The sequence below is a fragment of the Camellia sinensis genome, chromosome 10 (genome assembly GCF_055761805.1).
Source record: "Camellia sinensis isolate YWXY chromosome 10, ASM5576180v1, whole genome shotgun sequence".
Lineage (NCBI taxonomy): Eukaryota > Viridiplantae > Streptophyta > Magnoliopsida > Ericales > Theaceae > Camellia > Camellia sinensis.
Genome location: NC_138970.1, coordinates 45,375,976 through 45,447,776, shown reverse-complemented (window position 1 = coordinate 45,447,776; position 71,801 = coordinate 45,375,976). Strand labels below are relative to the sequence as shown.

Genomic DNA, 71,801 nt, shown 5'->3' with positions numbered 1-71,801 from the left:
AATAGAGCCATCAGAATGTGTTTTGATTTTGTAAACCCATTTGCAGCCAATCGCAATCTTGCAAGGAGGAAGATCAACAAGATCCCAAGTATGAGCTTTGTCCAAGGCCTGGAGTTCATCAGTCATAGCTTGCTGCCAAAGAGGATTAGTACAAGCCTCACGATAGGAGGTAGGTTCATAAGTAGAGAAGGCAGCAGATCCAACAATATAATCATGAAGATGGATGAGAGGTTGAGTTACACGGCGTGGTCGACCCGTAGGAGGATCGGTGGGAGGAAGAACCGGTGGAGAAGGAGGTGTGGCAATAAGAGGTAGACCTTCAGGGAGAGCAAGCTGGACAGGATTAGGAGTGAGCAAGGGCGTCTCGATGAAGGAGGAACCTGTATCAAAATCAGTAGAGAAAAGATCTATGGAAGGATTAGTAAACAGTACAGTAGTGGAAAGTGCGGGTAAGTGAAAGGAGGATAGCGAGGAAAACATTTGGTGCTCCCAGAAAACGACATGGCGGGAGATACGAAGATGTTTAGAGAGAGGATCTCAACAGCGAAAGCCTTTATGTTCAATTCCATACCCAAGAAAGCAACAAAGACGAGAACGAGGTTCAAGCTTGGTGTGTTCATGGGATTGAAGTAGAACAAAGCAGGCAGAGCCAAAAACCCGGAGATTGGCGTAAGGAGGGGGAGTGCCATGCAGACGTTCAAAGGGAGTTTGATTATGGATGACAGGGGTATGAGCACAATTGATAGTGTAAACAGCAGTGAGGGCAGCTTCCTCCCAAAAGTTTTCAGGAGAGGAAGAAGAGAGAAGGAGAGCGCGAGTAGTGTCAAGAATATGTCTATGTTTCCGTTCAGCGCGGCCATTTTGCTGGGACGTGCCAGCACAAGAACGATGAGGCAGTGTGCCATGATGCTGAAGAAAGGAAAGGAAATCTGAATCCCGATATTCCATAGCATTGTCAGAGCGAAAAATTTTGATGGCTTTGGAGAATTGGGTGTGGACCATTTGGGCAAATCTATAATAAATGTGTTTAAGTTCAGACCTATTTTTCATGAGAAAAAGCCAAGTAAACTGGGAAAAATCATTAATAAAAACAACAAAATAGCGGGATCCCCCCATAGTAGTAGTAGGGGAGGGCCCCCAAATATCCGAATGTATAAGATCAAAAGGTGCAAGGGAAACAGAAATACTTTTATTAAATGATAAAGCAGGTTGTTTGGCAAGTTGACAGGGTATACAATCGAAACTATCGGGAATTACATGACCCAACTGTCCACTAGAAACCAAAGACTTTAAGCGATTAACAGAAATATGCCCTAAGCGACAATGCCAAAGATGAAAGGGAGATAATAAGGAAGTAGATGTAGGAGCAGCAATCTGAGGAGAGGCATGAACATGAAGGTAAATGAGTTCATAGAGACGTCCATGCTTACGGCCGATCCCAATAGTCTGCCCCGTCTGAGGGTCCTGTACCAAACAATCAGTAGCAGAAAATGTGACAGTTAGACCAAGTTCACATAATTGACCAATGGAAATAAGGTTTAAGGTAAGAGTAGGGATATGATAAACTTGAGGTATAGATAAAGAAGAAGTGGAAACAGTACCAACATGACGGACAGACATGAGGGAACCATCAGCAGTATGTATTGAGGGAATATGAGGAGATGAAGAGAAGGAAGAAAAGATAGTAGAACTGGAGGTCATATGATTACAACAGGCAGAGTCAAAATACCAAGAAGAGTTACCTGGGATTACAGACAAAGCAGTAGGAGGAGGTGTACCAGATGGGGAGAGAAGTTGTTTGAGCAAGGCCTCTACATCCGTCGGAGAAAAACGAGGGGTAGACGGAGCATGTGACTCAGAGAACCCCGCAGAGGCGGCAGCATCAGTGTGAGGAGACTGATTCCCGGAAGCAGCAGCAGCAGTGTGATGAGACTGATTCCCGGAAGCAGTTGTTGCAGTGTGATGAGACTGATTCCCGGAACGATGAAAGCTTCCCCGGGAAGAGCCACCGCGAGAGGAGTGGCTATTGGAGGATGATCGGGATGGATTGCGAAAACAATCCTGTTGCAGATGACCAGGACCAAGTTTGTTGCAGTAGCGGCAGGATCTGACTGGGCAATTGACCAGGAGATGGGTTGAAGGAAGGCCCCGATTCTGACAATAGAGGCAAGCAGTGGTCCGCTGGGTAAATGATGGCCGGTACGGAGGAGTGGCAAGAACAGAGTCCACATGATGAATTTGAAGAGTACCGAGACGAGTCTCCTCTGATAGCAACTCAGAAATTGCTTGTTCAAGAGTGGGCAATGGATGACGATGAAGTAGAGAGGCATGTACGGGCTCAAAAGAGGAAGTAAGAGCCATAAGAAAGTGTACCAACCTTTGCTGGTTGCGATAGATAGTAAATAAAACAGCATCTTCGAGGTTATGCCAAGTTGGTTTTGAAAGAGCAAGCTGATCCCAAACAGAGTATATTTGAGAAAGGAAGTCATTAATGGACTGAGTGGATTCTTGGCGCATGCGGTGAAGTTGGTTCTGAAGTTGATATTGATGGGCAAGACCAGTAGTCTGGTATTGTTCTTTCAAAAAATCCCAGATGTCTTTTGCAGGAGTAGTTACAGAGTCAAGCTGAAAGCGACCAAACTGAAGACTGATAGAGGTAACAGAGGTATTACGAAACCAGGTAATGATTTGGTAATTCTTACTGTCCCATTCCTCAAGTCGGTCTTCAAATGTAGCAATAGGAACAGTAGTTTCATTAGTGTCACTGTCTTTCACCGGTTTAGTCACATCCCCGGTGACAATTCGCCAGAGCTTCTTTCCTTTGAGGAAGGAGGACATGGCTTGGGCCCACAGAACATAGTTTGAACCATTCAAAATAACGGAAATAGGATGGGAGGCATCAAGACGATCCATAATACTAGTTGAGTAGGGTTTAAAGCAATAGGAATAGACTTGTAGGAGCAAAATTAGGTAAAACAGAGTGTACCAGTGAGTCCGAAAGGTCGAAAATAGCAAGGAAAGGTATGCTGGACAGAGATGATGTCAGCAAAGATGTCAGCGGCGCACGTTAGCAGAGTGCAGGAAGGAACGCGTTAGCAAGAAGCGGCGGCGCACGGTAGCGGTCAGGCGCAGGCGCGGTGCACGGTAGCTGTTTTGGCGCACGCGGGTGGACACTAGTGAAGCGGCGCACGAGAGGCGTACAGTAGCAGGCGCAGCGTACGGGAGAGGCAGGGCTGACGTCAGCCGCGGACGTGTGGGCGTGTGTGGGCGCGTGGCGGAAGTGAGCAACAACAAATGGCGCGTGCGGGCGCGTGTGAGAGTGGTGGCGGAAGTGGTGACGCGTAGAGGACAAAGGCGGCGCGTGTGGGCGCGTAGAAGGTTTTCTGAGGCCGGGCTTGGTGCAGTTGGAATCGTGAGGAAATTCCGAGCGGTTTGATGTAGTGCCACTGTGTACGGGACTAAACACCAAAATTGAAAATTGCCAGAAATGTAACATTGGACTTTGATACCATGAAACAATAGTTTGAGAAAGTAAGAGAGGATAGAGAGAGAGAAAGAGACAATGAATTGTTTGTCTGTAAAATGTGTATCTATTACAAAGAGAAGGCACTCTCTTTATAGAGAGAATAGGATGCATTGGATGCCCACTGAAAGCATAAAGAATAAAGTGCTAAAGTTATACAATTAAAGCTATTAACAAATATACACTAATATTAACAATTATACACTAACAAAATTAGTGTTATATATTATGTAAATGTATGATAATTAGTTAAAACATTCTTCAATACGCCAATACGCCAATCCGCTAAAAACTACCCAAATCGCAGATTGTTAAGCCGTTAATCCGCTAACCCGTCATTTGATTTGTAATTTTACTCTCAAACCGTTCGAACCGCACCGTGCACACCCCTAATCACATCAAATAAAATCTACACATACATTAAAATTATTAAAACTCTTTTTATAAAACTCCAAAACATTTTCCCTTATATTAAAGTCACAATTCCCCCTCGAGAGAGTACCGGAATCGAGACAGTAGAAAGTCCCATGTGGCACTTCAGATCATGCTCACGCAAAAATAATTAGGGTTATATATTATCTATATATATATTTAACATCTTTAAATATCTTATTAGGAAGTTAATAGTTCAAATCTCTCCATGTGCGTATGAATTTTAATCTCGGTGTATTATTGAAGTTTTTTTTCCCACTTTGAGAGTTCTTTGTAAAATTTGTATTTAATATTCATTATCATGATTAAAATTCATTGAATTTTATTATAATATCTTATATGGATCAAACTAAAAAAATATTATTTTAAATTTAATTTTAATAACTTGTATGTTTTATGTGAATTATTGATTTGTAAAAATCAACCAATAAAGATCCAGCTTTTGTGACATGAGGACAAATAATCATAACATTTTATAGTCCATTTAATATATATATATATATATATATATATATACGCTATAAAATAAAGGTATTACAATTATCATATCAATTTAATTTATTTTTTATGAATAATATACACTAAGAAACTTAAAAAAATTAACAATTCAAATCATTATTAAATAAAATTTAGTCAATCAACCCCACGAGTCTCTCAAATTATCTTAAATTTAAATTTAAAAAAAAAATATAACATCATCTCTTAACACCGCACCCCACTATACACAGAACGAGTTTCAAACCTTTCTAATGAAGACAACAATAATGCGGTTACTTGATATATCTAACATTATTCTATCTTATTTGAATTAATTATAATTTTTTTTATTACGAAAGTTTATGCTATATTGTTTGTTAGAGCTTTTGCTTAATTTATTAGACATAAATAATTTAAATAAATTAATTTTTCAAAATTAAATGAGAAGCACTTTTAATTTTAAATTTTATATTATTAATTTTTAACTCACAAAATTAAATGAGAAGCAATTTTAAGATACACTAATATCATTTTCATTTTCTATGCATATATCAAGTCCCAAGACTCCACTAGATTCCAGCGATAAAAATGCCTGTTCATTTCTCAAGGAAATTGTGATCTCTCTACCTTCTAACCCAGCTGCCGAAAATGTCCACTTCCAGCAAAAACCTTTCCAATACATATTAAACTGACAAAATCCAAATGTACATATCCACAAATAATTCCAAACACATTGGCTGGCATTGGCCCTACTCAAATTGAGATAAGAGTATGGATTTTTTTTTTAGTATAACCATTTAATATTATTTTTTAAATAAAATTATACGCACCAATTGATATATCAATTGATATACTAATAAACGATGTGACATAATTTTAAAAATTTTAAATCTTTATAATTTATATAATGGATAAGTCTATAGTTGTGACAATGTCATAATATATGTTAGTATACTAATTGATATATCAATTGGTGCATGTAACATCACTGTAATTTTTTTTTTATGTGGCAATGTGGTAAGATTATCGCTCCATTTATTGGAGTTGGATAATAGTGACTGGTGAACGGTTCATGAGAATTATTTTGGAATTTTTTTAGTGATCTAAATCGTTCAAATTTGAAAAAATATCAAGTAAAACATACCTGTAAAAAATAAATTGATTGGATATCGATAGATCCTTCATCAACTTACATTTGTATTTAGTTTAATATTTACATATTTATTTTTTTATATATACAAATACGAGTTGATGAAGGCTTAATCGATATTTAATAAACTTAATTTTTTACTAAAATCTTTTAATCGATATTTTTTTAAAAATTCAACGGTTTCGATTATCAAAATAAATTTAAAATAATTTTCACAAGTGGCACAACAATTATTATTGTGCAAGCCGCACAATAGTGATCCATAATTCCCATTTTATTGTTAATTTTATAATATCATATATCACTAATAACGTCATATCATCGTTGTATTTAATTTTAATTTTGATTTTCAATTGAAAGTATGATATTTTTCTTATAACGCCTCCATATCTTGTGACGTCAACAATTCAACAACCTTTTCGGCTCGGCCCAATCATGTTTGATTAGTCTCTTATAAGTGGAAATTGAATTAATAATGTCATACTAAAATTATATTCAATTGTAACAAAAAGGCATGTGATTAATAGCACACCAAATTACAAATTCCTTCAAAAGGGGTGCCAGTGACATCTTCATTGGGCGCTGGGATTGTATTAATGCACTGCAACATAAAATAATTTTGAAGAGAACTTTTTTGTTTAGAAAATTTTAAATATACATAAAATTTATATAAAATATTTGATAAAAATTATGTAATAATATCATTATTGTAAATAATGACATGTTTTGACATGGATAGGCCCACAAGGCATACGGCCCACAGTAAATCACCCCAAACCCATCGCTTGGGACCAATGGCATAACCCGGTTAGCAAAGCCCAGGACAGCTGGAGGCCATCTAGACATGGAGGGCCAATGGCATTTGGGCACATGGCAGGTGGGACACGGGCCACATCAGCAGACAAAGATCTGCAGAGTTATTATCACAACACATCACCATTAATGCATCCCATCACAGCATTTATTACGACAGAACCCCTCCCAGAATAGAGCCTCCATCACCCTGAACAAGGTAGGCTACGGCACAGGCTTTCGGCGAAAGGAAGCACGTCACAAGAGACAGGAAAAATGATAACCAAAGAATATAAGCAAGGATAGGGGGACGAAAATAAGGTTAAGCTATCTCTCTCTCTCAATCCCTCTCTACACAGTTTTTCTCCTACTCTACTAATTCTCACACCGGAGGGTTCACTGGGGGACTACCTCGTTCCCCTCTGGGCTTGCATGCAGGTCACTTGACGGAGTCATCACCCTGAGCCAGAGTCTGAAGAGCCTGGACCGGTCCGACCCATCCACCCGGGAAGCAGAAACTTATAACCTTATCAGTTGGCGCCGTCTGTGGGAACTTACTGGTTTATTCGTGCGCTAGTTGTGTTCACTACCGCCGGAGCCCTCCCTTCCCACCATCACCTTTCCCTCTTACCTGCCTAGGTGTATGGTCACGACTAGGTCCATGGCTTCTCACCACAACGCCGCCGATCACCAAACAGATCCCTCCCACCCAACCAACCCACCACAGTACATCATCGAGCTCACCAACAGCATTAACCGCATGGCCGAGCAAAACTAGGCCCTGATCAATGCGTTACTCCAAAGAAACCCCCCCGTTCCACCTCCAAACATTCCACCCAACCAAGGAACAACCCCAGGCCATACTGCTCCACAACCCCCTCCGCCTAACCCAGAAGGTTCGCAGTTCCTTCCTCCCCAACATGAAAACCTACCACCTCCACCTCCACGCCCGCCAGTCGCAGCACTGACTCCTGAGGGGGAAGCTAGCAGTGTCCAGCCTCCATTGGCCGACCATGGCGACAACATTCCCCTCTGGGACGCTGAAATCCGAGCTATGAAACTCCAACTACAAGGGGTCATGCAGAACATTCAGCACAAGCCCTCAGCCACCACCAACTCGCCTTTTGTTGCCTCCATCCGCGACAAACCATTGCCTGCTAAGTTCAAGATGCCTACCATTGACTCCTTCGATGGCATGACGGACCCAGTCGACCATCTGGAAACCTACCGCACCCTCATGGTCCTCCATGCCTTCCCTGACGAGATCATGTGCCGAGCTTTTCCAGTGACACTAAAGGGATCAGCTCGGCTGTGGTTTAGCCAGCTACCGGCAGACTCCGTCTCCACCTTTCAACACCTCAGTGACTCCTTCCTGAGCCATTTTATTGGAGCCCAGCGTCAGAGGCGCCCAGCCACCCAGCTCCTTAACATTCGTCAGACCGAGGGGGAGTCGCTCCGCAGCTTTGTCACCTGCTTCAACACCGAAGCCCTTCAAGTAGCGGAGAATGACGACAAGGTCATCCTCACCGCCTTTATGGCCGGCCTGCGGTCGTCTGATTTCCTTTTCTCCCTCTCTAAAAACCCTCCAACCACCATGGCAGCTCTACTGTCCAAAGCCCAGAGATACATGAATGCTGAAGATTCCCTGGCCGCTCGGCAAGAGCCGACTCCTAAAAATCCGACTCCCAGAGAAAAGAGGAAAGACCCCGAGCCCAGAACCGCCCAGTATAATAGCCAAACACCCCACTATAATGACCGCCCCCCCCGAACTGACCGGTCGACTCCGACACGACCGCCCGGTCGGTTCGAGCGGTACACCCTTCTCAACTCCCCCATGGAGCACGTCCTCAATCAAATCCAGCGGGACTACCCCCTCAAATGGCCCCTACCGTCCCGAAACCCTTCCACCCGGAAAGATCAGTCCAAATACTGCCGCTTCCACCAAGACCATGGCCATACCACCGATGAGTGCATTAACCTCAAAGACCAGATCGAGACCTTCATCCGCCAGGGCCGCCTCAGCCGATTCACAGACCCCCGTCCCCCACAGAGACAAAGAACTGACCATTCCAGGAACAATCGCCGACACACACCACCCCGCAATCAAGCCCCACCAAACGAAGGCCACGATCGCCCCCCACCACAGCCTCGGCCTCCGGCCAATCCCCCTCCACCAGTCGGAGAAATCAGAGTCATTTCGAGGGGCCTTGCTTGCGGGGGGCCATCCCGCTCGGCTCAGAAGGCAGAACTCAGAAAAATCAGGCAAGGCTCAGACAAAGCAGTGGCGACGGTGGACCGACCTCCCAAACAGTCAAAACAATGGATCGAACCCATCACCTTCACCGATACCGACTGTGCAGGAGTCCGTTACCCACATGATGACCCCCTTGTCATTTCCGCCATCCTCTCCAACTACAAAGTCAGACGAGTCCTCATAGACAACGGCAGCTCCTCAGACATCATCTTCCTCAATTGCTTCCGCCAACTCAAGATTGGGGAAGAGAGCTTGTCCCCTCTCCAAACCCCTCTGGTCGGCTTCACCGGCGACCGAGTGACCTCCATCGACTCCATCGATCTGCCTATCACCATCGGCGAGCACCCGCGGCAGACCACTAAGTTGCTCACCTTCCTTGTGGTCGACTGCCCCTCCGCTTACAACATTATCCTTGGCCGCACAGCCCTAAATGCCTTCCAAGCCATCACTTCCACATATCATCTGGCCATGAAATTCTCCACCGATCTCGGCGTCGGAACTGTCAAAGGCGAACAAACCGTGGCCAGGGAGTGTTATGTCGCCTCGCTCAAAGAAGTCAAGCTAAAAGAGGCCATGATCATCGAAGGGCTTGACGTCCGAGACGAAGATGAGCTGGTCAGAGGTGAACCTGTAGAGGAACTTGTTGAAGTCAACATCGACCCCACCAACCCAATCAGAACCGCCAGGATCGGCAGCCAATTACCCGCCCAGGCCAAGGCCGACCTTACTGCTCTCTTAACCGAGCACAGAGATGTCTTCGCCTGGACCCATTCTGACATGCCAGGCATCGACCCCTCCTTCATAACCCATCGCCTCAGCATCGAGCCCCATTTTCGACCCCACCGCCAGAAACAACGCATTTTCCACCCGGAGCGCAACACCCTTATAGCCGCCGAAGTTGACAAACTCCTCGAGGCCCAATTCATCAAAAACGTGGACTATCCTCGATGGTTGTCCAATGTGGTCCTCGTCCGCAAACACAATGGCAGATTGCGACTCTGTGTCGACTACTCTGACCTGAACTGAGCTTGTCCCAAAGACAGTTACCCCCTTCCCCGCATAGATCTGCTGGTCGACGCCACAGCCGGTCATCAAATGCTCAGCTTCATGGATGCCTTCTCTGGATACAACCAAATCTTGATGCACACATCTGACCAGGAGCACACATCATTTATTACCGACCGAGGTACCTACCACTACTGTGTAATGCCGTTCGGATTGAAGAATGCTGGGGCCACTTATCAACGGCTGGTTAACACCGTTTTCCATCACCAAATAGGCCGGAATATGGAAGTCTACGTCGACGACATGCTAGTCAAAAGCAAATACTCCTCCGATCACCTTACTGATTTACGTGAGACCTTCGCCACCTTGCGCAAGTACCAGATGAAGCTAAACCCAGAGAAGTGCGCCTTCGGCGTAGGGTCTGGCAATTTTTTGGGCTTTATGGTCAGTCAGCGCGGCATCGAGGCTAACCCTGAGAAGATCAAGGCTTTAGTCGAGATGCAGTCGCCGAGGACGGTCAAAGAAGTTCAGAGGCTCACCGGCCGAGTGGCGGCCCTTAACCGCTTCATATCCCGCGCGACAGATAAGTGCTTGCCCTTCTTCAAAGTTCTTCGGCAGACTTTTGAATGGACAGCTGAATCCGAGGAGGCCTTCCAACAGTTAAAACAATGCATGGCCAACCCCCCCTTCTCTTCCAGGCAATCACGGGCGAACCCCTCTTTCTCTACCTAGCAGTATCAGGAACCGCAGTCAGTGCAGCTCTCCTCCGAGAAGATGGCTCGGTCCAACGACCGGTCTATTACATTAGCCGAGCTCTCAGGGGCGCGGAGCAGAACTACCCCTTGCTGGAAAAACTGTCCCTGGCCTTGGTCATTGCCTCTAGACGACTCCGTCCATACTTCCAAGCCCACTCCATAGTGGTCCTCATCGACCAGCCCCTGAAGAAAGTCATGCAGCAACCAGAACTCTCAGGCAGACTGATGCAGTGGTCCGTAGAACTCAGCCAGTTTGACATCTCTTATCGCCCTCGGACAGCAATCAAGGGGCAGGCTGTAGCTGACTTCATCATGGAGTTCACCAGGCCAACCCCAACCACCACACCTCCGCCCCTATTAGCTCCAACAGAGCCAGAAGATCCTCATTCTTGGACTCTCAATGTTGACGGGTCGTCCCGAAGAGAAGGAAGCGGTGCCGGCCTCATCCTCACCTCTCCTGAGGGGGGCCACTTCAAATGTGCCCTCCGTTTCCTGTTTGACGCAACCAACAATGAAGCCGAGTACGAGGCACTAATAGCAGGACTCCACCTCGCCAAGGACATAGGGGTCAGCCACCTCCGAGTTTTCAGCGACTCCCAACTCGTCGTCGGTCAGATGACGGGGGACTTTGACGCCAAGGATGATACGATGCGAGCTTATAGAGACCTGGCACTCCCCCTTGCTCGCCTCTTCACTACCTTCCACATCAGGCATATTCCTCGGGCAGAAAACTCCAAAGCAGATGAGATGGCTCAATTGGCTTCGGCTGACCATCTCACCCTCACCATGATGTCCGCGTTGAATATCTACACCACCCGGCCGTTTCACCCGATCTACAAGCCATACAGTGCATTCAAAATGAACCTATCCCTTGGGCGTCCGACATCCTCCTATTCTTGACCACAGGAGCACTCCCAGATGACCAGCTGCAGGCTTCCAAAGTCCGATCCCGCGCCTCCAATTACGTCCTTATCGACGATATATTGTACAAACGCGGCTTCTCCCGGCCATATCTACGGTGCCTCAATCCAGCGCAAGCAACTTACGTAATGCAGGAGATCCATGAGAGGATTTGTGGCAATCACTTAGGAGGCAGGTCCCTTGCCCAGAAGATACTCCGTATTGGGTACTTTTGGCCAACTCTCAATCAGGATGCGACCGACTTCGTGCTCAAATGCAATAAATGTCAACGCTTCGCCAACATCCCTCACGCCCCTCCTACAGAGTTGATCACACTCTACAGCCCTTATCCGTTTGCCAAGTGGGGGATCGACCTGGTCGGCCCGCTTCCCACCGATCGAGGTTAGACCAAGTTCGCGATCGTTGCTATTGATTACTTCACCAAATGGGTCGAGGCTGAACCCCTTGCCACAATCACCGAGCGGAACACCACCAGGTTTATCTGGCAATCGATCATTTGCCGATTTGGCATCCCTCAAGCCATCATCTCTGACAATGGCAAACAATTCGATAACGCGAAGTACAGAAAATTTTGTGCAGATCTCCAGATCCAACCGTGCTTCTCCTCCCCCGGTCACCCCCAAGCAAACGGCCAAGTTGAGGTCACCAACCGTTCCCTCCTGAAAATCATCAAAACCAAGCTCGAAGCTGCTAAAGGCCTTTGGGCTGAGGAACTGCCAAATGTACTCTGGGCTTACCGAACCACTGCTCGCACTCCTACCGGTGAAACCCCTTTTCGCTTAACGTATGGCACTGACGCGGTTATTCCGGTAGAAGTCGGTTTGCCCACTCCCAGGATTTTACATCCGGATCTGGCCGCAGCCGACGAACTCCACCGAACAGACCTGGACCTCGTCGAAGAGCTCAGAGAGACCGCTGCCATCAGATTGGCTTCGTACCAGCAGAAAATGAGAACACACTACAACCGCCGAGTTTGACCACGAGAGTTCTCCGTGGGGGACCTTGTCTTGCGAGAAGTGACTCTTGCCACAAAGAATCCAACCGAGGGCAAACTGGTAGCCAAATGGGAGGGGCCCTACGTTGTGAAAGCCCGACCACGACCAGGCACGTACCGACTTCAAGACATGGAAGGCCGAGACCTGCCCCATCCCTGGAATGCAGAACATTTGAAGCGTTACTACCAATAAGTTCATATTTTGTATTGTCAACATTGTTGTATTCCCCTTTCCATACATAATGTAAATCCCGACTGATGGCCTCGGTTTTCGTAATTCAATTGTTTCTATGTGGCCCCAATAACTTTTCCACTTGCAGCACTTCAAAAGCCTCGGCCAGACCGAGCACTTCAAAAGCCTCGGCTAGACCGAGCACTTCAAAAGCCTCAGCCAAACGGAGCACTTCAAAAGCCTCGGCCAGACCGAGCACTTCAAAGCCTCAGCCAGACCGAGCACTTCAAAAGCCTCAGCCAGACCGAGCACTTCAAAGCCTCGGCCAGACCGAGCACTTCAAAGCCTCGGCCAGACCGAGCACTTCAAAAGCCTCAGCCAGACTGAGCACTTCAATGCCTCGTCCAGACCAAGCACCTCAAAAGCCTCAGCCAGGCTGAGCACTTCAAAAGCCAGAGCACTTCAATGCCTCGGCCAGACCAAGCACCTCAAAAGCCTCAGCTAGGCTGAGCACTTCAAAAGCCTCAGCCAGGCTGAGCACTTCAAAAGCCTCAGCCAGACTGAGCACTTCAAAAGCCCCAGCCAGGCTGAGCACTTTAAAAGCCTCAGCCAGGCTGAGCACTTCAAAAGCCTCACCCAGACTGAGCACTTCAACAGCCTCAGCCTGACCAAACACTTCAACGCCTAGCAGAACCACATTTTCAACACTTAGTCACACTTTGAAGCTTCTTTACAGCTCCAGGATCACGTCTTTACCTAGTTTACTTCTCCACATACTCTCACGTATTTCATTTACTGATCAGGTTATTTGCCAACTATTTAGTTACATTTTCAACACTTAGTCAATTTTTCCATTACTTTCACGTTGCACGATATTTTTATTGACCCAATCTTTATGACCAGTTTTAATCACAACATTTCATTTACTGATCAGCATAAGCAAAATACACAAAATTCAACTGACTATACATTCATCCATTACAATCAAATAATCTTTGTACACAACTTCATCACAGTTAAATTCTCCATACCTTCATTTATTCCTTTACAATGTGTTTACAAGTTAACCACAAAAAAAAAAAAAAAAAAAAACCCACAGAGCACGCCCAGATTTTCTTCTCCTTGGCTACTCCTCCTCGCTGGATGCCAGATCCTCTTCTTCAACGCCTTCGTCCAGGGGGGTCTGGGCCACATCGTCTTCGCCTATTGTCACACTACTCAAGTCCAAGTTTGGGAACAGCTCTTCAGCTCTACGCTTGAACATTTTCCAACCGCTGTCCCAGAACTCGGCCATTTCGTGCTTATAGAAGTCTGACTGCTGGAAGCTTTCAATCACCTCTGCTTCCGTCCTACCTCCAGCAGTCTTCCTTGATGGGCCCACCCCCCAGGCTCTTGACCAGCCAGACTCCTGGCGACAGCAGCATCCACCACCATCTGGAATTCGGGGGACCCTTTATATTGCTCCACTGCTGCGACGCATAGATCAGGGTAGGCCGCCTTTTCAGACGCCGCCTTCGCCCTCTCCTCGTCCAACTCCCTTTGCAGGGCCCCCCTTTCAGCAGCCGCCGTCGCCCTCTCCTCTTCCATCCCCTTCCTCAGACTCTCCAGCTCCGCCGCCACCTTCGCCTTCTCCATCTCCCATTCCCTCAGAAGCCTCCCCTTGTGCTCCTCTGCTCTGGCGCGCTCCTCCTCCAGCTCCTTCAACAGATCTCCAATTCTGGAGTCCGCTTCATCCTTTTGCCTGACCAGCTCTTCATTGCTGGTCATAGCCTCTTCGTGCCGCTCGACTGCCACGGCGCAGGCCTTCTTAGACTCTTCCAACTTTTTCTGTTCACCAACCAGTTGGAACTCCAGCGACACAACCTTACGGCGTGTGTCCTCCAGTTCCAACTTGACTGCTGGCAGATCGGCATAGGCAATCTCCCAGTCGGCACTGTCCTTCCTTAATTTGGCCAACTGGGCCCTGGCCTCCTCAGCCTTCAACTTGGCAGCCCCAGCCTTCCTAAGAAGAGCCCCCGCCAAGGTGGTTACCTCCATTTGGGCGGAGCATAACCCCCTCAACAGGTCGGCCTCATTATACCCAGATGCTACACTCAGGGCTCCCTCCTCCACAATCTTCACCAGGCGGTCTGCCCCCGCCCTGGCTGGGCCTCCTTCTCCCTCCAACCTTCCAGCCACCGCGCGCGCGTGATAAATCGCCGTAGCCGGACGATCCCCTCCTTCCTGGGGGTCTGGCCTCTGCTGGACCTGTTCCCTTCCGCTCGGCGCCGCCTCACTCACCCCAGCCTCCACTTGCACTGGTGGAACAATCTCCACAACTTCCACCGTTGGGATGATCTCCACCACCTCTGGGGTGTCCTTTGCTGCAGGGACCTCCACCTCTGTTGGGGCCACCTTCGCCCTCTTGGCCCCAGACTCCTCTGCAACTTCCTCTGGGGCACTCCTCTTCTTCTTCTTCTTCTTTTTCAAAGCCTCCACCCCCTTTCTGGCCTGTTCTTTTACAGGGTCCATAGGCAGCGGACGCGGCTCAAAGCTGCTTAAGTCTTTTTCCCTCAGAGGCCTGGGGCGCGGTCGGATCCTCTCCCGCGCGATCGGTTGAGGCGGTCGGTCCCTCTGCGCCTCCATCAACCTCGCGGCCTTGGCCATAACGGCTCGATCCTCCACCTCCTGCGCTCTTCTTCTCTCCTCCAACTCCTCCCGACCGAGATCTCCAACTTTCGGCTACGGTCCCAGCCCCGCCTCAAACAGTGCAGACGGCTGGACAAGATCGTCCCATTTGGCTTTCTCTCTCTCTTTCCACTCCCTCACTCTCTTCACCCTCTCTTCCGCCACCGCCCCCAGCCTAGACTCCATCGACCGAGTTGGCACCTTCCAGATAGTGCGCACCCCCATCCCCCCATTAACTGACACGACGAACCACCGTGGCCTCCACCCCTTGATCGACGTAGGTAGCCCTGCCACCAACCCCCTGCCCATCACCGCCTGTAGGGTAACCCAAGTTTCTTGCTGCCCCGACGCTTTGTAACATGAGAAGAACTCGTCGATCGTCATGGCCTCCCCTCCATTCGCCTTAGGCCACGCGCTCGCGCAGGCCATCAAAATCTTCCACGCATTGGGCATCAATTGCCCCGGCGCTACCTCCAGACGATTTAGCACGTCAACCACCACTTGAGGCAGTGGCAGCCTCAGCCCCCCTTTCAGCGCCTCCTCGTACAGGGAAAACTCCCCTGGCATCACAGTAGACGGCCTTTCCCCTGATGTTGGCAGCCGTAACCCTACCTCCGCCGGAATCTGGTACCGTTCCCTAATCGCCTCCAAATCCGCCACCGTGAGTGTGGATTTGTCCGCCCTGGTGTGCCACTGCTCCGACTCCACCTGGTTTAGTGGCTTTGGGGCCAATATCAGGGCCGACGCCTCCGTCCTGTACTGCGCTGCTAACTCCTCCCCATCATCATCCCCCAACGGGTCCACCCTCACATTAACTATTTCTTCTTGTGCCATTTCTAGGGCTTGATCACAAAACACTTCTGACGCAGAAGCAAGGAAGTTGAGAGAATGCTACACAGATATGTCGCACGCCGTGAAGGAGTTAACACTTGGATATTTTGAGTTTTTGTACAAAGGTAGGTGAAACGCATTATACCAAAAACCTACGGTTTTACCCGTATTCCATGGATCCACATTAATTTTCGCCCGTTTCAAAACCTTTCAAATCAACCGCCAAAACCGCCTTTTCAAAACCCCCCGTGACCTATCGTTTCATTTCTGCTCCAACGCTTCATTTCCCCCCACGATACTGCCACGTGTATGGCCACGATGCACTGTCCCCTCCCCTTACCCTGTCCTTTCCATTTCACATCATCACATTTTTGAGCCCCCCGCCGTCGCGGTCGGCACGCCTCACGGTTGACCCCTCCCGCTCGGCCACCCTCGCGGTCGGCACGCTTCACGGTCGACCCCTCCCGCTCGGCCACCCTCGCGGTCGGCACGTCTCACGGTCGGTCCCCCTCCCGCTCGACCACCCTCGCGATCGGCACGCCTCACGGTCGACCCCTTCCGCTCGGCCACCCTCGCGGTCGGCATGTCTCACGGTCGACCCCTCCCGCTCGGCCACCCTCGCGGTCGGCACGTCTCACGATCGGTCCCCCTCCCGCTCGACCACCCTCGCGGTCGGCACGCCTCACAGTCGACCCCTCCTCCCCGGCCACCCTCACGGTCGGTTTCTCCCGCCCCGTCACCCATGCGGTCGGCACACCTTCCAGTCGGCCTCTCCACTCGGTTCACACTTCTCTTCCTTATTACTATTCCCTTCGTTGGTCTAAAGCTGCACTCGGAAATGAGGGACTACTGACATGGATAGGCCCACAAAGCATACGACCCACAGTAAACCACCCCAAACCCATCGCTTGGGACCAATGGCATAACCCGGTTAGCAAAGCCCAGGACAGTTGGAGGCCATCTAGACATGGAGGGCCAATGGCATTTGGGCACATGGCAGGTGGGACACGGGCCACATCAGCAGACAAAGATCTGCAGAGTTATTATCACAACACATCACCATTAATGCATCCCATCACAGCATTTATTACGACAGAACCCCCCCCGGAACAGAGCCTCCATCACCCTGAACAAGGTAGGCCACGGCACAGGCTTTCGGCGAAAGGAAGAACGTCACAAGAGACAGGAAAAATGATAACCAAAGAATATAAGCAAGGATAGGGGGACGAAAATAAGGTTAAGCTATCTCTCTCTCTCAATCCCTCTCTACACAGTTTTTCTCCTACTCTACTAATTCTCACACCGGAGGGTTCACTGGGGGACTACCTCGTTCCCCTCTAGGCTTGCATGCAGGTCACTTGACGGAGTCATCACCCTGAGCCAGAGTCTGAAGAGCCTGGACCGGTCCGACCCATCCACCCGGGAAGCAGAAACTTATAACCTTATCATGTTTAATAGTATTTTATTTTAAAATGAAAGGTCTACAATGAGAACATCATTATAGCATTATGTATGAGTTTTTTTTTTTTTTTTTTTTTTGGCAATGCTATATGTTTTATTAGTATAGCATTACTCTTTTTGTTTATACAAGTGAAACTTTTGTTGTAAAAAAAATTAGGAAATCAATTTCAATGGAGTCATCACAAAAGCCAATCCCAAAATTTAAAAAAAAAACACAAAAAACACAAAAAACAAAAAGAGTTATGTTAGAGACCCCAAACAGGGACGAAACTAGACTTTTGAGGGAGGGGGGCCATTAAATAGGGGTATAGATTTACACTGGTGATACAACAATGTATGTTCCAGACAAAATTGATGAAAAATAAAAGATTCAATGTAATAATGAATAATGCAAATCTTAAAACAAAAACAAGAAATACTCAACAATATTAGAACATAGTAACAATGAAAAAACTATGACATACACTCTCCTCTCTTATTATAAAAGAAATTAAGATTTTTCGTGATATTAGTTATGAACAATTGTGATTATATTAAGGACGCAATCATAAAAACAAAAACAAAAACAAAAACAAAAAATATTGATTATGAACCGTTGCGGTTATATATAAATATTAAAATATTACAAACTATTATAATAAGAAAGGTTATGAATCATTTTGATTTTATCACGAATCAATATAATAAAATTATGAAAAGTATTCTTTCTTGTAGGGATGCATATTATAGCATTTCCCTAACAATGAATTTTAAAAATATATAATTAACTCTATATTGTCCATTAACTAGAATAAAAAATATATGTTAATCAATTAAGATAACTGATTAATTACAAGATATTTTAATATAAAAAGGCCTCATTTGAAAACAATTTATTTTAGTAATTTTTTTGCTGTTTATAATAAGATGTGCATAAAAGTAGAAAGAGTGATGTGATAATTTATAATAATTTTTGACTTTTCAACTAAAATACTTAGTCACCAAACGATTCTAAGTCCCCAAACGATTCTAAGTCCCATTAATGAATAAAGGAAAACAACAAGCAAAGAATTTTTTGACTTGAGATAGGAAAAAGAGTTCATAGATATTCAATGGGGGAAGGGCCAAATATGTATAAAATGAAAAGTACGGACTATTTGCAAATACTAGCTAACAGTAATGTTCAACTGGGCGGCGGGGGGGGGGAGGGGATGGCCCCTCACTGATTGCTTTTGATTTAATTTTTCCGCATTAGTTTTTGTTTTCATTGATTGATTTACTTGTGGGGAATCATATATTCTCCCTAACAACTGGTATCAGGGCTTACGGTTTATTTGGGTTTATTTATATGTGTAAATCAATGGAGGGGAATGTGGGTCGTATGTCTAGCTTCAATAGAAGCAATTGGGTAACTTGGAAAACTAAAATGGAAGACCTATTATTTTGTAAAGATTTGTATGGGCCTATTGAGGGTGACAGTGGCAAACCTGATGATATGAAAGATGATGAATGAAAGAGGCTTAATCGAAAAGTCGTTGGTGTTATCCGTCAATGGATTGATGACAGTGTGTTTCATCATGTTGATACTGAAACTTCAGCACATGATTTATGAAAAAAATTAAAAGGCCTTTATGATAGGAAATCAACCACAAATAAAACTTTTCTGTTTCATAAGTTGGTTAATTTAAAATATAAAGAGGGCATCCCTATGCTAGAATATCTGAATGAAATAAAGAGTATTGTTAACCAACTTACTTCTATGAAAATTGTTTTTTATGATGAGTTGTAGGCTTTGATGCTACTTAGTTCTTTGCCCAAAAGTTGGGAGACTTTGGTTGTGACAGTTAGTAATTTGGCGCCCGATGGAGTTGTCACAATGGGCCAAGTCACTAGTAGCTTGTTAAATGAAGAAACTAGAAGAAAATCAGCGGGTTCCTCTCATTCAGAAGCATTTGTTGTGAGAGGCCGAAGTAAAACAAGGGGGAGGAGTAAGACTCCTCATGGTTGTGATCAAAGCCGTGACAAATCAAGAGATGGTTCTTTCTCAAAGAAAGACATTGAGTGCTATTATTGCCATGAGAAAGGGCACATGAAGCGAGAATGCCGAAAGCTCAAGAACAAGGAGAAAATGCGTGACGAAAGTGTGGATAAAAACAAGAAGACACAACAGCAATTACTATCGATGATCTCATGGTCGTTTGTGAAGATGCTTGTATCAATTTTGTGGGCCAAGAGAGTAATTGGGTTATTGATTCTGGTGCTTCTTTTCATGTGACTTCTCGAGTTGATTTCTTCACTACCTACACTACAGGAGATTATGGTTATGTTCAAATGGGTAATGAAGATTTGTCCAAGATTATTGGCATGGGTGATGTTTGCTTGGAAACAAATTTGGGCTGCAAGTTATTACTTAAAGATGTGAGGCATGTTCCCGACATTCGCCTCAATTTGATCTCTACTGAGAAGCTAGATGATGAAGGTTACAACAACAAATTTGGTGATGAAATATGGAAGCTCACAAAAGGTTCTTTGGTGGTGGCTAAGTGTAAGAAAATTCATACACTTTATTTGATGTAAGAAAAAATTTGTAAAGGTGTTGTCAATGCACTTGAAGATGATACTTCTACTGAATTGTGGCACAAGCGACTTGGGCACATGAGTGAAAAGGGGCTGCAAGTTTTGTTCAAGAAAGAGCTTCTACCCGGTTTGAAAGGTACACATCTTAAAACTTGTGTTCATTGTTTGGCGGGTAAACAACATAGAGTTTCTTTTTAGAAAAATGTTACTTCTAGAAAAGAAAAAGTTTTGGAGTTGATTCATTCGAATGTTTGTGGTCCTTTAAAAGTTAGAACACATAGTGGTGTACTTTATTTTGTTACTTTCATTGATGGTTATTCAAGGAAAGTTTGGGATTTTCTACTAAAAACTAAAGATCAAGTTCTAGAAGTATTTAAGCATTTTCAGGCCATGGTTGAAAGAGAAACAGGGCAGAAATTGAAGTGCATCCGATCAGACAATGGTGGTGAATACATTGGGCCATTTGATGAGTATTGTCTCAGCCAAGGTATTCGGCACCAAAAGATAGTTAAGAAGACTCCTCAACAAAATGGGGTTGCCGAGAGGATGAACCGCACCATTGTGGAAAGAACAAGGTGTTTTTTTTCACAAGCTAAATTGTCAAGATCCTTTTGGGGTGAGGCAATGAGGATAGCGGTTGATGTGATCAATTTGTCTCTTTCCTATCCTTTGAATGGTGATGTTCCAGAAAGAGTTTGGACCAGTAAAGATGTGTCTTATGAGCACTTGAGAGTGTTTGGTTGCTGAGCGTTTGTTCACATTCAAAAGGATGAGAGGTCCAGCTTGATAGTAAGTCGAGACAATGCATTTTTCTTGGCTATGAGCGTGATGAATTTGGGTATAGATTGTGGGATCCGGTCGATAAGAAAGTCATTCGAAGCCGTGATGTTGTGTTTCTTGAAAACCAAACAATTGAAGACTTTGGCAAAGGTGATCAATTGGAGCTAAAAACTAGTGATCTCATTGACATAGATCCATCCCCTTCATCTTCAGTTGATGATGAAAATGGGGGCGATGTGCAGCCACTTATTGAAGAAGTAGAGGATGATGCTAATCCTAATGAAGTTGAGCCAGAAATTGAGGAAGAGCATCCAACTCAAGAACCGCCACCCCAACTTGAGTTGAGGAAATCTACAAGGGACCGACAACCTTCGAGAAAGTATCCTCCCAATGAGTTTGTGTTGATTTCTGATCAAGGGGAGCCCGAGAGCTACCAAGAAGCAATTGAGCGTGCAAAGAAAGGTGATTGGAAAAAGGCCATGGACGAGGAGATGAATTTCTTACTTGAAAACCAGACTTATGATTTAGTGAAGTTGCCTAAGGAGAGGAAAATTCTAAAAAATAAGTGAGTTTTCAAATTGAAGAATGATAGCAAGAACCTGAGGTACAAAGCACGTCTTGTTGTGAAAGGCTTTGGGTAAAAGAAAGGTATTGACTTTGATGAGATTTGCTCGCCGATTGTGAAGATGTCTTCTATTCGGGTTGTACTTAGCATGACTGCAAGTATGAACTTTGAAGTTGAACAACTTGATGTGAAGACCGCATTTCTTCATGGTGACCTTGAAGAAGAAATTTACATGGAGCAATCGGAAGGTTTTGTAGAGAAAGAGAAAGAGAAAGAGAAATTTGTTTGCAAATTGAAGAAAATTTTGTATGGTCTCAAGCAAGCTCCGTGGCAATGGTACAAAAAATTTGACTCTTTCATGATGAATAATGGTTTTTCTAAAACCATTTCGGACCATTGTGTGTTTGTGAAAAATGTCCCGGATGGTAAATTTATTATTCTTTTGCTTTATGTTGATGACATGTTAATTGTAGGTCAAGATTCTACCATGATTAACAAGTTGAAGTTAGAGTTGAGTAAATCTTTTGCTATGAAAGATTTGGGACTAGCAAAGCAAATACTTGGTATGAAAATTGTTCGTGATCACAAAGAGGGATTGATTTGGTTGTCTCAAGAAAGCTACATTGAGAAGTTTCTTGAGAGATTCAACATAAATAAAGCAAAGCCAGTTGGTTGTCAACTTGTGGGTCACTTTAAACTTAGTTCGAATCAATGTCCTACAAGTGAGAAAGACAAGGAAAAGATGCAGAAAATTCCTTATGCTTCAGCAGTTGGTTCTTTGATGTACGTCATGGTTTGTACAAGGCCAGATATTGCTCATGCTGTTGTTGTAGTGAGTCGTTTTCTCTCTAATCCGGGTAAAGAACATTGGGCAGCGATAAAATGGATTCTAAGGTATCTTCGAGGGACTTCGAAGGTGTGTTTGTGTTTTGGAGATGGTAAGCCGATGCTTGATGGGTTCACGGATTCTGACATGGCTGGTGATGTTGATTCTAGGAAATTTACTTCGGGGTATTTGATGACTTTTGCAGGAGGAGCTGTGGCATGGTAATTTAAATTACAAAAATGTGTTGCTCTCTCGACTACCGAAGCTGAATTTATTGCCATTATGGAAGCTTGCAAAGAAAAGTTATGGTTGAAGAAATTTTTGCAAGAGTTGGGTTTAAAGCAAGAAAAGTATGTGCTTTGTTGTGATAGTCAAAGTGCTATTCACTTGAGTAAAAATTTACTTTTCAGTCGAGATCGAAACATATTGATGTGAGATGCCACTGGATTCGTGATGTGTTAGATTCGAAATTGTTACAACTCGAAAAGGTTCACACAGATGATAATATTTCAGATATGTTGACAAAGACTTTGTCGAGGGATAAACATTTGAAGTGTCGAACTTTGGCGGGCATGGTTGACATCTCCACCTAAGTCGGTAGGGGGAGAATTGTTGGGTATACCTCTTTATTGAAGTGTGGGATCCAATTGATTTATTAAAAGAGTTTAATTTAGTTTGGTATTAGTTATAATATTTTTATATATTATATCTAATTTTGTGGAGACCCAATTCAATTTGGAAATAACTAAGATTTTGATAAAAAAATCCTAGATTCACAATATATATTTTTGGTATTGTTTTCCCCAAGGAAAATAGGAGGTGCGGTACGGCTGCCATAGGTGGTCTTTGGTGGGTTTTGTTCTTAAACACAAGTGTTCTGTGTCTGCTAGAACATTGGAAATTCAATTCGTCAATCAAGCTTTTTCAGTGAGTTTTGGGATGTTCAGTTATTCGGCTGATTTGGGTTTATAATTTTTGGATCTTCTTCAACTTTGGTTCTAAAGATTTTGGTTCATCTATTTGGTGAGATCTTTCCTCTTTGTTTATTTGTAATTATTTGGAATTCACCTAAGGGTGGTTTTGTGAGACCATTCGTGTCTCATTTGTAATCGTTTGGAAACTCTTTGGTTGATAGTGGAATCGGATTTCGATCCCGTGGACGTACCTCACATTGAGGGAACCATATAAAAATTCTTGTGTTACTTTTGATTTAGTTTTTTCGCATTAGTTTTTATTCCCATTGATTGATTTACTTGTGAGGAATCATATATTTTTCCTAACAAAGTAAATAGTCATAACGATCAGAGAGGCTCGAGGCTTTACTTTCAATTGCTAGGTTGCTCAAACTCAGCCGATTTGAAAAAGTTTAATGCTAAAGTGACCATATTCTGCTCACTGAATGAGTGTGGCTGTGGCATTTTCATTTTTATAACATCGAACAAAATCTGCAGAACGGCAAATGGAATTTGGTTCTCAAGTAGTGCTAAATCATGTTGAAGAGTTAGAACAGTCTCGTGAACTTTCTTCTCCTCCTCATAGTTCTTATTATGTGAGTATCTCAAAAAGAGTTCGAGTATGAAGCAACCATCAACTAGCAATATTTCAGCTACCTCTTGTGCATCGAACTCTATATATTCTGAATAACATCTTCGAACTTCTCCTTCCAAACCTAGTATGACAGTGGCACACTCCTCGAGGGTAGATTGTGCACTTTCAGACATTCTCATAAAAAGATGTAGCATGTATCGCCGTTTGTGCTCTTCAAAAGCTAGCAACTCCTTGTTCTTATGATGAAAAGGTCCGATGGAGACAATACTAGGTGTATATGCATCTTCTTTGAGTTTTACAAGTTTTTTCGGAACTTTATAGATACTCGACGGCCTTCCCACTTTAGCCAACTTATTGGTAATCGAAATTATCAATTCACCGTGTTTGTTTTTGGCTCCCGTGTAATTTTCCATCGTGCAAAGTACTAATTATTCAAACCAAGAACAAGAAACAAAGAGAGAAATGAAAGGTATTACTATTACATTTACATGGGTGTGGATTTTACATGTGAACGTGTGTTAATAAAATGAGTAGTGTTGTTCAAATTTAAAAATTAAAATTACTTTTTAAGCTTAATGATTAATCAACAAATAACTCTCATATGTTGTATATATATATATATATATATATATTTTAATATTTTCTCGAATTATCAATCAATCATCTAATTTATATATTGTTAAGTCTAAAAAGTAAGTATGAAAAAAAGGATATTGCTATACAATTCCAAAAATTAGACATAATTTTGAAACCCAATGATATAACAATTAATTAGGATATCTAAGGTAACACTCTCTCTCCTATCTTTTTAATTATCAACCAAACATATCATTTACACATCATTGGGTCTAGAAAATATGTCTACAAAATAGCCTTATATATCATTTTTCATTAAAAAAAAATAAGTAACATTTACCAAAAATATGTGTAACGAGAGTGCATATGTACACACCTTTTGGGGAGTGTGTACTATAGCATTACTCAATATATAAATAACATACAAACAAAATTTCTATAATTTTTTTATTTAAAATAATATTGGTTTGAATCGAACTGTGAGACCCGCCACCAGTTTGGTATTGATTATCCGAATCGTTCATATTATTAGATACTGTTTGTTCATTTAAATTACCTTTTTATTTTTATTTTTATTTTATTATATATATATATATATATATATATATATACAAATATGATAAATAAATGAGTTACAAATATCATATGGATATAATTTTTGATGATTTGAATCCTCTATTTTAAAATGATCTAAATGGTTTATATACCACAAAATGATCCCCACAAAATGAATGGTACCAACAATACCCTTTAAAATGGATGATCCGGACAAGATCATATTACCATCCAATTTTTTTTTATTTTTTTATTTTTATAAATGCAATAAAATAAATGTATTATAAATAGCATATTGAGATAATTTTTTTTTTTTGAATGATATACATGTAAGATTAGATAAAATGAATAATTTAGATTATTGAAACGAAATTCGTAATAAATTCCATAAATTTAGACATTGCCTTTTTATTCAAATAATGAACTAGAGAGAAGGTCAACCGAAATAATCTAACAGTGACATTTTAAAATATAAAGCCTAACAATGGTCGTTTGTTTTTTTGTTTTTGTTTTTGTTTTTTTTTTTTGGGGGGGGGGGTTAGAAGTAGGTGGAACATACATATTATTTTAGAGCATTCCTATTTAAATCTAAAAATTAGATTCACTTTCAAACTCAATGATGTAGCACCTAATTAGAATATGTAAGATAACTCTCTCTTTCTCTCGTGTATCTTTTTTAATCATCAACCAATTATCTCACATACATATCGTTAAGTTTAGAAAATAAATTTAAAAAGTTAACTTATATAACATTTTTTTTGTAATTTTTTTATTCGTGGGAAAGGTTGGCGCAAGGCTAAGGATTCTAGAAAAAAGTGTCTACAACATTTATACCTTTTACACGTCATTAAGGTTGACATGGCATAGATGATGTGTAAAAGGCATAAAGGGTTAACCAATGTGGCATGAACAAGAGATGACATAAGAGATAAGGAAGAGACTGATCAAGGGAGAATTCAAAATTCAAAAGTAATTCCTAGGATGAAGGGATAAATATGCAAAAAATCAAAGAATCCAGGAAGATCGAGATCAAGAGCTAGGTCAAGAAGCAAGTATAAAAGAAGGCTGAAGGCAGAGGAATAGGGACATCTCAAACCTCATTCACAAGACATGATATTTATTTAAGACTAGGTTAACTTAGCACATTTAGAAGTAGAACAGTGACAGCTTTCTCCAAACCCCCCTTACTTCTCTTATTTTTTTTGTTGATTTATAGTGATTCTGGTTTTTGCCCCGTCACTTGTTGAGTTCCAGACTCGGGTTGTATAGTTCTAAATAGTGATTCATATCTTGTTTCCCTTATCTCTCCTTTATTTTGGTTATCGAATTGTGGTTGTGTGTTTGGAACAGGTTGGTTGCGTGTTTTTTCAAATCTGTGATGCGCAGATTTTGGCTCTTCCACTCGAGCGGGCTTCACAAATTTTGCTCCTCCGCTCGAGCGGCCATTCTTGCACTCGAGTGGGATTTGCCAACTCTCAGTATTTTTGCATTTCTGCAAATACTGGGAGAATGCATTAGATGCTCGAGCGTCCAGTCTCACGCTCTAGCGGGGTCATTTGTCTGCAAAACTTCTGAAAAAGCGTCTCCCACATTCAAGTGCCACTTTTCACGCTCGAGCGGAACTTTGTGTCTGAGGCTTGAGCGTCGCTTTCTACGCTCGAGCGGACTGCGTGTATAACAGTCCATGAAAATGATGTTCTTGTTCACTTTTTCACTTCTCTCTCTTTTTAAAACTTTCCAAAAAGCTAAATCTTGAGTTTCTCTCTCTAAAACTCACATTTTCTCTTTGATTTCATCTAGATCTATTGATCTCTTCACCCTATTGTCTTTGAGAAAAAGATAGTGTGCTTTAAGATATTCATTTTGATCCGAACAAACTTGGACTTCGGTGTCTTTGAAGTTTCAACCTTGCTTTGCTCATCTTCTCTTCTTGAGGTAGAGATTTTCTACACTTTAATATGATTTTTAACTCATAGTTATTTGTCATTGTGTAATAATGGTGGAAGCTGGGGTAATGTGAACAAACCTAGGGTTTGAGATATTATAAATGAAAAGAGGGGTTTTTGAGAATGCGGAATAAGTGGGTTTGGGGTTTGAATATGAGACCATATTGTATTAAAATGATTGATTTTTATGCTTGGTTGATATTTGGAAAAAAAAGGAATTTTTACCCTAAAATGACTATCATAATTATTTTGTATAAATAATTAAAATTGGTGTGGTAAACATGAAATTGAGCGAGTATTGAAATAGATGGTGGAATTGAGTATGTAACACTTCACATCTTTGGAAATTTTAGATAAATTATCTGTCTTGAGATTGTATATTTGTTTAGAAATATTTGTATTGGGCTATCGATAGAAGAAAACTATGATTGTTGTAGAAATTGCATGCGGATTAGATGAATTGAAACTAATCTCCTGTTGGTTGTTATTAAATATGACTATGCTTATATTCATTGTATATGTATGATTATTTGGGAGTAGAAATGGGATATACTCCATTGTTTGATTATGTGTTTAAATACATTGCATATGTATGAATGATTATTTGAGAGGAGAAATGGGATGAACTCCATTGTTTGGGAGGAAAAAGGGGATGAACTCCACTATAATTAAGTTGGCCAGAGTGTCCTGAGTGAAAGTCCCGAAATTATACATGGGTGCCGATCCCGCAAACTACATATCCGTGAAATGGCAAATTGAAGTGTTTATATGTTGATGATGTGATTGTAAAACCATTGAGTTGTAGTCTCATTTGGATTATTGAGAAATGATGAAATTAGCTCATATATTGAAATGAATCGAATGGAAATGGATTAAGAATTGGACTTAATATCATATGATTATATAAAATGTGAATGTTTTTATCACGGACATTGTTTATACATGTTGTACTTATACCTTTGTTAAACCTCATATACTGTGTTAAATTATTCCTACTGAGCTATGGCTCACTCTATTTGGGGAAAAACATTTTTGGTAACGATGGTATGTCTCTACCAAGACAGTAGTTTGGAGGGACTTTTGGGAGCAGGAGCTTCTTTATTTTGTTTCACTTTTTGTATAGCCTGAGGCTTAAATTGTATAAGTTAGTCTTCTTTTGTTGTAAACCAAGTCAAGACTTGAAAAGATGTAACTCTTTAGGACGTTTATTTGTATAAAACACTTTTGTATTATTAACCGTAAGTAATGAAAGAACATTACACTTTGATTCATGCTGTTAATTGCATTTATCCTGTGTTGGATTTATCGTACTTTTTGGGGGCGTTACATGATTGCTGTATTTCTTCAATCTTTTGTCCTTGTTTAAGTTTTTGTAACTCGTGATAAGTGACAATTCATTCGAATTAATACACATTCTTTTTTGTTCTATCTCTTTTTTGCTTAATTACCTCCATAGAAGTCTTTAATCTGTTTAAGGTATAAAACTCAACCACAAAACTTAATTTTTATTTGTGTTTACTTAAAATTTATTTGAGTTTATCGATCAAATCATTGTCGATTAGACTTGAACTAAATTTTTACTAACAATATGTAATAATGTACAAATAATATATAAACATAATTTTTATAAAATAATTTTATTTAAAATGATATAATAGCAACATTCACCACATTTTAAAAAATTACGAATCCCAAAAGTTTATTTGTTTTTTAATTTTTTTTTAAATTTTTTTTAGGCAAGTAAGTCATAAACTAAAGACAAAGGAATACAAAGGCATATGCCAGGCCCTACCAAACGCTATACAACATTGAAACAGAAAACAAAAGACAAACGGGCAGCACCATGGCATACCAATCAAAAACAACAAAAGGAAAAGGGGCCCACTTGATAAACAGAGCAAAACATATAGAACAAAATAAGGCATCCAAAAGAAATGTTCATGGGCCCCATGGAGAACATGAGGACCATGAACAGACCTATAAGCATATAGTAGCCTGAAGAAAAGGAAACAAAGAACCCTATACAACCCGCTAAAGAAGTCCCCAAAAGCTTGAGAAAAAACTAAAGATCTAAACAGAAATATACATGTCAAGAGAAAAAATAGATTTCCCTTGCACAGCCCGCAAGGGAAGGCAAAACCAGCAAAAATAAATACAAGCGTTTTCCACAAATGGGTCCCAAAAAAAATCAAATAGCATGCTACTAGCATCCATACAATCCGTAGATCTGCCAGCATCCACAGCAGCTGCAACACTCATCCACAAACTCGGATGATTTGTAAAACCTGTCCAAGTGCGAAGATAAAATGAGAACAGCCAAACAGAGAACTGCATATGCTCAGGATACAATAGTGTGATATATATAATATGGGAACTAACATCACTCAACCGACTATATATAACCTCACACCACTCGACAATAGATAGATAGCACACAATATGTAACCTTACAACACTCAACCCACATATATGGACTCCACCATGCACTGGGAAACTGCACCTGCAAACAACAAGAAATATATATACAGATATATGTAAACATTAGACAATTCTTTCACTTTGGATAGAAGAAGGGATGGTATTTGTTCCTCACAAACTCAATCCACAGTGGTATATAGCAATCCTCACACCAATTACGAAAAGACTGCAACAATAGCAAACAATTAGAAACACACGATATATACTCACTTCCACTCAACCCACAATTTCTGAACTCACAACACTTAAGCACCAGCTGCAACCACCAATAAGTTATCCTTGACCTGATTTTAGGATAGAGTTTGGGAGGGACCACTTCACCATAAACCAAGCATTTGTCACCTCCTCTTTGAAGCTTGAGATGGACAAGATCCTGTTTCTCACAAGGCTTCTAATCTTAGCTTACACAGCCACCTCAGTGGATTTTGAGCCTTTGAAAATCCTGCAATTTCTCTCATTCCAAATACAGTAAACAGAAACAGTAAACACAAGTTTAGAAATAGTGGCAGCCAAAGATTTACCCTTGATATTCCTGCTTAACCAATCTACCAAATCTATCCAGTCAAGATAAGGAACAGTCAAATTGCACATACCCTGCATAACATTCCAGACTCTGTAAGAGAAAGGGCATTTAAAGAACAAATGATTATGGTCCCCAAGCCCAACCCCATAGAGACAACAAATAGAAGAGTAGCTAGTCCCAAAGACAACAAGCCTATCACAAGTGTTCAGTCTATTATGGATAGCAACCCAAACCACAGTACTAATTCTAGGAATATGAAACTTGAACCAAAGGATCTTAGCCCAAACAACTCTAGAACCATGGGTCCTCCACTCGCCCCAAGCAGACTTAATGGAGAATTGCCCATCAGGAGATAGCAACCAACCACCTTATCATTCACTAAAGAAGGCTTCATATCCGCCGGGACAACAGCCTTAATCTCATTCAATTCCCAAGTACGACACACATGCCATTTCCACCTAGAGCCATAGATAACAGACTCCACTTTAGCAAACTTCTGGGTCCCAGAGTCAAAAATAACTCTGTCTCCAAATCTATTAAAAAGAGGCCCAAGAGGGAGCCAGTTGTCAAACCACAAAAAAGTAGCCTTCCCATTACCAACATTATATTTAATCAGTAGAGCAATAATACTCCTCAAATCAAGAAGTTTTCTCCAGACTTAGGAACGGTCACTAGGAACTTTGAGGCACCAAAAACTTTTACCCTTTAACAAGTAAGACTTAACCCATTGACACCACATGGATTGCTCACCCCCCGACAACAAAAACCAAACATGCTTGGCAATAGCATCTTTATTCCATACCTCAATAGATTTAAACCCTAGACCACCCTCATTCCGAGGAACACAAAAGTGCACCCAAGCAACTTTTGCTCCAGACTTTGCCAAATCAGGACCACTCCAAAAGAAAGCCCTCAAACAAAATTCAATCTCCCTTGCCATTTTCTTAGGGAGAATGAATAACGAAGCCCAATAAACCTACATAGAGAACAAGATAGATTTAATCAATTGGGCTCTCCCGGCATAAGACAACACTTTATTGGTCCACAATTGAATCCTCTTGGTAATCCTAGCCACCAATTGATCACAATCTATTTTACGCAGTTTAGTTGAGATAAGAGGAACTCCCAAATACCTCATAAGGAAATTCCCCTCTTTAAAATCCATAATGGAGAGTAACTCACCTCTTAAGTGACAATCTATTCCCACAAAAAACATATGACTCTTAGGAGGGCTGGGGGACAAACCAGAAAGCCCTTGGAATTCATCAAGAGCCTCCTTGATAAGAGACATAGAATTAATATCCCCCCCTCAAAAAATCATGAGGTCATCAGCAAAACAAAGACTAATAATTTTATTTTTCTCACACCTCCAGTGGAACTTAAAATCAGGACTCTCAGCTTTCTCAGCCAACAGTCTAGCTAAAACCTTCATAACAATAACAAACAAGTAAGGGAAAATAGGGTCCCCTTGTCTAAGTCCTCTAGCACCCCGAAAATAGCCACAAAGGTCCCCATTAATACAGATCGAGAAAGAAGGACTAGTAATGAAAGCCCTAATCTAACCAATCATCCTACTAGGGAAGCCCATACCAGCAAGAGTATCAAAAATGAAATCCTATCTCACATTATCATAGGCTTTCATGATATCAACCCTCATTGCACACTTAGGAGACCCAGAACCTCTATGATAACCTCTCATTAATTCTTGGTGTGCGGGGAGCAAATATTCCGGCAAGCCCGTACTCCTTTCTTCCAAGCTCCGTTTATGTCCGATTACCTGCGCGCAAAGAATGGTGAGCTACCCGGCGGTGTGTGGCCGGAAAAACCCTCCGACGATCAAGTTAGCACACACCTTAGGATAGAAAGAGAGAGAGAGAGAGAGAGAGAGAGAGAGAGGTGTTTTAGTGTAAGAAAATCCTTACAAAGTGTTCATCTGTCCCGTATGGGGGGCGCAGACATGCTTATATACCCTCTGTGCCCCATATCTACTCCCAGTCATCCCCTGACACGTGGCTCCGCTATCCCATCTGTCAGCATAAACCTTGCCGAACATCACCTAATCTCAACTGCCTGCCTTCACAGCTGGAGCTCGGCAACCGAGCTGCTCTATCTGTTGCCGTGCCGTGCCGTGCTTCATACACAAGTACTTCACTGGCTAAGTCCAAGAAGGACCAGGCTAGGCGACATCTCGGCAAAGCCTAGCCCGAGGCACCTCCTGTGGCCGGCCTTTCTGCCAGTCAAACAGTTACCTCGGCTGACCACGCCTTTCCGGGCGCCGGTCACTCAGCTTGTCTTGCTTCAGCCATCGCCTGATCGAGCAGCTCGGTCCAACCGAGCAGCTTCTTTACGGTCTGGGGCGACACACACTCGGCCCAAGTTCTGCCCGGCCCAAGTTCTGGCAGCCCATCTCTTGGCGGACAGTCAATCATCTCGGCCCATGCACCGTTGGGCTCTCAACCTGCTCGGCCATTACCACGGCCCAACTCCAGATCATAAATCACCCTCTCAATTGCCCCTTAATTCCGTCCGCGAAAACGTGACTGGGATTACTCACTTCGACCGAGATAACATTCCTCCGGTCTCCAAGATGAGAAAGGGCGACCGGGCTAGTTAACATAACTGTCTGCAAACTTGACCGGTTGTACGCCACGGCTGACGTCCTCTTCTTCAGAAGTAGCTCGGTTGGCTCTTCGACTCTTCAACCCGTCGCTTCAGTCCTGACGTTCCATAAATGGGGACACGTGGCGGGCTGCCATTGGTCATCGAGCAGCCAACCCGGCGTTTTTGCCAGAATTTGAATTTGGGCGGCCTCTCGTGCTTACATATACAAGACCCCCCTTATGCCATTTCTTCCTACTGCCTCTTTTCTACCTGACGATTCAGAGCTCAAGCCATTTCCTCTCATACTCGACTGCCATTCTTCGTGTTTAGAAGAACAGCTCCAGCCCTTCACAGGTAAGATCTTCAATCCCTCTTGAGTTGCTATTTTCTTTCATATTACACACATTATGGCACAAAAACGTAGCTCTTAGGGCATAGGCCATAGAATCCGTCCCAAACCTCCCACTGTTCTTGGTGTTCTTCATCTCCATGAAGAACATTGAAGAACTGGGGCGAACCGGGCTCCCGGTCTTCTTTTGATCCAAAAAAACATTCTAACCGAGCAAATAACGTGTTTGTCTCAACCCCGGCAAAAACCGAGATAACAAAAGGAAATGGTCGCTCAACCGGGCTAATATCTGGCCTGCCTGGGCGACCGAGCTCTTTAGTTAGCTTAGGAGACCGAGGTGGTTTGGCACCCTTAACGACCGAGCTAAAGACTAGCTCCTTCCGCGCGACCGCGCTCACACTTACACTTGCCCTCCTTTTCCTGCAGAGTCCAAGGGGACCACTGTCCATTCCTCAGGTTCTCAAAACCGAGCGATTAACAATTGCCATTGTGCCAAACACCTCAGCCGAGCTACCACAGTCCGGCCACAAATGGGGAAATTCCGCTTCCTAGTGGATACTCCGGCCGCGCTAGCTGCTTTCAGAGAGGAGTACGGCATCCCGACCGACGTCCATCTCGAACTGGCTGAAAAGGAGACAACACCCTGGGGCAGACTAGACCAATGCCCCTTCACCGTGCTCTCAATTGTCGAAGGGGGCCTCCGTTTCCCGCTCAACCCACTTATAATCGAGTTCTTCCGCCGCACCGGGTTGGCACCCACACAAGTGTCCACCAATACTTATAGAATAATCAACGGCGTTCACGAATTGAACAATTGACTAGGCACCAACTTGGGTCTAGCCGAGATATTGAGGCAATACACAATGGGCCACACCGGGGACGGTTTAGCTTATTACTTGAAGATAAGACCGGGCAAGGAAAAAATTGTAACCGGCACCCCGGATAAAGATCTTCACGACAACGATTTTTTCTGGGTGTCGGGCAATTACGAAACAGCCGAGGTGCCGGGCTGGTTTATAAACAAGGACTTCGGTTCTTCATGTAAGCCACTCAAACTTGCTCGGTCAGCCTAACTCTTTACTCTGTAACTAACCGGTTTTCCTGTTTCTTTTGCAGCAATCCAAGCCTTGCAAGCCAACTATCAATTTCCCAACGTTGAGGCAATTCGGACCGTGCTTCGGTATTCCCACCGAGATTGCAACGATTTACTCGGCTACACCCCAACATACAGGTATTCTGCTCCACGCCGGAGTAGAGTAACTGACTTCCTCCGAGCTCCTTCGCCACCTCCAGACCCAACCCTTCCCGACGTCCCCTTAATCCGGTTAACAAACGAGCAAGAAATGGCCAAAAGAAGTCGAATCAAAAACCTTCTAACTGCAACCTCGGCCGAGATACCGAGTGTCGTCGCTCGCTCCCCGGCTGCCGGTCAATCGAGTGCCGCCGTGGTTGCTTTAGCTTCTCCAGCCGCCGGGCAATCTGGCCAAGAAACACGCCGGGCTGGCAAAAGACCACGGGCCGATCCCTCTGCCGAGCTCATCACCGAACTGGCAACCGAGCAACCGGTCGACAGGGTCAGCTCCATCCCAGCATAGCGGCCGCAGCTGATGCACCGGGGAAAAGAAATCCCGGCAAATGCTTCGATCAAAGGCGACAAGGAGCACTTGCTTGCCTTCGACCTCTCCAAGGCTTTGCTGCTTCCCAACGATGTGGTTGGAAGCGACCACGTTCCTGACACCCGACTGGTCAAATCTGCCGTGAAGTCCATGACCAGGGTAAGAAGTTAAATCCTCTGTTTCAATTTTCGCAAGTGTTTGCACGGTTTCTTCTCTGATCAAATTCTAATTTTGCAGGCCATCCAAAAGCAGCACCTGGTCATGGAGCGCATCCACAGACTCCGGCAAAAGGCCAACGACACAGCCAGCCAGGTCGAGAGCCTTCAAGCCGAGCTAGGTCGGGCTAAGTCTTCCCTTGAGATGGCCAACGCCGATAATAACAGACTGCTCGGTCAGCTGGATGCGGTCGAGAAAAAACGGGATGAGCTCCAGACCGAGGTGGACACCCTGAAAAAGTCGAAGAAAAAAGCTTGCCGGGCTGCCAACAACGCCAGTTTTAACGAGGCCGAGCAGAGCTACAAGAAGCAAGTCTTTGCAACACAAGACATCTACTTCAAGGCCGGCTGGAAGTCCGCCTGCGAACACCTCGACCAGGGCTCTAACACCGACGTATTTGCCAACCCTCCTCCAGCTTCGCTACCGGTCTACCTCGTGCCTTATGCAAACGACGTCTTCAGCGCTTTGCAAGCTGAGGCCGAGGAAGGACTTGAAGAGGGAGACGGTGAGACAAATTCTGAGGCAGAGGAGGCTGAGGTGCAAGAGCAGCCCGGCAATGATGAGCCCGGTGCCCAAGACGCAAGTCCAACCATCAACCTTGATGCTGGCGAGGACGAGTTCACCAATCTCTCCCCCTTAGTTTAGTTTTCTTTTCTTTTTTGTATTTTTGCTTTCAACGCTTTTGATGTAACCGGGCTATGTCCCCATTTTTTGTATTGATTTTCTTATCAATGAAAAAGCCAAATTTTGCCAAGTGTTTGCACGGTTGCCATCAATGCCATTTTCAGCAAAGCATCTCGGTATAAGTCATTGTTTGAACAAAACACCTCGTCGACCGGAATTCATAACTCGGTTGAAGTACTTAAGCAGAACAAAACAAATTCATAAATCGAAATGACCATCCCGGTTGGTAATAACGAAGTTGAACAAATCAGCAACACTTCCAACCGGAGTACGTTATCTCGGTTGGGAATCCGAAGTTAGACAAAACACCAACTCTTCCAACCGGAGTACATCATCTCGGTTGGGAATCCGAAGTTGGACAAAACACCAACTCTTCCAACCGGAGTACATCATCTCGGTTGGGAATCCGAAGTTGGACAAAACACCAACTCTTCCAACCGGAGTACATTATCTCGGTTGGGAATCCGAAGTTGAACAAAACACCAACTCTTCCAACCGAAGCACGTTATCCCGGTTGGGAATCCGAAGTTGGACAAAACACCAACCCTTCCAACCGGAGTAAATCATCTCGGTCCGTAACATTAAATGAAAGTCCAAGTGCTAAAGCAAAATTACTTCTATAAATTGACAAAAAGAATAACATGCTGTGGTGCAAGCCAAAAAATTTCTTTGCACAAGAAAAGAAAGCAAAAGCTTAAAAATAATACAGTTTCAAGTTGGCCGCATTCCATGGCCGGGGTATTGCTCTTCCCTCTAAATCCTCCAAGTGGTAAGCCCCCTTGCCCGCCAGACCGGTGATCTTATAGGGTCCTTCCCAATTTGCCCTTAGTTTGCCTTCTCCTAGCACCAGGGTGTTGCCCATAATCTTTCTCAAAACCCAATCACCAACCTTGAATGGTCTGGGGTGCACCGTCTTATTGTATTTCTTGGAGAGCTCTTGTTGGTAGGCGGCCACATGGATGAGGATGAGGGCCTTTTCCCGACGCTCTTCCACGATGTCCAATTCCAAGGCAATAGCTTCGGCATTTAATTCGGGCTCGAAACTCTCGCTTCTTAGGGTGGGCATGCCAACTTCCAGGGGTATGACCGCCTCCATGCCATAAGCCAAATCATATGGAGTTTCCCCGGTAGAACGTCGCGGGGTTGCTCGGTGTGCCCAAAGGACGCTGGGTAATTCCTCAGCCCATTTTCCCTTTGCCTTTTCCAGCCGTTTCTTCAACCCATCCAGTATAGTCTTGTTTGATGCCTCGGCTTGACCATTGGACTGCGGGTAAGCCGGGGTGGAGTTGTAGAATTCTATCTTCAAATCTTCACAAAATCCTCTGAATAGGCGACCGTCAAACTGGGTGCCGTTGTTAGAGATCAAAATTTTGGGGACGCCAAACCGTGTGACCACGTTCTGCCAGACAAATCGCTTCACGTCTTTCTCTTTGATGGTTGCCAGAGGCTCAGCTTCAACCCATTTCGTGAAGTAATCTGTGGCCGCAATAAAGAATTTCCGGTTGCCCCGGTGCTGTTGGCAATGGCCCCACTATATCTAGCCCCCACATGGCGAAGGGCCAAGGACTGGTGAGGGGAATAAGTTCCCTAGCAGGCTGATGGATCTGATGGGCGAATTTCTGGCATTTTTCGCACTTGCGAACGTACTTTTGTGTGTCGGCCTGCATCCACGGCTACCAGTATCCCTGCGAAATAGCTCGGTAGGCCAAGGACCTGCCCCCTACGTGGCTGCCACAAATGCCTTCGTAAATTTCGTACAATAAGGCCTCCACACTATTCGGGTGCACGCACTTTAGATAAGGACCAGTGAAGGACTTCTTATACAACGCGCCAGATGGAGAGAGCCAAAACCGCGCTGACTTCACCCGGATTTTGTGTGCTTCTTTCTTGTCAGTTGGAAGAGTCCGGTCTCTGAGGAACAAGATCAAGGGGTGCATCCAGGAAGGACCTAGCGCGGCGCAGAGTACATCAGTCTGTCCGGCGTCTTCAATGCTTGGCCGCGGAAGAAAGTCAATCAACAGGGGGTTTGGGGACGTACTATCTACCATGGAAGCGAGGCCGGCCAGTTCATCAGCTCGGCTGTTTTCTTCCCGGCCAATCTGTTGGACTCTAATTGCCTCAAACTGTTTGATATGTTCCCTGACCAGAGCTTGGTACTTCGCCATCCTGTCGTCCTTTGCTTCGTAAATCCCAGAGACTTGGTTAACCACAAGCTAGGAGTCACTGTACACCAAGAGCTCGGCAGCCTTCATTTGAATTACGCTCTTGAGCCCGGCGAGAAGTGCCTCGTACTCAGCCTCATTGTTAGATGCTGGAAAGCCAAGCGTGATAGAATGTTCAATGGTTAGACCATCTGGGAAGATAAGAACGATACCTAGGCCGGCACCATGACGGTTGGACCCTCCATCAACAAAAAGCTTCCACATTTCTCCCACAAAAAGCTTCCAGCAGTCTGATGGGTCCTGAGAGTTGCGAAGGGCAGTGGGATCATCATTGCTTGGCTGTGTGGTTCCAAGTTCGGTGTTGACCAGTTCCAATTCAGTCCCCCTTGGCGATTCGGCACCGGACTCAGCAAGTAGTTCTATAATGCTCAAGTCCGTAGGCGAATCATCAGGTTGCGGTGTTACGCCGGCCGCAGGTCCTGAGCTGTGTGGCTCAACTTCTTCCCCCCTTGGTGATGCGGGATCGGACAGAGTGGATGGGTCGGTGATACTCAACTCCGTCATCGCATCACCGGGTGGTATAACCGTGCAAACTGAGGGTGCTTCACTAGTGCGCGCAAACTCCGCGTCGCTACTCCCAACAACTCGTTGTATCTCGGATGGTCTTGCGCGCACCTCATCATCTGCCACGGTAATATCGACCGGGCACACCGGATGAATGCCAGGCGACGAAGTCGGCCAAAGTCTGAGCTTTGATAGCAGTGCGCGGCTGGAACTTCACCTCAAACTGCCCCAACTCCACCGCCCACTTAAGAATTCGGCCTAAGAAGTCCGCCCGTTCGAACAAGGCCTTGAGGGGAAACTCGGTCAGTACGACGATGGTATGGGCGTGAAAATAATGCGCCAACTTCCTCGAAGCCATCATCAATGCCAAAGCAAGCTTTTCCTGCGGCAAATATCTCGTCTCCGCCGGCAGCAAGGTTTTGCTGACATAAAAAATTGGGAAGTGCTTGATTCCTTCAGCGCGGACTAGCACCGCACTGACCGCGTGTTGGGAGACGGCAAGGTAAAGATAAAGTTCCTCTCCCGGCTTTGGTGTAACCAACAGTGGCGGAGTAGACAGATATTCTTTGAGTTCGGCCAAAGCTCGGTCACACTCTGCGTCCCACGAGAACTTTGACTTCAATGCTTGAAAGAAAGGGCGGCAGCGATCTGATGACCGGCTTATAAACCGATTAAGCGCGGCGGCCATCCCGGCCAGATGCTGCACGTCCTTAGCCGAGCTGGGTTGCTTCAATTCTTGCACGGCTCTGATCTGAGTAGGGTCTGCTTCGATGCCTCGGTTCGTGACTAAGAATCTCAAAAATTTCCCGGATCCCACGCCAAAGGCACACTTTGACGCATTCAAGCGCAACTTGTGCTTCTTTAGAATGGCAAACATCTCGGCTAAATCGGACAAATGGTTTGTCTCATGTCGGCTCTTTACCACCATATCATCGATGTAAGCCTCCATTGTCCGGCCAAGCAAAGGAGCAAACATTTTGGTCACCATCCTCTGAAAGGTTGCCCCGGCGTTCTTCAAACCAAAAGGCATGACTCGGTAGCAGAAGAGTCCCCTTGGAGTCGTGAAAGAGGTGATCTCTCGGTCAGGCCCATGCATGGCGATCTAGTGGTAGCCGCGGTAGGCATCCAGGAAACTGAGCCTATTATGTCCAGCCGTCAAGTCCACGAGCTGGTCAATTCGCGGCAAAGGGAAACTATCTTTGGGACAAGCTCGGTTGACCGTCTTATAGTCGACACAAACTCGCCACTTTCTATTCTTCTTCGGCACCACAACTGTGTTGGAAATCCACCGAGGGTAGTGCACTTCCTGGATTGCTCGTGCCTCAAGCAGGTTCTTCACCTCCTCCGCAACTACCTCGGCGTGATGCAGTGCCGATCTCCTTGTTCGCTGGATGACTGGCTTTGCTCCAGGGAAGACGTTGAGGTGATGACAGATAAAACTTGGATCGAGGCCAGGCATGTCGTAAGGCGACCACGCGAAGACTTCGATGTTGGCCACCAAAAACTCAACCATCTCGGTTCTCTCTATGGCCGTGAGACTTGAGCCGAGCAAGAAGAACTTGTCCGGCTGTTCTGTATCAATTCGCACCTCAACCAATTCCTCAACTGCCTTGTCTTCGGCTTCGGTGCCCACATCATCCAAGACACCCAGGTCCTCCGGTCCCTTAATCATTTGAACGAATCCTTTGGCAGCCCGGCTCCCATTGACCGCCACGAAGCACTACTTGGACATGACCTGATCGCCCCAAATCTCCTCGATTACCCCCATAGCCGAGGGGAATCTCATTGGTGAAAAGTTGATGCCACGGCTTGCATGGCGTGTAGCCATCCCCTTCCAAGGATAAGGTTGTACGTCGAAGGCACTTGCGGCACCCAAAACTCAACTTGTTTGACCACGGATCCCGCTTTGACCGGCAGGATAATCTTTCCTAAAGGCCACTCTGGCTGCGAGTTGAATCCGACCAGTGGCGAAGTTGCCGGAGCCAAGTCTGTCTCCCGGAGTTTAAGCTGCTTGAACGCATCATAGTACATGATCTCGACCGAGCTTCCCTGATCGATCAAGATCCGCTTAACATCAAAGTCCTTGACGCGTAGTGTTATTACTAGGGCATCGTTGTGCGGCGTCTGGATACGCTCTAGATCCCTTGAGGTGAAACTAATCACGTCTTTTTCTTCAGTCTTCCCCCTTTTGATGGCAGGCTGTATCGACAAAACTTCCCTCATATGCTCTGCCTTTTTGATCATGCCCCAGAGTTCGCAGACACGCTCCGGTTCCATGATGCCGTAGATGACATTAATAACTCCTTGTGGTGGTGCGTCTCGGTAATCCTGTCCCCTGGGATCGACCGGAGCCTGAGTCAGCTTCACGCTGCCATCAATGTATAGGTCTAGATGCCCAGCCGCAACCAGCTCTTCCAAGTGTTGCCGCAAAGGCAAACAATCCTCAGTCCGGTGGCCTCTCTCCCGGTGGAACGTGCAACGATACCGCGGATTATAGCCCTTTTGTCCATCGCCCAACTTAGCAGGAAACCGGACATACTCCTCGTCTCGGATTTCACTAAGTATGCGATAGATCGGAATCTTGAAGACTGTGGTTATGCCAGTCCTTGCCTTCATCCTTCTGTTTGCGTCCGTTACATCATCTCGGGGGTAGTCATCCCGGTCATTCCGACTTCCTCTACCCCGGTTTTTACGGTTCGTGCCACGGTCCGATTCCTCTGCTCGGTCACTTGAGCGACTGGACTCTTGCCCAACTGCGTGCACTTTGCCTGCTGTCTTCTTGTCTGTTGCTACCGGAGTGGCCTTCACGGTAGAAGCTGACGCGTCATCCTCTACTCGGATGTGTTCATTGATGCTCTGCATGAGTTGGCCCATGGAGGTAGGCTGGTGCATGGTAAGCGAGTCCCGCAGTCTATGTCCGACCGGGAGACCACGCTTATATTGCGTGATTGCAAGGTTGACCGGGCAGTCCAAGATCTCGTTGAAGGTTTCCCAGTACCTTGAGTTGTATACCTTCAGCGTGTCACTCGGTTCCATCTTGACACTTAGCAGATGATCGACTTCATTTGGTGTCTTTGTGTTGGTTTTGAAACGTGTAACAAACGCCTCGGCCAACTGATGCCACCGTTGTATGCTCCCTTCCGGCAACCTCTCGAACCACTTTAAGCCCAGCTCGCCTAAACTTAACGGGAAGATTAGGCACACAAGTCCGTCATTGCGCCTATGTCCGACCATAACCTGTCGGAAGTGGCTCACATGCATGTATGGATCGGTTTTTCCGTCGTAAAGTGTGAACTTAGGCTGGTGGAAGCCTGCCGGAAGAGGTGTTGTTTCTATATCCAGGGAAAAAGGGGTGGCACTCAGCCTAGCCAAGTCCATATCTTCAAAGAGTGGCACTACTCGGCGGGGTGGAGGCATTCCGACCTCCTCGCTGGCGTGAACCCCGTATGAAAGCCGCTGGAAAGCAGGTATTCTCTGAGCTTCGCGCCGGCGAGCCTGCTCCTTTAAGACCGCCCATAAATCCTCTGACTGAACAGAGTAAGAATACCTCGACGTCGTCGCCGGGCGTGAGGGTTTGTAGGTACTATCTTGCGCGCTAGACTTTTCCGCATGCGCGTCGGAATCACCAACCTGGTAACTTCTGGTAATAGATATGGACTGAGTACGTCGCTGACTCTGGCCGCCTGAACGACGAGATGGGGTGCGCTCACTGTGGTCTCCCACTCCATCTACACCCTTCCCTTTGACATGCCGTTTCAGGTCCTCCATCTCCGCCGCCATTCGCCGGATGACAGCATCTTGGTCCCTCAACTTACTCTCCAGTCGCCTGGCGTGTAAATCTCTCCTCCGCCGGTGACCGTCTGGACTCCGTGAATGTCCGTGACTTCTTCCGCGCTTGTCCCGCGCGTCTCCTGACTGTCCTCCGGTGGGCGTCCCCAAGTCCGCCATTGGATGGATGGCGAGAGGGCCTTCTCTCCTTCGGGTGAACTCCGGGGTAGCTCCATCTATGGCAGACAACGAAAACTCATCGTTGTTCGCCATGGACGGCGATCAGATGAACCTGGAAGACAAGGTTTTGTCTGTCAAGTTTCCCACAGACGGCGCCAATTGTGCGGGGAGCAAATATTCCGGCAAGCCCGTACTCCTTTCTTCCAAGCTCCGTTTATGTCCGATCACCTGCGCACAAAGACTGGTGAGCTACCCGGCAGTGTGTGGCCGGAAAAACCCTCCGACGATCAAGTTAGCACACACCTTAGGATAGAGAGAGAGAGAGAGAGGTGTTTTAGTGTAAGAAAATCCTTACAAAGTGTTCATCTGTCTCGTATGGGGGGCGCAGACATGCTTATATACCCTCTGTGCCCCATATCTACTCCTAGTTATCCCCTGACACGTGGCTCCGCTATCCCATCTGTCCGCATAAACCTTGTCGAACATCACCTAATCTCAACTGCCTGCCTTCACAGTTGGAGCTCGGCAACCGAGCTGCTCTATCCGTTGCCGTGCCGTGCCGTGCTTCATACCCAAGCACTTCACTGGCTAAGTCCAAGAAGGACCGGGCTAGGCGACATCTCGGCAAAGCTTAGCCCGAGGCACCTCCTGTGGCCGGCCTTTCTGCCAGTCAAACAGTTACCTCGGCTGACCACGCCTTTCCGGGCGCCGGTCACTCAGCTTGTCTTGCTTCGGCCATCGCCTGATCGAGCAGCTCGGTCCAACCGAGCAGCTTCTTTACGGTCTGGGGCGACACACACTCGGCCCAAGTTCTGCCCGGCCCAAGTTCTGGCAGCCCATCTCTTGGCGGACAGTCAATCATCTCAGCCCATGCACCGTTGGGCTCTCAACCTGCTCGGCCATTACCACGGCCCAACTCCAGATCATAAATCACCCTCTCACTTGGAAAATGAAGATATTATCCGAAATCCTCCTCCCTTGAACAAATGCAGACTGGACTGGATCAATAACATCAGGGAGAATCTTCTTAATCCTATTTGTCAAAATTTTAGCAATACACTATACACCGTGTTACAACAAGAAATAGGCCTATAGTCACCCACTTTGCTAGGATTTGGAACCTTTGGAACAAGCGCAATAGCTGTACTATTAACCTCTTTAAGAAGTTCACTAGAATGAAAGAACGACTTAATAGCCTGAATAATGTCCCCACCAACCACATCCCAAGAACTCTTAAAAAAACTAGCCGGATAACCATCAGGCCCAAAAGCCTTATTACTATTGAGAGACCGAAAAACACTCTCAATCTCACACTCCAAAACATCAGCAGTCATCTCCTTCGCCTGAGCAGGAGAGAGCTTTCTCTTAATAAGCTCCTGGACTCGAGACCCACCACTATACCTATCAACAAACAGCTTCCCCAAAAACCCCTCAAAATAAGAGACAAAAACAGATTTGATATCATGCGGATCAACAATAATGCTCCCATCATCCAACATAACGCTACTAATTCCGCTACGGTTTCTATTATTATTAATAGAACGGAAAAAGAACCGACTATTAGGCCAAGTTTGGGAACACCCCAAAAAGCCAAAAAGCCAAAAAGTTACTCAAAAAGTTAAAAAGTTATCACTATTCACCAAAAGTCAACAATTACGGCTGCACAACTCTCAATTCTAATTTTCTCCTACAAATCAATTTTTACAATTTTTTATTACACATTTTTCAAAAAAAAGTCAAAAAGTTAACCCAAACATTCATATTTTCAACCTCAACTTTTTAGTCTAAAAAGACAAAAAGTGCACTTATTTAGTCTTCCCAAACTTGGCCTTACTATCACCCAAGCTAAGCCATTGAATTCTCGATTTTTGGGCGACAAATGACTCCTCTTTGCAGAGTTTAGCAAAATTAGCACAAAGATCCCTCTCAAGGGATTGAAGATTAGAGTCACCCGGATTTTTATCAAGCTGAAGTTGAACTCTATCTAGATCCTCTTTGGCACAAGAAGTTCTTACCGAGATATCACTAAAATGATTCTTATTGAGAGCTTTAAACTCAGGCTTTAAAGACCTAAGCTTACTGGAAATCCTAAACAAGGGAGAACCTTTGACTTACTTACACCAAACACCCCTAACCACAGGCATAAAATCCGGATGATCAGCCCACATGTTAAAAAATTTAAATGGCTTACACACCTTATGAATTTTCAAAGGCACGGTAACAACACAAGGAGAGTGATCAGAGGTCCCAGAAGGATGGAAGTAAGCATGGGAGTGAGGCAAATTATTGAGCCACACCCCGTTAACCAACACCCTATCAATCTTAGATGAAATAAATCTATCCTCACACTGTTTGTTATCTCAAGTAAACTGGCAACCCCCATAGTTCAAATCATCAAGCTTAGATTGATTAATAAACAAGTTGAATTCATTCTTACAAGACGACCGACTATGGTCCCCTCCTACTTTCTCATATGGGAACCTAATTGCATTGAAATCCCCCAAGAGAATACAAGGAAAGTCCTTTATACAATTGAGCCAAAATCTCCAACTTATTAAATAGAGGCCTCCTTAGGCCATACGTATTTTGAGCATATACAAAACAAGCAAAAAAGTGAATATCCCCATTTAAAACTTTAACTTTACACCACATGTGTTGATCCGAGCTATCCAGGACATCAATAGTACAAAAAACAGGATTCCAACAAACCCAAATCCTCCCCAAAATAGCATGCTCATAGTTATACAAACTTACACAATCATGCAAAACATGGTTAAGAATTCTAACATGATTACTATCAATCACTTTAGTTTCAAGCAAACCAACAATATTAATGTCCTTCTTCTTCAAAAACTTAGCAACTTCTCTTTGCCTACTAGGATCATTTAGACCCCTAACATTCAAAGCACAAATCTTTGTAGACATAAAGAAATATATACAAGAGATCACACACACAACACTATGGGGATAACACATAAAGACAGGATTTACCTCTTTTTCTTCCTACGGCTACTAGAAGAACCAGTAGCCTTAGGAGTAGCAAGTTTAACAGTACTTCTCAGCATCCTTTGAGTCAACATCACTCTGTCAGCCACTTCCTCCTCCAAGCTTAAAGAATTTGCTTGGATTTCAGGATCAGGTTCTGAAGGATCCAATATAGATTCGGGCACCTCAGACACAACTTTCACAATCTCTGATGATGAAACAGGAATTGGAACATCTTGAACATTACAAGCATCCTGACCCCCATGTTGCCTTGTAACATCAGTGACCTCAATTGAGGCATTTATCTCAATCTCGGATAATATACCTGCAACTAGGACCTCTTGAACCCCACAATCAACCTGGTCCCCATCTTGCCTTGATACATCAGAGACCTCAATTGAGGGTTCACCCACCTTCCTTTTACCTTTAGCCATAACTTTCTTCCATTCCTCATCACTATTCTGAACCTGTTGCTCTGTAGAACTTTGAACAATATTTTCCACTTGAGTTCTGATACATCTATCATCAGCATGAGCAAAAACCTGACATTTAGTACATTTAGCAGGCTTCCACAGATACTCCACCCCCACCTCAATATTTTCACCCTCACATTTTATAAGGAAATCAGTGGGCAGAATGGAATCAACTCTAATCTCTACACAAACTTTTGCAAATGATACCCTATCTCCATGAGCAGTTAATCTATCCATGTAGAGAAGCTCACCAATAGCACTAGCTATCCTACTCAGATCATCATCATCCCAATACTCCATAGGAACATTAAACAGTTTAACCCAGATGGGTATTTTATCAAGTTGGTCCTTGGATAATTTCATCATGCTATGCCATTTCTTGAGCACAATAAAATGTCCACCAATGAACCAAGGGCCATCCTCTAAAACAGCAGTACTACTATCTATTATATCAAACATAAAGAAGACAAACCCATTAGCAGTAGACAGCACCGACTTCAAGCCCTTATTTTTCCATAACCTAGAGGCTTGTGCCCTAATGTATGCAATATTCATATTTTTGCCCAGAAAATGGCCCACGAGGGTGGCTTCACATTTTTCAATATCATCCCTTTTAGGGAGGTCAATAACTATATCATTTTCCACTACAGAGGGAGGAAAGTACCTTAACTTCACAGATGACCTCTGGTTAGATGCAACAACAGATGCCCAGCTCTTTTCAACAGGTGTAGGTGTTGTTCCCTCCCTCACCGCTGCTGAAATTTCATTCGGTCCACCTGGGTAAGGGCCCTGACCCCGACCTCCTCGACCTCCTCTATTGGTAGCAGAAAATCCCGATCTACCTCCCCTTTGTTGACCCCTAGAACTCTGAGCCCCTGAAGCCCATGGAATATCTGCACTCAAATCCAATTCACCCCCAAACTTGTCCGAAGAATCTTTGGGTTGTTGATTAAGTTTAGATATCAGATTCCTAGCCCTGGTCGCAACCAGGCTATGAGGAAGGTCTTTGAAACTGTCAATGACAGCCTCCTCTCCCCTTTCCATCTAAACTATGTCCGACCATCTAGACTGGAGTAGGTTGAACGCAGAAGCAGAACCCTGTGAGCCCATAGCTAAAATCTTCGATCGTAGACCCTCCATAGACACAGGAAAAGATTTCGCACTAGGGCTGAGATTACCTTCACCCCCCATATTCGCACTGTTAGGATCATTCGATGATCCGTCCTCCTTGGAACAACCCAACAGTTCATCTTGCCCTAAACCCAACTTCTCAGGTAGAACCGAAACCCTCGCTTCATCTATAGCCATAGGAGAAACCACTTCCGAAGACACAGGCTGTACCATCGTTATCAACGAGTTATTGAAATCCTAGAAATTTAGGAATTTCTAGACAGATGGTAGAGGTTCTCACACTAACCCATCTCTTTGTTTTTAAATTAAGGCCTAGCGTGGCAAGAGGCTATTTTAGTCAATTAATTAAAAAGTTATTAAATTAGTTAAAAAGTTAACAATTCATACTAAAAAGTCAAAGATTCTCTTTTCTCTCTACTTTTTGCACATCTTTTCGTAATTAGTCAAAAAATCATCCCAAACATACAAATTTTTTTTACTTACCTTTTTAGTCAAATAACTAAAAAATTACTAAATTAACCTGTTCCCAAACGAGCCCTAAGTGGTCCACAACAAGACACATCCATCCTTCTGTATTTAACATTTTTTTTTCTCACACTGACATTTTTTAAAAATTTTATGTAGTATTATTGGCAACTATATTAGTTATCTTGAATAAATTTGATGATTCGTTGACTTTAATAATTGCACTTATCTACCTTATAATACACGGGATGCGTGTCGAATTTTAAAAATCTGTGAGGTGGGGAGTACCACTAGGGTTTTAATATAGTATTTGAAATGTTTTGTAGTTTAAATAATCAAGTAATTTTATTAAGAATTTGTAACGTTATTAAGGGTATGTTTAGGAACCAAATATTTTAATTATAAAATTAAAAAATTATTATAAATTATAAATTATTTTTTTTTTTTACACAATCTTTGATAAAAAGGCAAGATTGTCGTTTAGCAACAACTTTATTTATTTATTTTTTACTTAAATAAGCACAAAAAGATAAAATAGGCTAAATAAGTTAATAAGACAAAATGTCACATCCAAATTATAATCATTTCATTATTTCTTTCACAACCATCACATTCAAACAAAAAAAGGCCAAATTTTTTATTTTTTTTTTTCAAACAAAACTAATTTAATTAGGTTAAATTAATCAAAAAAACTAAACTAAATTAGCTCTTCGCAACTTCCAGTTTAGCACTTAGGGGGGATATTTTGGTGGTGTTTGGTGAAGCTTTTTTTGCCCAACTTTTGGCTTTTGGCTTAAAAAAAGCTAATTTCAGCTGTTTGGTTGCATGGTATCTGCTTCAGCTTCAACTTCTACAGATTATCAGCAAGGGGAAAAAAGCTGAAATTCAAAAGCTGGTTGAACCAGTTTCAGATTCTCGCTGGTAAATCGCGGAAGGCAATTTGACTTAAATGTCCTATGTGTTTTGAAAGATTTACCCTTATAGCACCTATATATGTTCTTTTTTTTGCCCTAATCTTGTCTTTGGCAAGAGGTCAGCAGCAACATAGCAACGCAGCAGCAAGTTGCGATCTGGTTCAGTTCCGGAGGCGTGAAGCTCTGGTTTGTTTCCGGCGTTGGTTTGCTTCCGGCGACGTGCTGCTCTGATTCGTTTCTGACTCTGGTTCGTTTCCTTCATCTTTGATTTTTCTTTTTCTTACTCGGCATGCATGTTTATATATATATATATATATATATATATATATGTGTGTGTGTGTGTGTGTATTGTTTTGGTTATGTTTGATTTTAAATTTGTTCAGCATATATTTCAAATATATATATGTATTTCAAATTTGTTCAAATTGGGGAAAATAAGAATAGTTAGGGTTTAGGAAAATTTTGGGGAAATTTATTTTGATGTTAAAAATTTGTGTAGGAGTTGGTGTATTAATGCTCTGTTTGTATGAATCAAAAAAAAAAAAATGCTTTGTTTGTGTAGGAGTTAAAAATTTTACTGTGATATTTCTATTAAAAAAATCATAATAATAAAAATTTGGGGAAATTTATTCATTCTTTGATGTTAAAAGTTTGTTCAAGTTATTTATTTATTTTTTTTTCTTGCTAGTGATGCAGGAAAAAATCTGTGCTTAAGGGAAATGGAGAAAATTTTAGCTTATATTTGGAGAAATTAGTATGGCATAATTTTTTTCAGAATGGAATCTCTAACTGTGCTTCAATCTAAGGAGTCAGGGATTTCTAAATGGAATAGAAAAAAGAAATTTATTTTAAAAAAAAGAAGGATTTATTTCACTCACTTATGCATACAAGATTAAAAATCACAGAGTACAAAACATATAGATAGAAGCCACGCAAAGCAAATCAAATTAATCAAAATATGAAAAGTGAGCTCTAAACTAATCACAGAATTATTGATATATAACAAACAAATTACTAAGAGAAGATTGTCATATGAGTGAGCTCTTGTGAATAAGAGCACAAAGTTATCTATGACTGACAGTAGGCATGTCTTTTGAATGTTCATATATATTTGGAGCTTTTGTTCTAAACTTAATCTGTATGTTTGTGTGACTTGAGTGGATGTGTTTTGGTGAAGATCATTTATTTTGTGGCTAATTCATCAATTTTTTGGGCTATTTGTTTAATTGTCCTTGTATCTATTAGTCAATTATAAATTGTGAGATATACTGCATGATATTTATAAATTGTGAGATATCTATTAGTCAATTACTATATAAAAAATCAAAGAAACCTTTCTATTTTTCAGACGGTTAGAAGACCATAAACTTCCATATTCACACGAAACATAATTTTTAAAAATTCAGAATTTAATGCCTAACTAGAACATCTCTCATGTTTAATACAACACATATCATAAATATGAATAATAATCATGTGTGTCAAACATACATTGGTTCTTTTAATAAGAATGTCAAATTGGGTTTTGTGTCTAATGTTAGATTTACTAGAGCATCATGAATTAGATATGAGCACTCAATACTACATGTGACATACAACAGCAATATAATCATTGAAAAATAAATGATGATCATGAGTAGAGAAGGTAGTTCGAACTATATTCTTTTCTCATATCTTAGATATAAAAGATTAGTAACAGAAAAGAAATACTAAATATATAGCATATTAAATTATGATCAAGAGAACTAATTTTGATTTTATATAGCATATTAAATATATAGAATAGGTAATATCATCCTGATTTTACATAAGGACTAATTTTGACTATTCAACTGGCCCTTTAAAGTAAATCAAATGTCTGAAAGAGTTGTCTTTGGTGAATCATGATTTTAATAGAAAATGAGTTCCCAACCACCATCACAATCTCCAACAACTACAAAGAGTAAAGGAAAAGCTTCCCAAAACTCCCAACCCTCACAAGGTTTAAAGGCACATTGGGACACAAAATCTACTGAAATTTTTGTCAAACTTTGTGTGGAGCAAGTGAAAGCAGGTCACAGACCTGGTACGCACTTAGATAGGGTTGGTTGGGAAGCAGTTATTAACAAGTTCAAAATTGCAACTGAAAGTCATATGTTCGCATTCAGCTTAAAAATCGTTGGGATACCTTAAAAAAGGAGTGGGGTCTTTGGAAAAATCTATTGAGAGGTGAGACGGGGCTGGGGTTAGATCCCTTGACTGGAGCTATCGTGGCATCTGATGATTGGTGGAATTTGAAGCTACAGGTCAGTGAATTATGTTAATTTTTTTTCTTGGTCACTTGTACTTGAGCTTTATAATTTATATATTTGTAATATTTGTCCATATTTTGTTATAAAGGTATCCTGATGCGGCCAAATTTCGTGAGAAGCCATTGACATTGGCCGATGACATGGACATACTATTCTCTAATGTTTCTGTAACTGGTGAGTGGGCATACACTCCAAGCTCTGGAGTGTTTTTTGACACTGAGGGATCTCACACCCCACTTGGTGATGATACTGATACGGAAATTCATCCATCTGAATTGAGCAACCAATGTCGTCGCCAAAAAGAGGGTCCATCAAAGAAACAAAAGGGGAACAAAAAACAATCGGTTGCCGGTGAGTTGAGTAAGACACTTAACCGCATTGTCGATGCTGTGGAGGCATCATCTTCAACTGGTACACAGAATGCTTCTATGCAAAATCCGCACACAATAACTGAGTGTTTGGCTAAGATTAGCACAATCTCTGGCGTTAGTGAAGACGATGACCTTTTAATTTGGGCTGCAAGGTTGTTCATGAAACCCTCACTTCGTGAGTCTTTCATGGCTTTGCCTAATGATGTGTTGCGTTTGAAGTTTATTAATCTCGAAATTGCTTTGGAAAAGGCTCGCATTCCTGGTTTTCGTGATTAGTTCAGTGTGCGAATGTATGTATGTTTTTTTTTTATTATTTTAAAAAACATTATTAGGACTATCTTTAATTAATTTGGCTTGATGTTATATTTATGTTTGCCTTAGTGAATTATGTTTAATTTGTGCTATCACGGATGGAATAGGAAGTATTATTGTAAGTTGTGCCTTCACGGATGGAACAGGAAGTATTATTGCAAGTTGTATTTGGCCACTTGTGTGTCATGTGATTTTGCAAGTTGTGATTTTGTCTATTTGCTTGGAAGTTGTATTTTGTCCATTTGCCTGCAAGTTGAAAAGCAATTTTAAAAAGATATTATTTAAATGATGAATATTGCAATGACACTGTCTATATATAGTGTGATGGTGAACTTGTTTGCCATTCCGAGTTGTTAAACAACCAAGAGGCATTTCAATCTCTGCAGGTATTCAGCTGATGTTTGTTTAATTTTATTTTGTGTCTATATTCTATTATTTTGTGTGTTAAATTAATTTATGCATATGATTATTATGATCTAGATAGGCTATATTTATGCATGGGTCAGTGAGAATGATGTATGGGGATCTGGCAAAATTATTCTGGAAGAGTTCATATTATATTATACATAAATAGCATCCTAAGTTATTTATAATTAGTATATTATATTATGCATAAAATTATTTATCATATTATATTATGCATAAAATTATTCTGGAAGAGTTCATGTAATCATATTATATTATGCATAAAATTATTCATATTATATTATGCATAAAATTATTCTGGAAGAGTTCATGTAATCATGGAAGAGTTCATATTATATTATTCTAATTATTATAATTAGCATCCTAAGTTATTTAATTTTAATTGCAAGCATACGATCATTCACTTGGGATTCAATAAAAATAAACCATGTTATTGTTATTTACAATGAAACAAAAATAAAATTTAAAAATGAAATAAAATTAAACTCATTAATGTGTTACATCCCAACTTTTAGGAGTTTTCTTAGATAAAAAAAAAAAAAACGTATGCTATTTTAAAACATATTTATCAAATTTAAGTAAATTTGAATTTTTTTAATTAATTAATTTCATGTTATTGTGATATATAGTACTTTGAAAACAGGACTTTAGGTGATGTCTTGAATTGAAAATACATTTTCTTACCTAAAGTCATTTTTTAAAAATAAATCATAACAACTTGCATGATAAATAAGTTTTGAAACTACTTAGGTTTGGTAGAAACTCCTACTTTTATATTGTATTCACAACATTTACCCTCATACAATAGGAATAGGTGTTGATTTTTTATCCTAATTTCTATACAGTATAAAGATGGACAATTTCAATGATGATGGTGATTATGATAATGATGGTGATTATGATAATGATGACAATGTCGCTGGATCTTCACAACAACCAAATCACCCGTATGGGAATCCCTACTTAATGGCAGCAGCAGTGGCAGGAACAATTTATGCAGAAAATTACCTAAATAAACAACCATGTAGGACATCTTCTCTCACAGGACATCAATGGATGTTAGAATTGCAACATGGTAATGCTACAAGAATATATGAAAATTTTAGAATGGACAGGGATGTTTTTTTATCAATTGTGCAATTTATTAGAGACTAACTATGAACTACAAAGTGGGAAAAAAGTTGGGGTTCAACAACAAGTTGCTATTTTTATATTTATTGTTGGTCAACATGCAAACAATAGAAATGCTCAAGAAAGATTTCAATTATCGGGTGAAACTATTTCAAAATACTTCCACTCTGTTTTAAAAGCGTGTGTGAAAATGTCCGTGGATTGGGTGAAGCCTTGGCAGAGAAATGGGGTTCATCCGTACATAAAGAATAGCCGAAAATATTACCCTCATTTTAAGGTAACTACAAATACTCTCTCTCTGTCTCTCTCTCTCTCTCTCTCTCTTAAAAAAAATATTTTCTGATATTTTTTGTATGTAGAATTGCATTGGGGCAATTGATGGAACACATATCAAAGCTCATGTGGAAGCAGAATACTTACCCCGTTTCATAGGTAGGAAGGGATATGCTACACAAAACATATTGGCAGTGTGTGACTTTGACATGTGTTTCACATTTTGCTTGCCTGGTTGGGAGGAAAGTGCAAATGACACGCGAACTTTTTGGGATACAATTAGGAATCCAAACAATAATTTTCCATATCCAGAAGGAGGTATGTATGTAACACAAATTAAGATTTATTCATTTATTCTATATTAGTTATATTTGTAATGAGTTCATATTTTACTTTGTAGATGAGTATTATTTGGTTGATTCTGGCTATCCAAACACAAAGGGTTATCTTGCGCCGTACAAAGGGGAGAGATATCATTTAGCTCAATTTGACCATCGGCCTCCTCAAACTGCACATGAAAAATTCAACAAAACACATTCATCACTCAGGAGCGTAATAGAAAGATCATTTGGTGTTTGGAAAGCAAGATGGCCTTTTATGAAAGATATTCCATGCAATTATAATTTTGTTTGTCAACGACAACTTGTTTGTGCTACTATGGCGATCCACAACTTCATTAGACGAACTAAGTTAAGGGATATTCCATTTGACTCTTATGATAAACATATTGAGTATGTTCCTGTTGACGAGGAAGCAGTGGTAGGGGAAGACCGACATGGGCATCCGGTTCGTAATGATGATTATGAGATGGATTCAAGAAGATATGAGATTTTAATGTCAATTTCTCAAGGAAATAATTATTAAAATATAATATATTTATTTTGTGTAATATTTATTTCATTGTATTATTATTTAAAAATGATAGGGTTATGTTAATTTGGTGTTGGAATGATCTCTTAATATGTAATTAATAGCAAAAAGTCTAGAAAAATTCAATTTGCAACTAACAAGGGTAAAAAAGACATTTACACAGCAAAAAGCTACTTCACAGCTTATTTAACAAACACTACTCAGCAACTTAAATCTATAATCCAACAGCTACACCAAACAGATTAATAGTTTCTGATTAAAGTCATAATCTATAATCTGTTAAGGTATAATCTATAATCTATAATCTGTTTTAACAGCTACACCAAACGGCCCCTTTGGAGGTGTTTGGCAAAGGTTTTTTTAGTTTTTTGGGTTAAAATTCATAAAATGACAAAATAAGTTAAAATAGTTAATAAGACAAAATGTCATATTAAATCTATAATCATTTCACTTTTTCTCTCACAAATATCACATCTAACTATAAAAAAATCAAATACCTTGCCAAACACAAAAATTTTAATTTATTAAAATAACTAAAAATTAAAATAACCTATTAAAATAGCAATTTCACAAACATCCACTTTATAGTTGTGAGTTCACCACATGTTTACAAAACAAGCCACTTATATTCACACACACACAAACAACCCCCCCCCCGGGCCCGCAAAAAAAGAATAAATAAATAAATATATAAATTCATTAAAAAAGTGGTGAACTCACAACTACTCACTGGCTGATTTTTTGGGTTCGCTACTGACAATATCCTCTCGAGGGAACAAATCAATGCATTCAAACTTCTTCTAGGCTTCATTTTGGTGGTTTGAACTACTTCCGAATGACTTCTCCCACTCCCAGATCCCCTAGTGATTGACCAGAGCAATCGTTTTGTTTTAGGTTTCATCCTTAAAAATATAATTTTTGAGTTTTTGTACTCATTGGTTTTATGGTAAGTCCGGGTGATACAAAATAGATCCTATATCGTTAGATTTCTCACCTTCAATTGTAAATATGTCACACCATACAACAATCAACAGGAACTTTTACATTTTGCGTTTCTGGTCTATTTGAGCATAAAAGAGAATGCTGCCTTTATTATTACTTGGTGCATCTCTGGGTCTTCTACATTGCCTATTGCCTTGATGGGAGGATGCTAGTGTGGCTTTTATGAATAGTGGAGATTATCATGTGAGCTCCCAGATAGAATGGGTAAGTTAGAAACTGTTTTGCTATTCTAACCAAGAACTCTTGATTGTCCTTGCATTTTGTGTATGAATATCACAAGTCTGGTAAAAATATAAAAATTATTGTGTTGATTATATAATATTTTGTAAAAATATTTTCATTTCACAAAAATATTTTCATTGCTAATTTAGGTTTAGTTTCTTGTAGTGTGTGAAAATGCTATTTGTTATGTCTAAATGAAGTTTAGAATAAAAAGGATTCGGATTAAGAAAATCTAGTGATAATACGAATCATGGGAATTCAGAACATTGCAGAAGAACATTATGTTGCTCTTCTCTCCCATTTTAGCAACATGATGGAGATGGTGTTCTTTTTCCCAACAATTTTTATGAGGACATTGTTGATGTTTCCCCTGCATTTTACAGGGCTAATGAACTATGATAAATAATAGGGTAAATTACAAATACACCTCCTCAAATTTAATTGAAATATGACTCCCCCTATATTTCTAGAAATTACATTCCACCCCCCATGGTTCTAATTTAATGACAAATCGCCCATTTTATTAATAAATTATTAAGTCAATTAATAGTTTTAATGATGTTAGAAATATATTTCAATTAATAAGTTAAATAATTTTATTATTATATATGAGAGCAATTATGAATTTTATTTTTTTAGTTAATTTTGTTCAATAAAAAATTCTAACAATGGAGTATTTGTAATTTTTCAAATCACAAAGACCAATCTATACTTTAATCAAATCTCAGAGAGTGTATTTATAATTTACCCTAAATAATATTAGGGGTGAAAAAAGGATTTCTTCCCCTAGGATAAAAAAGCTTTGGCTGGAGGTAATTTCTCTAGAATCAAAAAGCTTTGATTAAGAAGTTTACTTCGTTTAATGTTATTTTTGTAAACTCTTTTTAGAACTTGATTTGGTATGAATTGGACAATTATTTGCTATGTTTGAAAAGTAATTTGTAATGGTGGGTTCTGAGTTTGGTTCTATATGTTCATTGTTCTCAATTCGTCTTCAAGGATTTGTTGGAATCTAAACCTTTGAAAGGACTAAGGGTTGGTGTAATACGTGAAACCAAATTTCTGATTTGAAATTTATAATGCATATTTGAAGATACAACTATACAAAATTCAGCAGGTGTCTCTCAAGCTGCCCTAAGGCAAAATACCTTGGTCTCCCGGCGTCTTGCGGCAAATCCAAAGGCGAAGCTTACAATTTCCTAATTGAAAGGGCCTTAGCTAAAATGCAGGGGTGGAAATCTAAGTTACTGTCTCAAGCGGGTAAAGAAATTCTTATTAAGGCTGTGGTCCAATCCATTCCGTCCTATGCGATGTCTTGTTTTGAACTCCCTCAGACCTTTTATGACAAGCTCAACTCCATGATCAAGAACTTCTGGTGGAAAGGCGATCGCGAAAGCCGTGGAATTAACTGAGCTAACTGGTATACTATGACCTCTCCAAAATTCAACGAGGGACTGGGGTTTAGAGATTTCAAGGATTTCAATCAAGCTTTGCTAGCGAAACAAGGATAGAGACTTTTAGCTAATCCTAACTCTTTCTAGGCTAGAATGTTTAAAGGCCTCTACTTCCCTCATTCCTCATTTATGCAGGCGACGAAGGGCTCGCATGCGTCTTGGGCTTGGACTAGTTTACTTAAAGGCAGAAACATTCTTGAAGCAGGTTTAAGGTGGCAAGTTTAGTCTGGGCGTCAGATTCAGTTTTGGGAAGATCGTTGGATTCCATCGCTCAGAGGTTTTTAGCTCACATCCTCAAAGCCCATTAACAATCCTGTTTGTTTGGTGGCTGACGTGCTACTCTTCGGCAGTGGAAACTGGGCCCTCTTCAGCACATCCTCACAGTGCAAGAAATTGACGCTATTTCGAAAATTCCTATTGCAGTTGAACATCGTGATGACCTTTTAGTTTGGCATCCTAACAAATTAGGCATTTACTCTGTTAAATCTGGTTATGTGGTTGCCAGGTCCCTTTAAAGGAAAGAGCCTGAGGCCAGGGTGTCATCTTCTACTACAATAGATGAGAACATGTGGAAGTCTCTATGGAACCTTAACATCCTTCCAAAACTCAGGCATTTTTGGTGGAGAGTGTGTCATCATCTCCTTGCAACCAAGGTGGGTCTTCACAAGAGGAAATGCGGGTCTTCACCCATCTGTCCTATTTGTCTATCAGATGAAGAAACAGTGGAGCGCCTCCTATTTGACTGCCCATGGACTCAACTAGTTTGGTTTGGCAACACTCTAAATCTCCGAATTAATAGAGGATCCATCCTAAATGTCACCAAATTGACAAGCAACCAATTTCTCACCCATAACTCTTCGATGGAGGCTCAAACTTTCATACAATTTGTGGTTGTTGTTAGCTAGGTTATTTGGAAGTCCAGGAATGATTTAGTTTTCAATCATAGGCCTGTTGACCCTGCTGCTACTCTCCACCGAATCTCTCAGTTCTAGATAGATTATGATCACTCCCGCTTAACCTCTATATTGTCGGATCAGCCTCCTATCACTCATGAGTCAGTTGCAATCAAGGGTTGGTCTCCAGCTCCTTATAACCTCTTGAAAATAAACTGTGATGCTGCTTATTGCCCAAGGACGTCTAAAGCTGCTATTGCTGTTGTGCTTCGAAATTCTTCAGGCCAGTTTCTGGTCGGCAGTGCTAGGACCATTGTGGCGTTGTCAGCCTCCCAGGCTGAGGCCCATGCAGTCCGTATGGCCTGCCTTTTTGCTCAATACCATAGCCTCCTGCATGTGGTCATTGAAAGCGACAATCGACAAGTCATTCAGCTTAGTGCTTCTGAAAATGTCCCTCCATGGGAGCACAATGTTATAATCCGCGATGTCAGAAGTGTGGCTTCTCAACTTCAGATCTCCTTCTCTTGGACTCGCCGTGTTAACAACAAGGTGGCTCATTGGGTTGCTAAACCTCTAGCCTCACAATCTGTTCCCCCTCTTTAGAATGTTTTTCCCCCTGTTTCTTTAAGGTCTTTAATTTCCTCTGATGTAAGTGAAAATAGAGAGATATGGAAGAGAATTTCTGTATGTATATTTAGTATTGATATGTATCTATCTGTGTTGTTTAGCTCCTTTATATAGAGGAGTTATAAGCCGAAAGAGAAAACATTAATGATGAAAGCATTACTAACATAATGAGTAAAGTAGCACTAACATAGCACTAACATATAATATACTAACAGCTACAATCATGGCTAACCCACTGATTGTGGAGTTTAACACAACAAAGGTAAATTCCTTCAATTACTCAATATGATTTCCAACACTCCCCCTCAAGTTGGAGAGTGAATGTTGAGAAGTCCCAACTTGTGACTCAGGTAATTGAAGCTATCCCGCCCCAAGGCTTTCGTAAATATGTCTGCAAGCTCATCTCGTGAAGAAATGTAGATTGGAGAAATTTCACCAGCTTGTAGCTTCTCTCTCACAATGTGACAATCTATTTCAATATGTTTCGTTCTTTCGTGATAAACAGGATTTGCCGCTATATGCAATGTAGCTTGATTATCACAATACAAAGGAGCAGGGCCTTTTTGTTTGACTCTTAAATCTCGCAATATTTATCGCAGCCATGTAATTTCAAGGCATGTGTTTGCCATGGCCCTATACTCGGCTTCTGCAGATGAACGAGCCACAGTTGGCTGTTTCTTGGATTTCCATGAGACAAGAGAGTGACCTAGAAACACACAATAACCTGTAGTTGATCTTCTTGTTGTTGGACAACCTGCATGATCTGAATCACAATAAGCTTTCAACTCAAGATTGTTCATAGTCGGGAAAAACAAGCCTTGGCCAGGTGTACCCTTAATGAATCGCAAGACACGAAGTGCGGCCTCCATGTGTGGTTTTCTGGGTTGGTGCATAAACTGACTCAAATTCTGAACTACAAAAACAATGTCTGGTCTTATGACAGTAAGATAAATTAATTTTGCAACCAACCTCCTATATCTCGTTAGATCATTGAGTATAGCACCATCTGTGGTTTGTAATTTCACATTTTGTTCCATTGGACACTTTTCTGGCCGTGCGCCCCTTAAACCTGCATCTTGTAAAATATCTAGAGCGTATTTTCTTTGGGACAAAAAAAGACCTTTCTTGGATCGCGAAAATTCAATGCCTAAAAAATACTTCAAGTCACTGAGATCCTTGATGCGGAACTGTTTGAGAAGGAAGGATTTAAGGTGCTCCATTTCTTCAAGATTATTGCCTATAATGATAATATCATCAACGTAGATGAGCACTCCTGTAAAAGAATCGCCATTAACTTTGGTAAAGAGGGAATAGTCAGCCATAGATTGGTGAAAACCCGTTTTCTTAATAGCAGTTGAAAATTTGGAGAACCAGTTATGAGAAGCTTGTTTCAGCCCATAAAGAGATTTATTAAGCCGACACACCAGATTCTCCCCCTGTCGGCAAAGGCCAGGAGGAGGAACCATATAGACCTCCTCGTGCAAGTCACCATGGAGGAAGGCATTTGTAACATCAAGTTGGTAAAGAAACCAATTACGAGCAGTAGCAACAGACAAAAGACAACGGAGAGTAGTATGCTTTGCAGTAGGAGAGAAAGTCTCACTGTAATCAACACCCTCGATTTAGGTGTAACCTTTGGCGACGAGACGAACTTTGTAACGCTCAATGGTGTCATTAGATTTGTATTTGAGTTTAAACACCTATTTGCACCCAATGGGTTGATGACTAGCCAGTAAGGGCATAAGGGTCCATGTGCGATTGAGTTGCAACGCATCTAACTCGACCGTCATAGCAAGTAGCCAGTTAGGATCTAAAGCAGCTTGAGCATAGGAAGTGGGCTCAGTGGTGCCTGAAATGTTAGTAAGAAACACACGGTGCGAAGGAGAAAAACGGTGATTAGAAAGGTAATGAGACAAGGGGTGTTTAGTACCTGAAGGAAGAGCCGGCAGCGAAGATGACGGAGCAGGGGAAGCAGAAGCAAAAGACATAAGGTAATCGCGTTGCCAGAAAGGGGGCTGCGTAGAACGGGTCGAGCGACGTTGGGGCAAGGAAGGAGGAACAGAGGTGGGAGAAGGAGGCAACGAGGTAGGTGGAGGTGGAGGATCTTAGGAGGAAGCGGGTGCGGGTGTGGGAAAGGAAGCAGGCGCAGGAGTGGGTAAGGAGGAGGTGTGGTCGGCTTGAGAAAGAGGTAAGACAGTAGGGCGAGTTCAAATTGGGTTGGAAGGAGAGTTGGGCTGGTAAGGAAAAATGGTTTCAAAAAATTTGACATCCCGACTCACAAGAAAATTTTTAGAATCCAAGTCATAAAGTTTGTAACCCTTGTGGCCGGTGGGATAACCAAGAAAGAAACAACGTCGTGCACGGGAGGCAAACTTATGAGCAGGATGAACAACGGTAGCATAACATAAACATCCAAAAACACGAAGATGGGCAAGAGGCGGTAGTTTCTGATGAAGTAACTAAAATGGAGATTTATTGGCCAACAAAGGGGTAGGTAAATGATTAATGAGGTATACAGCGGTTAGCACACACTCACCCCAAAAAGACAAGGGAATGTGTGATTGAAAATGCAAAGCACGAGCAATGTTAAGAATATGCTGGTGTTTGCGCTCAACCACCCCATTTTGCTGAGGAGTGGAAACACATGAGCATTGAAATTCGACACCAGTATTAAGAAAAAAATCCTGCATGGAAATAAATTCGGATCCATTATTGCTTCTAAGAGTTTTGATGCTGACATTAAACTAATTATAGACTAGGGAAAAGAAAGCTTTAAGCAAGGCCTGTCTTTTAGATTTGTATGTCATCAAGAAGACCCAAGTACACCTAGTAAAATCATCCACAATTGTAAGGAAGTAACGTGCACCAGTATGTGAGGGAATGCGATGTGGACCCCAAATATCACAATAAAGTAATTCAAATGGTGAAACAATTAATGTTGTACTCAAGGAAAAGGGAATGCGTGTTTGCTTAGCCACAGGACAAACAACACAATCATTATTAAATGAAATAGACATGGAGGGAAACAATTTAGATAAGAGTTGAAGACGAGTGTAGATGTCCCCGAATGCCCTGGGAGGATGAGTCTCGTTCTGTTCATTTGGGCTCACTACAGTTCGGACTCTCAAATTGTCACGGTTCTTAATCTAATCTCGCAAAGTGCAATACAAGACTGATAAATCACTAAAGAGTCAAAATCTGACAAATTGTTTTGAAAACAGATTTTTAGAAAGAAGTGTCAAATATGGACTGCTTTGCCAGATACAGAGTCGCCACCTAAATATTTTATTTTGGGGGAATTTAGGAAACCCTGGCTCGTTTACCTAAGGCCATGTGTCCGTCATCACCAAAGTTGCCTCGGCTCGAGAACTTGGGTACGATTGGGGAAGGTCAGTTATGAGCACCCCCTCTTGCCCGATCCGAAGATCGGCCTCTACTAACCATGATATCTAGTTTTGAAAACTTTATGTATTCTTAAACCGGTTATTAGCCTAGAATTACTATGTGATGCGCGCAGCAAAACAAGTATAGACTAGGTCGCCTGAATTGGAACAAAATATTTCATGTTTGTTTTGAAAACTGTTTGCTACCCGCAAGTAGGCTTAAAATGCAGATTTTGCCACCTTCAGGTGGGCTTAGAAAACATGATTTTGCCACTGTCTAGTGGGCTTAAAACTCACAGTCGATGCACTATTCTAATTCAGATAATCCAACCTTCACCCACAGGCATTCAGGCAGATATATCACATAAACACATAGCCTCATGGTAAACATGCTATCATGGCAGTCACTCACACGCATGCAAGAATGCTAAAGCATGAACACTTACCAAGTACTCCAAGCCAAAACAGAAACTAGTTAGTAATCATATGCATGATCCTAGTTCATGTTAAGATGGCTAATGCAACACATGCAAGATGCAACTACAATAGGCTCGGCTATTCAAAGATGGCATTTGATGATGCTACAGCTAACACGTATTCAATTCGGAATTGAAATACAAATGTAGTTAGTATGATGCGCCGAGCCCGGTGCATGCAATACAGGTGAATGATGCAAACATGCAAAGCATAAGTATGCTAAATAAAACATGTCCTAATCTAACCATCATAAGCTAGTAAATAAAAGGGAGAAAGACGTGGGGTTGGAAGACATACACACACTCACGCACACTTATTACATAATTGCCCTCGCTCGGAGGGTCCGAATAAATAATACAGATTTAACTAATTAACTAGCCGACTAACTAATTAATTAATTACAAAACTTCTAATTAATCAACAAATTAATTACAGAAACAATCTAAATATGAAACTAAAGAGACCGCCACAGCTCTGCCTCGGAATGCGTGGGTGATGCATGCTTGACTCGCCTTGCTCGGAAACCCGGTACCATGCCACTGTTGCCTCTGTTTACACTGCCTTGCTCCTCTGAAGTTCATGAAAATTTCCAGGACCCTTTTGGATCACTCCCTGAGTGTTGTGGGATGCCACCGGCCATGATAGAGTATTATCGGCCATGAGAATGTTCTTATCGACCAAAAACTGGGCCACCGGCTGGACACTAATGGTCGGTCGGCACTTCAAGTGGTCGGCCGGCCATTTATGCCTGCAGAATACTGGTTTGACAGAAACAGAGGACAGACAAGGCATGGTATGGAATTTTCAAGACAATATGTGCATGTCCACTCTTCCTATCATGTTGTGGACTCAAGGGAGTGTGGGCCTCGGTTCTCGGGCCACCAATCACGCATTTCGATGCATGATGGCCAAAGGCACCAAGTTTGCAAATTAATGTAAATGCATACAACAAAGCAAATGGATGCCTCACGCCCTATCATGTTGAGATCAAGGGCGTCGGCGACCGAGGAGTGAGACGTGTTTCGTCACTTTAAGTACAAACACACCTCATTCCTCATGTTTGGTTTGACACCCCAAACCAAACATAATGCAATGCATGTACGCAAAATGCAATACGAAAACATGTAATTAATGCAATGCAACATGAGCAATGTACATATCATGCAAACAACATGGCAATATGACAAGTATGCAACACTACAATGCAACATAGATAGGCAATTAGGCAAAGTGATAGGCATGCAACAATGCACTAACTACAAGGATGCAACAACCATGCAATGTAATGAGCATACAACAAAATGCAAATGCATGACCCATGGTCTTACACTATAGGTGGACAGACCTCAGCCTTGTCCATAACAGTGGCCAAAATGATGCAACAAGAGCACAAATCACATATGCAAGCATCCATAAAAGAGACAAACGTGGGCATTAGACCAACAAAAATCAGAGCTATGGTATGTTAGAATAAGCCCCATAACCCACATAAATGGCATCCCAAATGACTTAAACAAAGAGACATACACCAAAGCCCAAACATGGAGCATAAGACCACAACTCTTCAAGGCATTAAAAGGGTAACAAATGCAAGCATGTAGGCATAAAACATGAACTAAAATGGCATGACAAATTATTCTAAATCACTGAAATAGACCAAATGATGCATACTAACGACTCACACACCCGAAGCCAACAGCTAGAATACAAAGAGGCTATATAAAGCATGCAAGCATGGCTCCAAAGACTCAAGATAGACCTTAAGCATGTTAAAACATGACCAAAAACTTTACAAAGCTAAGCCAAAGCATGCAAGCATGATGGTCCAAAGGCAAGATGTATTTCTAGACAAAATGGAGGAATACAAGGCAAGTGCATTATGCATGCAAGGGGTCAACAAACCAACATGGGACAGAGGTAAAACATGCTAAATAAACACCAAATAACCTCTGAAATGAAGCCAAACAAAGCTAGGCATACATGCTACCCTTATGAGCCAAAACACAAGCAAATGAGACAATAAAGGGAGAGGGGTGTCCCTCCTCTATACAAGACCTCAAAACCACTTCATCACCACTGAAAACCCTCTGGATTTTAGTGGTGAGAAGGCCAATATATGAAAGTTCTAAAGCTCAACCGATAAGGCTCAAAATGAGGCCGAACAAGGCCTAAGAGGGGGTGGACAACCTCCAACACCAAAATGACCATAAACAAACATGTTAATCATGCAAATACAAAACTTTTTTTAGTTTATGACAAAGATCAAATATGCTTGCAAGTATGGCTAAGATATGGATCAAAATAAAGCCTTGAAAGGGAGATGAAGCATACAAGGGGGTAGATGACCTCTAACAGAAAAATGTCCTTAAACAAACTTCAAGAGGAGATCAAAATAGGACCTTTTCCAGTTTATGACAAAGCTTTAAAATGCTTGCAAGTATGGCTAAGCTATGAAGCAAGATAAGCCTTAAAAAGGGAGGTGAGTGTGTTACCCTTGTAGCCAAGAACTCCAGCAGCTTTTGGTCCAAAAAACTAGTCCCTTAGCCTCTGAAAACAAGCTCCAAGATGCTTGGATGGATGATGGAGAGGTTAGGTTATGAGGTGTAGGGTAATGGAGCCAAGAACCTTACACTTTGAAGTTAAAATGGAGGAGATATAGAGAGACAAAGAGGGATATATGTGTATATGCCCTAACCATGTTCTGAACCTGGTATAAGGAGAGGAGAGCCTTCCTTTATAGAGCCAAGGGACTAAAGCTTCTCTTAGAAGCTTCTCTTAGAAGCTTCAAACCAAGAGCAAAGATCCTCCATACACGTGTATGGAGGATCCAGTCTGTGCCCTCCAGCTGGCACAGCTGGCATCCATTCAATGTGTAGAATACACCAGAAGGTCATCGACCAGCAAAAATGGTCGGTCGGCTACTATAAATGGTCGGTCTGCTACTTATTTGGTCGGCCGGCTATTTTGACTGGCCGGCCGGCTAAATTGATGGCTGGTAGATGGCTTCCAAGGTCAAAAAGTGGTCGGTGGGTGTCCAGATTGAAGCCCCAGAAGTTATCTTTCCAATGGCGCAAACCTTGCATTAAAATTCCTCCTGTGCAAAAAGTTATGGCTATTTTGGTAAAGCCTCGCAGATTCGATCCAATCGGATTGATCCCCTACTTCAACCAACCACATCTCCCCCACCCGGACTTGGTTTTACGAGATTCTTGAGTGCAAAATGAAGCCCCGGAAGTAAGCTTTCCAACGGTGGTGGCCTCATAGCTAAAATCCAAGTATGAAAATGAATAAGCCCAATTCAGCGAGGGCTGCTCGACTCTCTCCTACCTGGATTCATGTCGAACTTCTCCCAAACTAGTTTTCTTCTTTCCTTTTCTCTTTTCTTCAACTTCAAACCCCTAAGCAAGGTGTTTTGAAAGATTTTTCAAAGATTTCATCTCTCTTTCATTTATCTCCACTTTGTCCTTGCTCGGATTATCGAAAAGCGCATCATTTGACAAAATGTGAGCCTCGGAACATTGTAGAAACTTTATTACAAAAAATGTTTTGAAAGAGAGGGTTTTAAGGTCTAAAAACCATCCAAAATAGCTTTGGTCCAAAATGGGGTGTGAAGTTGAGATTTGTCTCTCTCCTTGCCGAAGAAACTGAACCTTTCCCCTGCACACCTTTCTCCACCAAGTAAACTATCAGTGGTGCCCAAGTCTTAAGGGCGGTCAAAAATGGGGTGTCTACAGTTGCCCCTCTTTGACAGAACTCGGAAGTCAAGAAGTGACGTGAGTGAATGTCAAATCCCGGAGACGACCCATTTTTGACAAGGCCGAAGACTTGGACAAACAAACAAAATACCGATAAATAAATGGTTGTGCCTGTAGGCTGCCTACGTATCCCTTTGCAAGGAATCAAACCAGCGTAGTTCAGGGGCATGATACAAATGATATGCAGGAAGATTTTGATAATTAGACTTATACGCTTGTAGACGTCCCCCGAACGCCCCGGGAGGGTTAGCTCCCGTTCTGTTCATTTGGGGTCACTACAGCTCGGACTCTTAAATGTCACGGTTTCTAAATCTGAACCAAAGAGTCCAAATCCGGCAAATCGTTTTAGGAAAACTGATTTTTGAAAGAAGTGCCAAACATGGACTGCTTTGCCAAATATAGAGTCGCCACCTAAATATTTTATTCGGGAAATTTAGGAAACCCTGACTCGGTGCCAAAAGGCCACGTGTCCGTCATCACCAAAGTTGCCTCGGCTTGGGAACTTGGGTACGATTGGGGAAGGTCACTTCGTGAGCACCCCCGCTCGCCCGGTCATAGACCGGCCTCTACTAACTATGATATCAATTTTTGAAAACATTGCGAGTTCTTATTCCGGTTTATTAGCCTAGGTTACTATGTGATGCGCACAACATACAAATATAGACCGGGTCGCCTGATTTGGAACGAAACATTTCATGTTTGTTTTTGAAAATGGTTTGCTACCCGCAGGTAAGCTTGAAACATTTGATGATTTATTCCAATTCAGATAACCCGACCTTCACCCACAGGCATTCAGGCAAATATATCATATAAGCACATAGCCTCATGGTAAGCATGCTATTCAAGGCAGTCACTCACACGCATGCACGGATGCTAAAGCATAAAAACTTACCGAGTACTCCAAGCCAAAATAGACACTTATTAGAAATCATGCATGAATCCTAAATATACAGAAATGCCTAATGCAACACATGCGGAATGCAACTATAGCAGGCTCGGCTATTCTAAGATGGTATATGAGATGCTACAACTACCATGTATTCAATTTGGAATTGAAAGTACGATGCAGTTAGTATGGTGCGCCGAGCCCGGTGCATGCAATACAGATGAATGAATGCAAACATGCTGTCATACTGTATGCTAATTTAAATATGCCTTAATCTAACCATCATAAGCGGATAAATAAAAGGGAGAAAGACGTGGGGTTGGAAGACATACAACACACACACGCACACTTATTACAGTTACGCCCTCACTCGGAGGGTCCGAATAAATATACAGTCCAAATATTACAGTCCCGAATGAAAGAATACTACAGTCCAAAATATTACAAAATTCTAATTAATTAACAAATTAACTACGAAAGCAAATAAAACTGGCGTGCAAGCCAGGGACTGCCTTGCTTCTGATGGATGATGCATGTCCGGGTTGTCTTGCGCGGAAATCCACCGGAATGCCCCGATTAGCCTCTGTTTACACATGTTCTTGAAATGCGTGCCAAGCCCCAAAAGTTGCTGATTCTTCATTTTGCTGCAATAGAGAGCAGGAAAGGGGCATAGCAATGTATTTGCACAGATATATGCATGTCTCGATCCTCGTGCCACCAATCACGCATACCGAGGCATGATGGCCGAGGAGTCGAAATGCACAACTCAATATAGGATGAATGCACATGAAACTACAGCTAAAACATAACTCCATCATGGGTAATCCGGAGTGTCGGTGATTGGGGAATTGAGACATATTCCGTCACTCGGAGTACGAAATGTACCTCGTTTCCCGTGCCCGGACTAACTCCTATTCCGGACACGATGCGATATGCATGATATGCGTGAAATGCGACTAAGATACAATCCTAACATACACGATGTTGTGAAAATGAGATGCCTCGAAGTGCGTGCACACGGGCACGCAAACCGAGGCGATGACAGAATGTAATAAAAATGAGATGCCTCGAAGTGCGTGCACACGGGCACGCAAACCGAGGCGATGATAAAATATGATGAAAATGAGATGCCTCGAAGTGCGTGCACATGGGCACGCAAACCGAGGCGATGATAAAATGCAATGAAAATGAGATGCCTCGAAGTGCGTGCACACGGGCATGCAAACCGAGGCGATGGCAGAATGCAATGAAAATGAGATGCCTCGAAGTGCGTGCACATGGGCATGCAAACCGAGGCGATGGCAGAAACAGTGCGAATGTCAAGGAAACATGATATGGGCTTATACCAACATGAGTGAGCCTCAGCCACACTCACATCGGATGCTGGTGGATAAAAAAGAGGTGCCTCGAAATGCGTGCACACGGGCACGCAAACTGAGGCAATGATGGAATACAATGTAATGACATGGAAAGATGATAAATGGGCTTATACCAACATGAGTGAGCCTCAGCCACACTCACATCGGATGCCGGCGGATAAAAATGAAGTGCCTCGAAATGCGTGCACACGGGCACGCAAACCGAGGCGATGATAAAATGCAATGTAATGACATGGAAAGGATGGCAATCATTCTAACAGAATTTCAGCAACAAAAAATGGGGGAAAACAGTCCCGAAATGAAGCGAAATGACATGAAATGCATGGAATTGTCCCGAAATGCGAATTTAGGCACCCGAAATGACCTATAGCTATGCCAAACATGCACAACATGGACATGCAATGCAAAGACAGAAGCTAGACAGTCCCAAAAAAGGCACTTTCACAGTTATAATCATGGCCAAACAGCAAGCATAGGTATGGCAAAAATGGCATGCAAGAATAGGGGCCAAAAGAGGGGTAATGAAGCAAGTGATATAAGCAACACCCAAACTGAAAAATTTCCTTCTACAACACTGAAGAGGGACTAAAAATATGAACATTTACAGTACATGGCAGCCTCAAAATCAGTATACAAACATGATAGAAATGTGATGCAAAATAAGGCTCAAAAATGGCTATAACATGAAGTATACAAAATAATCACCAAACAGAAAAAAAATGTTAATGAAACATGAAGTATAGGCCAAAATAAGGCCACTTTCAGTTCGGACCAAGGTCCAAAAACAGAAGCAAAGAGGGCTACCAATTTATGCAAAAATGGGGCCAAATCAGGGATATAACTACAAGTGACACATGGAGGCACCAAACAATGTTGAGCCCTTCTTCAATGTTGAAGAGGGGCTCAAAATAAGCCTAATATAAGTTTACAACATGCTCGAAAATAAATTGCTCATGGACCAAAAATAGCATGCAAAATTATGACATATAAGAGGATCAATGAAGCAAGTGTATTATGGAGGGCTCAAACAAGGTTGAGCCCTTAATGAAAAGTGAAGATGAGCTCAAAATAGGGCCCTTTTCAGTTAGGGCCGGAGCTTGAAACAAAAAGCAAGTGGGGCTTGCAAATAGATCAAGAAAAAGGGTCAAAAGGGTAAAAGTATTACTTACCCTTGAAGACTCAAACTTTTGTTGCTCCTTGGATGAATTTGCAGCTTCTTTGGCCTTTGAGAAACCTTCCTTGTTGCTGGAAATGAGATGGTGGTGGTAGAGCTTGGTGGTGTAGAAGGAATGATGGTTAGGGACTTAGGGTTTTTTGAAGAAATGAGAAGGATGAAGATGGAGTTGGCAATGGAAGCTTGAAGGAGAGTTTTTCTAACCCCAAAATACTACAAGGCTTGCTTGCTATATAGGCCAAAGAAGGGGTGTAAAGGTGGGGGAAAAGGAGAGTAATATTCCCCCACGAAATATCCCCCAGATAAAGATCTTGTCTGGGGGAAACAGCTCTACAGCTGTAAAGTGTACAGTGCAAGGAAGCAGGCCGGCCTGGTACTTTTGTTGCAGGTGGCCGGCCGGCCACACCCCCTAGCCGGCCGGCTAGGGGTCAAAAGGTTCAATGAGATTTTCTGGCCGGCCACCAACTGGTGAGGTCCCCCTATGTGTGTACAACACAACCATGTGGTTAAAAGTCCAAGAAAATTGGTCCAAGGGGTTCAACATTAGCTCGGAAAGAGGGGTTCAAAAGGCTCAAGTTGAATTAATGGCCGGCCATGAACTTTTAGGGGCCTCTCATGTGTGTACATCACAGATATGTGGTTCAAAGTTCGAGAAAAAAGGTCCAAGGGGTTCAACATTAGCCCGGAAGGAGGGGGTCAAAAGGGTCAAGTTGAATTAATGGCCGGCCATGAACTTTTAGGGGCCTCTCATGTGTGTACATCACAGATATGTGGTTGAAAGTTGGCAACATTAACTCCAAGGTGTTCAACATTAGCCCGGAAGGAGGGGGTCAAAAGGGTCAAGTTGAATTAATGGCCGGCCATGAACGTTTAGGGGCCTCTCATGTGTGTACATCACAGATATGTGGTTGAAAGTTGGCAACATTAACTCCAAGGTGTTCAACATTAGCCCGGAAGTCAGAAAAACGGGCGTCGGAGGGCTTCGGAGGAGATATAACTGGCTGCTGCAACAATTGCTGGCCTCCCACCCTTCAGTGACCTCCCCGGTGATAAAACAGAGGTACCTGCCAAAAATGAACGAAAATCGTTGCAAAATGAAAGTTCTGGGGCCAAAACACGCAGTTCGGGGTCCCGAAAATGGGCTGTTAAGCACCGAAAGTGGCGTTCAGCCACGAAGTGGGTTTCTCAGACCCCAGTGTCCCTCAAAAGGGAGTAAACGGGAAGTATGCCAAAAACCGGAGCAAAAGGAGATGGTTAAGCGGTCCCGAACCGAGGCACACGGCCTGACGGCTCCGAAAACCGGGAACCGGACTCCGAAATGGGAAAAATGGCCTACGGCCACCAAATATAGCCTACGGACATTGACAGTTGGTCTACGGGACCTCTCTCTTCCCTCAGGAAAAGAAACAAAGAAAACCGAGTCTGGTTCGCAAATCGAGACAAGGCACAGAAGAGGGTTCGGAAGTCCGGAGGCAGGGCTCACGGCCGCAACTCTGAAACTTCTGAACGAGCACATTATGCAACATCACCAAGCGCTCAATCGGTGACGTCTGAGTCTTAAGGTCGGTCAAAAATGGGGTGTCTACAGTTGCCCCTCTTTGACAAAACTCGGAAGTCACAAGTGACGGGAGTGAATGTCAAAGCCCAGAGACGACCCATTTTTGACAAGGCCGAAGACTTAGACAAACATACGGGATAAACAGAGATGTGCCCGTAGGCATGCCCGCTGGCGGGGGCAAAATGCAAATGATATGCAAGAAGCCGAAGGCAACCCAATGATCATGCAAATGCAGCAAGCTGTAATGAAGCAAGTATTCGCAAATAGATGCAACAGTTTTAAACAAGAATGCAAAGCAACAACTACATTTCATGCAGTTAAGAATGCGGAGGATTATTCAATCCCCGCCACGTCTCACACGGAGAAGATACGATACCTGCGCGATTCGTCTGGTCGCACCAGCCTCAATTGAACCGTACATACAATATCGTGCCTGCAAAAGAGAGAAACTCAACGAGCACAATATGCTACCAACATATATTTAACGTGATTCCGAAAGTTTGACACACGCAGTGCCGGTGAGTGAATGCATCGCAACGCAAGAATGGAACATGCGTGACGACGTATGCTCAAACATAGAGGTATGCCAATATCAAGAAATGTGCATGTTAATGCAGGTATGCTCATGAGAATGCAAGTTATGTGCATGATAGTACAAAACGAGCATAAATCAGGGTGTTCATTTGTTATAAAACAACGAGTACGGAAACGCGTGTTTCGGCGAAGGTAACTCAATCACGGCCTCCGATCCACTTCCCGGCAAGGTTACAACTCATTCAAAAAGGATACACTTTGATTTCGATGAATGATGATGAGACACATGTCAGAACTTGAAACCGAAGTTCCGACGGAGCTATTTCGCGACCGGAAGTGTACTTTTCTTGAACTTTTTCAGGTCCCGGGAACTCCGATCTTCCTCAAAATTTGCAGAGAGCTAGGTGAGCATGTGGGGAACATGGCCGGCCATTTATCTTCCCCAGGGGAGGTGGCCAACCGCTTTCCAATAAAGCTAATGGCTGGCCGGCCATTTCTGCAAAAAGCAGACAGCTGGCCGGCTAGAAATAGGGGCCGGCCGGCCATGTGCTTTAATCCGGGGGTATTTTGGTCTTTTTCCCTCCTTTTTGCATGCTTCTTCAACCAAGGCTTGAGGCTTATAAAAGGCAGCCGAGGCCCCCTCCTTTCTTGCCTTCTACAACACTTTTCTCTCCAGATCTGAGTTTCACGCGCGTTTTCCAACGCCCCGTGCAAATTATTTTCGCAAAAACATTCAGTTTTAAGCACTTTGGAGCGATTAAATTTCGGTTTCGGAGCTTCTTTTTGCATTTTCACCACTTGAGGTAAGTTTATCTTAATATTTGGAATATTTTCTCGGGAGTTGACTTTTTGTTGACTTTTCGTTTCCCGAGAGTTGACTTTTGTTGA

General features: G+C 42.6%; 5 protein-coding genes across 8 annotated transcripts; 3 read left to right on the top strand and 2 right to left on the bottom strand.

Moving 5' to 3' along the window:
* Window positions 1–23,486: 23,486 nt before the first annotated feature.
* On the bottom strand, window positions 23,487–24,122 carry LOC145800350 (UPF0481 protein At3g47200-like). The gene has a single exon (XM_082890007.1). The coding sequence runs from the start codon at window positions 24,120–24,122 to the stop codon at window positions 23,487–23,489; it is 636 nt and encodes a 211-aa protein (XP_082746133.1).
* Window positions 24,123–28,675: 4,553 nt separating this feature from the next.
* Window positions 28,676–46,823, bottom strand: LOC145801083 (uncharacterized). Of its 4 annotated transcripts, none has more exons than XR_014341976.1 (3): window positions 44,919–46,797; window positions 29,233–29,858; window positions 28,676–29,071 (listed from the first exon to the last, which is right to left on the bottom strand). XR_014341976.1 is itself a non-coding variant. In XM_082891308.1 (2 exons), the coding sequence occupies exons 1-2, from the start codon at window positions 46,427–46,429 to the stop codon at window positions 28,990–28,992; spliced, it is 1,593 nt and encodes a 530-aa protein (XP_082747434.1). In that variant the 5' UTR covers window positions 46,430–46,823; the 3' UTR covers window positions 28,676–28,989. The 4 variants fall into 4 exon arrangements, 2 of the variants coding, with proteins under 2 accessions (XP_082747434.1, XP_082747435.1); XR_014341977.1 differs by having other exon boundaries at window positions 29,475–29,858; XM_082891308.1 differs by lacking the exon at window positions 29,233–29,858 and having other exon boundaries at window positions 44,919–46,823.
* A 2,971-nt stretch (window positions 46,824–49,794) lies between these two features.
* Window positions 49,795–50,833, top strand: LOC145800349 (L10-interacting MYB domain-containing protein-like). The gene is made up of 2 exons (XM_082890006.1): window positions 49,795–50,030; window positions 50,275–50,833. Exons 1-2 carry the CDS (start codon window positions 49,795–49,797, stop codon window positions 50,831–50,833), a joined length of 795 nt encoding a protein of 264 aa, XP_082746132.1.
* Window positions 50,834–51,195: 362 nt separating this feature from the next.
* LOC145801614 (uncharacterized) lies at window positions 51,196–53,640 on the top strand. The gene is made up of 4 exons (XM_082893365.1): window positions 51,196–51,255; window positions 52,141–52,703; window positions 52,786–53,017; window positions 53,100–53,640. The coding sequence occupies exons 2-4, from the start codon at window positions 52,368–52,370 to the stop codon at window positions 53,561–53,563; spliced, it is 1,032 nt and encodes a 343-aa protein (XP_082749491.1). The 5' UTR covers window positions 51,196–51,255; window positions 52,141–52,367; the 3' UTR covers window positions 53,564–53,640.
* A 3,173-nt stretch (window positions 53,641–56,813) lies between these two features.
* LOC145800348 (uncharacterized) lies at window positions 56,814–57,743 on the top strand. Its single transcript, XM_082890005.1, has 2 exons — window positions 56,814–57,143; window positions 57,285–57,743. The coding sequence occupies exons 1-2, from the start codon at window positions 56,814–56,816 to the stop codon at window positions 57,741–57,743; spliced, it is 789 nt and encodes a 262-aa protein (XP_082746131.1).
* The last annotated feature ends 14,058 nt before the right edge of the window (window positions 57,744–71,801 follow it).

Excerpts from the sequence above, each read along its gene's own strand:
- LOC145800350 (XM_082890007.1), bottom strand. The coding sequence starts at position 24,122 with ATGGAAAATTACACGGGAGCCAAAAACAAACACGGTGAATTGATAATT.
- LOC145801083 (XM_082891308.1), bottom strand. The coding sequence starts at position 46,429 with ATGGAAAGGGGAGAGGAGGCTGTCATTGACAGTTTCAAAGACCTTCCT. Across the intron at positions 29,072-44,918 it reads AGCCGTAGGAAGAAAAAGAG|GTTTTACAAATCATCCGAGT; the intron begins GTAAATCCTGTC and ends GCACTTGGACAG.
- LOC145800349 (XM_082890006.1), top strand. The coding sequence starts at position 49,795 with ATGAGTTCCCAACCACCATCACAATCTCCAACAACTACAAAGAGTAAA. Across the intron at positions 50,031-50,274 it reads ATTGCAACTGAAAGTCATAT|GTATCCTGATGCGGCCAAAT; the intron begins GTTCGCATTCAG and ends TTTGTTATAAAG.
- LOC145801614 (XM_082893365.1), top strand. The coding sequence starts at position 52,368 with ATGGTAATGCTACAAGAATATATGAAAATTTTAGAATGGACAGGGATG. Across the intron at positions 52,704-52,785 it reads AATATTACCCTCATTTTAAG|AATTGCATTGGGGCAATTGA; the intron begins GTAACTACAAAT and ends TTTTGTATGTAG. Across the intron at positions 53,018-53,099 it reads TTTTCCATATCCAGAAGGAG|ATGAGTATTATTTGGTTGAT; the intron begins GTATGTATGTAA and ends TTTACTTTGTAG.
- LOC145800348 (XM_082890005.1), top strand. The coding sequence starts at position 56,814 with ATGTGGAAGTCTCTATGGAACCTTAACATCCTTCCAAAACTCAGGCAT. Across the intron at positions 57,144-57,284 it reads TCATACAATTTGTGGTTGTT|CCTCCTATCACTCATGAGTC; the intron begins GTTAGCTAGGTT and ends TTGTCGGATCAG.